General features: G+C 43.8%; 4 pseudogenes; all 4 read left to right on the top strand.

Annotated features, from left to right (window-relative positions):
• The first annotated feature begins 23,062 nt into the window (after positions 1 to 23,062).
• Positions 23,063 to 25,962, top strand: LOC136465857 (wall-associated receptor kinase 5-like; annotated as a pseudogene).
• Positions 25,963 to 34,255: 8,293 nt separating this feature from the next.
• LOC136465858 (wall-associated receptor kinase-like 9) lies at positions 34,256 to 35,648 on the top strand (annotated as a pseudogene).
• A 3,104-nt stretch (positions 35,649 to 38,752) lies between these two features.
• On the top strand, positions 38,753 to 41,786 carry LOC136463817 (wall-associated receptor kinase 4-like; annotated as a pseudogene).
• Positions 41,787 to 52,077: 10,291 nt separating this feature from the next.
• On the top strand, positions 52,078 to 52,985 carry LOC136466364 (uncharacterized; annotated as a pseudogene).
• The last annotated feature ends 11,744 nt before the right edge of the window (positions 52,986 to 64,729 follow it).

The raw sequence follows: 64,729 nt of genomic DNA on the forward strand, positions 1-64,729 counted from the left end.
TCGATCAATTAGCTGGTGCCAAGGTGTTCTCGAAGATAGATCTTTGATCAGGCTATCATTAGATCAAGATCAGGCCATATGATATACCAAAGACAGCTTTCTCGACTAGGTATGGGTTGTATGAGTACCTAGTGATGTCTTTTGGTCTCACCAATGCTCCTGCCTTCTTCATGTACCTGATGAATTCAGTTTTCATGCCGGAGCTGGATAAGTTTGTGGTGATTTTCATTGATGACATCCTGATCTATTCCAAGAATGATGAAGAGCATGCCCGACACCTCCGGGTAGTACTGACTCAACTAAGGGAGCACAAGCTGTATGCTAAATTCAACAAGTGCGAGTTTTGGTTAGATCGAGTGTAGTTTTTGGGGCAAGTGTTGACACCTGAAGGCATTTCTGTAGATCCCAATAAGGTGCAAGATGTGTTGGATTGGAAGTCTCCCAAGTCTGTGCATTAGATTCATCAGTTCCTTGGTCTAGCCGGATACTATCGGCATTTCATTCCTGATTTCTCCAAGATAGCCCAGCCAGTGACCAAGCTGCTCCAAAAAGAAGCTAAGTTTGATTGGAGCCTAGCTTGTGAAGAAGCTTTCCAAACTCTGAAGATCTGACCACTGCTCCTGTGTTGGCCCAATCAAATATTGATAGGCCCTTTGATGTATATTGTGATGCCTCAAAGATGGGGTTAGGGTGTGTGCTTATGCAAGATGGGCGTGTGATAGCTTATGCTTTGCGCCAACTGAAGAAGCATGAGGTGAATTACCCCACTCATGACTTAGAGTTGGCTGTTGTGGTCCACGCTCTAAAGATTTGGAGGCACTATCTGTTGGGCAACAAAGTGCATATCTTTACAGATCACAAGAGCCTCAAGTATATTTTCACTCAGTCTGAGCTCAACATGAGGCAGAGGAGATGGTTAGAATTGATAAAGGATTATAACTTGGAAGTTCATTATCACCCAGGAAAGGCCAATGTTGTAGCTGATGCTTTGAGCCGAAAGTCACATTAGGTTGAAGAAGCACCTTTGTCTCTCAACCATGTTGAGGTATTGGCTCACATTGCATTGACCTCAGAATTGCTGGAGCATATTATTCGAGAGCAAAAGGAAGACCCCAAAGAGATTCCTCACATCAGGAAGTTGATGGCTGAAGGGCGTGGCCCTCACTTTAGTGTTGATGAACATGGAGTGGTGAGATATAAGGATAGACTGGTGGTTCCATCCAATGAAGAGCTAAAAAGAAAGATTTTGAATGAAGCTCACCATTCAAAACTGTCTATTCATCTTGGTAGTAACAAGATGTATCATGATCTACGCCAATTGTACTGGTGGTCTAACATGAAGCAGGACATCACCCGACATGTCGTCGAGTACGACATTTGTGGTAGGGTTAAAGCAGATCATATGCATACCCCAGGATATTTGTAGCCCTTGCCCATTTCTATTTGGAAATGGGAGGATATTTCCATGGATTTCATTGTGGGTTTACCCTACACCTCCACGGGCTTTGATTCTATTTGGGTCATTGTGGACCATCTCACCAAGTCTGCCCATTTTATTCCAGTGGATACTAGATATACTACCAAGAAGTATGCTGAGATATATTTCGATCAGATTGTGACCCTATATGGAGTTCCCCTTACTATCGTCTTTGATAGAGGGTTAGTCTTTGTCTCTCGTTTCTGGGAGCAATTGCAGCACTGTCTGGGTACTCATCTTCTTAGAAGCTCAGCATATCACCCACAAACTGATGGTCAAACTGAAAGGGTGAACTAGGTGCTCAAGGATATGTTGAGGGCTTGTGCCATTTCTTTTCCTAAGAAGTGGGATAAGTGCTTGAAGTTAGCTGAATTTTCATATAATAACAACTACCAAAAGAGCATCCGCATGGCACCATTTGAGGCTCTATATGGGTAGAAGTGTAGAACGCCACTGAACTGGGTTGAAGTGGGAGACCGTGGGTACTTTGGGCCTGAATTCATAAAAGAGGCTCGAGAGAAAGTAAGCATTATTCGAAGCCACTTGAAGGCAGCTCAGAGCCGACAAAAGGCTTATACTGACAAGCAAAGAAGGCCTTTGGAGTTTGCAGTTGGGGATTATATGTATCTCAAAGTACCTCCTATGAGAGGGGTGCATCGGTTTGGTGTCCATGGCAAGCTAGCCCCTCGGTATGTGGGTCCATACAAGGTTCTGGAGCAGTGTGGCCCCGCTGCTTATCGCCTCCAGCTTCCTAATATTTTATCTATAGTACACAATGTGTTTCATGTATCACAATTGAAGAAATGTCTGCGTGCTCCAGATGAAGCTATGGAAATTGAAGAGCTTCCCCTCCAGCCAGATTTGACTTATGTGGAGCACCCTATCAAAATCTTGGATGAGAAGGAGAGAGTGACCAGGAACAGAGTAGTAAAGTTCTACAAGGTGCAGTGGCAAAACCATTCAGAGGACGAAGCCACGTGGGAACAAGAGAGTTACCTATTGAAACATTACCCCCACCTCCTCTCTGGTTCTGATAGTTAGTTGCTGCGTCGAAATGTATTTCCTACCTTCTTCTCACACTAGGCACATGAAATCTCGGGTCGAGATTTTGTTTTAGGGGGTAGATTTGTAACACCCTTGGTGTTACGCCTTAATCAAAACACTAAACCAGATCATGAGCATCATGTTTATGTATTATTGCATGTGGTAAATGAGAAATTAAATTTTATTGCACTAATTCTCGAATTGAGCTCTAATTTATTCCTTATCCAAAAACTCTCCAGCACAACTCAACTCACTATTGTCATCCTGATCCAACTCCATCTCTCGCTATTTCATCTCCTTGATCCCCGGAGCACGCCTCAGTGCACACGTAGAGCAAGCCCGCGTAGCACGTTTGCATTACCCTTCACTGGCAAGTTTTGCCACAGTGTCATTACTTTGCCGTGTCATGAATGGCGAGTTAGGTAGCAGCCTCTAGCGTGTTGCACGCGCTCTTCAGCAAACGAAGATGACCGACCGCAGCAGCTCATAGAAATTCGCGTGTCATCCATTATTCTTGACCCCCACTAATGTACCCAAATAACATTCACTAGGATCCACCAGGTCATCACGTCCAACAAGCGTCGTGAAGTCCAAGTTGTCCTTCCAGCACGTCATCTCTCTCCACGTGAGAGCTCCATAGCCACAAAGTCAAATGATAAATTGTTGTCATTCACTAATTATTAGCATACCACTTGGCAAGATTTATATCTCCATCAATCTCGCGACACGCCACTGTCATCTCTTGTTGTTCTAATTACCCCGCCTTTACTTCGCTTGCTAATCACCTTGCAAAATTATCAGCGCACGACGTGCTGCTGCTGCCATAGTGTGTCGCACACGCTACGCATTAATCTCACTCACAAGCTCAGCCCGCTGAGCACGCCGCTCGCTCACTGCTCTGCAAACACAGTGCACGCACCCTTTCCTCGCGCAACACTATAGCAGCATAGAAACACTGTTCATGTGGAAAACATTGTTTGTGTGGAAAGCACTGTTCATCAGAGAAATACGTCGGGCACCAGCAGCTGCTTTTGACCTATGGTCTCCTCCTACATTGATTCCTTGACCGCTCATTTGCCTCCTGCATGCCCCAACAAACGTGTTCTTTGGGCGGGACATTTTTTCTGTGTGGACCAAAAGCAGAGCATGAGCAGCACTACCGTCCACTAGTCTTCACTTGGCATGCAGTAATGCACATCAGCACTTGCACAGGACCAGCTACGCCATGCCGCGTGCGACGAGTAAGTCAAACCCACTCTGCCAGGCACACCACCGCACACGGCATGGAGCCAGACGACAACCCTACCAACTCAAACTGTGCTTCTAGACTACCTAGCTCGTCGTGACCACCCACGACCAGTGCTATATATGGCTCTGCTCCGCTCCGCGCAGGGCAAGCAATTACTAAGCTCTCCGGTGTCTCTTCTCTTGCATTGCCCCTGCACATCGATCATCGTAGGCGGCACTTCGTTCAATTCCGAGGTAGCTAGCCTACAAGAATTCCTTCATCCTCCTTCTCTATTATTTCTAGACCCACAGCCATGTACAAGTCAACAAGTTCAATTGCGTGATTAGCCTCCTTCAATAATATCATTTTCTTCATCTCTAGATCTCATTTGAATTTATTTATTTATTGTGAAATAAATTTTGTAAGATTCCTAAATTCATGATCTATCTGTTAGTGTAATTAGTTCATATAGTTCAGTGATACCTTTAGGGTTACTTTATTATTTTGAAATGCTTATTATTATTATGGTTATTTAGAGAATGAATTTTTGTGATGCATGGTAGCTAGTGCACCTTGTTTTATTATATAGTAAATTGATATTAACAATAAGGATGCCTTTAGTTGCTAAGATAATACATGAAATGTTTCATACCTATTTAGTGGGAATAATAGGTAACTTTGTGTATTAGTCATTAGAGTTAGCTTAGTAGCTTGGTAGATGTATTCTTATTTTAAGAGTTGTTGTTGCTGTATTACTAAGCATTGCATCATCATCACTGCATGCATATAGAGAATGCGCCACTAGAGATTGTGACCTTCGGCGAGTAGGAGTATGATGAAGTCATCGAAGAGTACGAGGAGGAGATCCTCGTGCAGGAGGACATTCCGGAGCCGCCCGTCACTAACTTTGCTGATACCACCGCGCCTGCCCAAGGCAAGCCTCGGTGCATAACCCCTATTTTAAATGATCACTGTATATATATATATATATATGATGTGCATTCACGTTACAGGCATTTTATGATAACTACATGCATAAATATATCTACCTATGAGTCCTACTAGTATAGGTCGAGTAGCTGGTATGCTCAGGATATCGGTAGCGTGAGTAACCTGCCGTTACTCGCAAATAGGTGATAAATATGATCACTCATGATAAAATGGTGGAAAGGAAAATGGTGTCCGAGCAGGGATATGGTTGGGTTCTGGTGGGTGTAAAGGGTTGTGTCTTGTGGCCAACAGGGCATAGCTCGGTTACACTTTTTCCCTATCTATGTCAATTAAGGACTAGTCGTTGCATATGGCTCTAGGCAAGTCACAGATCTATTGTCCCGAGCACATACTTGGGTATGGGAGCAGGGAAGACTTGTTGCTCTCTTGTCGTGGATCCGGTTCTTTCCGGACCAACTGATGGGAAGAGGAGGTGGTGGAGGTCCTTGCACCACACTAAGTCTGGGACTCAGGATGTGGGGGCTTGGAGTCTAAGTTTGGACGGGGACCTGGACACCCGGGATAGGAGAGTGATGGGTTAGTCCTGCTTGTGCCTGGGTACAAGCGGGGTGTGTGTCTTCGGGGCACCCAGCTGGGCACACTGATTCGCAAATCGCTAGGAAATCCAGTATGGCTTGTCTACGGTTTAGCACCATAGTAAGAACTGAAAGTTGAAAGGAGAAGAAATGGAACTGATTGCTCAACTCTTGCTTGAAAGTTGAACAGGTGCTTATATAGACTGGCTAGATGATAACTTAATACGGCTAATAATAATACATAAATAAGGACTCACTATTAGTATTGCTTTCTGCCAAAAGAAACCAACAAGCCATATAGCTTATCATATTCCTTGGAGTCGGGAAATTATTCCCACTAGTCGGATAAGTCTTGTGAGTACATTGTGTACTCAGGGTTTATTTACCCCTGTTGTAGGTGATGCTTGAAGAGTACCTTTGTGTGGAGGATCCTTCTGGTGGGCTCAGACGGAATCCTCGCCCCTTACCGCTAGATGTTATTTTTAAATTCCGCTGTTATTATTCCGCACTCTGGTATTTGATATTATAATAATGTACTTTTTAAGAAACTCTAATGTATGAAATGGACTTGTGTTGTAACTCGTTCTCATTATTGGATCCTTGGGAAAAATGTGGATCTTTCGGGTTCTCCCTCGGGGTGTGCCCGACGGATACCGCCCGCTGTAGCCTGCTTTCGGGGTGCTTAGTGTCTGGTGGAAGACGAGCGCCTCCATAAGTGTGCTATTTCAGGCGGTTCTGCCATAGGTTTGAGTAGAGAGTTTTCTCAGAATGAAGCGCAGATGCCACGTCGTTGAAGTCATGCATCCCGGAGTCAATGGAGGGCATCCCTCCGACGGGTGTCGGAACGAGTGCCTCCTCGCGGAGGTGTAGTATGCCGAGCCGGTTGGTGATGAAGTCTAGGCTTTCGAAAAGGAAGGCCTGGGTTGGCTCAAAGACGGGTGGAACCCATGTCCCAACAGTTGGGAGTGCAGGAAACTCTAGTGAGCCGAAGTGAATCGCATCGCCTGAGCCTGCCACGGCGAGGGTGGCGGAAAAGTGGGCCATCCGATGACCAAAAAGTGTTGAACGTACAGCGTCTTCCCCACAGACGGCGCCAACTGTCGGTGCAGAAAGTGACCAACTAGTAGATATTTGTAGATTTGCCGTACGTTGTGATCGGAGGTGGCCTAGCCCTCAATGACACAGGGTTTATACTAGTTCAGGCAACATGCCCTATGTCCAGTTTGAGTCGGTCTGTGACTTTATTCCTGAGCCCAGGTGCTCGAAGTTTGCAGTGGGGTTACAAATGAGAAGGAGAAAGATGGGGTGTACCAGAGGTTCGATCGGCTCCGGTCGGAAGGGCCGAGGGCGACAGGAGCTCCGCTATGAGCTAAGTGTTCAAGCGTGTGCTTAAGGTCCGAACCTGGCGGTTCTGTGGTTGTGAGCTAGTGAACTTGGTCGATCTGGATTATCTTAGTCTCTTGGGAGAGAGTGCATCCCCTTTTATAGATGAAGGGGAGGGCTTTACAAGTGAGAGGGAGAGAGTATGTACGCTTCTAAATCTTGTTGCCCATGCCGGCAGGTATAGGATGATGGTAGACGCCCACAATATTGTTGATGTCGGATGGATGTGGGAGGTTACGTCGTCTTGTTCGGGTATGGTAGATGTCGGTATCTACTGTACTATTGATGCCTAGAGGCATGTGAGGGGTTTTCACCATGTTCACTTGGTACGGTAATTTCGGCGCCCACAACACTGTCGATGCCCAGAGGCATGTGGGAGCCTTACCGTATGGGAGTCAATGGCGCCCACAATATTGTAGGGAAAATGTCGGCGCCTACAACACTGTGTGTCAGGGAGGTTGCAGAGTACTATTCCTACAGGCATACAGGGTATGGTCCCGGGTATCGTGGTTTGACTTGTGCGCCCTGCCTTGCTTTCTCCGTTTGTTTCCTGGTCCTTTCCGAGCAGGCGTCCCCGGTCGGTTGGTCCCAGTCGGCTCTAGTTGCGCCAGTCGGAGAAGAGCGGCGGGCAGGGCTTCTATGAACCCTAGTCAGAGATGTAGGGTCGAAGTCAGAAGTAGTACTTGGGCCAGGTCTTCCGATCGGAGAGGCCATCTGGAGGCGGCTGAAGTCCGAAGTGAGCGCTCCGGTCGGAGAGGTGGGCTGAAGTACGAAGTGAACACTCTATACAAAAAAGACAAAGCATAAAGGCTTAAAATAGCATAAATAGAAAACCCTAGTGAAAAGTGTAAAGAAACAGATTTCCTATTTGTCTTATCATCCTTATGGTACTAGGATAGCCTCCAACAAATTTCATGAATATTGGATTCCTAAAGAATTTATGAAAATTCATACAAGGATCTCCTAATTAATAAAGGAAAATTTATAACTACAAATATACTCATGCACTGACCCTGAAATTTTTACCAGAGCTGATACATGACAAGAATAGCTTACCACAAAAATTTCATAATTTTTGGAGCACGGGAACTCTAGATATAAAATAACCAAGTTTGCATGCATTCTAAAACACATTTCAAACTTCCATTTAAATCTTCTGAAATTTCTACTGTAAGTGTCAATACTATATTTTTCCTAAATACTACACTTCCTAAGGAACACTACCAAATTTATTTCACAATTTTTGAAGCTACAAAACTGGAGATACAAATATTACAAAACAGTACAAAATCTAGAATCAAATGAACTATCCCTCAACACTGCTGTCGCTGACTGGTGGGACCCGCTGACAGAGGACCCCATGCGTCATTGACTCAGAAGCAGAGTGGCGGCGCTGTATGCTGCTGGCGTGGCCAAAGCTCGCCGACGGCGAGTTTGCCGGCGGTGACGTCTTCACAACACATTCTATTGAGCAGCGCGCGTCGAATGACCTAGGTGGTGGCAGTGGAGGATGGGTGGAGCATGCTCGTCGTCGGTGATGTAATGGAGACGGGGATCCCGATCTTCCGTCAGGTGATGGTAACTATCGTTGTGGCGGAGAATGACACACCGATCCGGCTTCAGATCGAAAGATCGAACCCTGCAATCTTAGCACCACAGCTCCTCTGGTTATCAACCGAGTCACGGACCAGGTTGACCTCGCCAAGAAGGCTAATCCCTGCCTGCGCAACGAAGAACACAAGCAAGAACAAGAAAGAACGCAACCAAATTGCAGATGTATGATTAATCTCACGAGCTGGGGTCTCACAAACCGGAGAACGGCGAAACTGTTTCTTGATAGAATAATCTAAGCAAAATCCAAACCCTAATGGAGGGGCGGCGGCTGTTTATGAAGACTCTAGGGTCGTGCAAGACCCCTAGACGCGGCCCTAATGGGCCCAAACTCGATACACGGTCTAACGGACCAAAAGACGGTGTCGCAGCACCCTGCCAGATTCTGGATGCTGACTTGTTTTGACGATTCCTGTTGATTCCGAACAGCTTTTGACGTGAAACCACTTGGATTGGCTTCCTTATCAAATTAGCTTTCCATCCATATGTGGATCATCGAAAACAGAGTCCGGATGCGTCCTGGGCGACCAGTTTAAGGCAGACTGGTCCTGGAGGCCGAGGCAGACTCAAATTCATGTTGGACTGGGCCTCTGGCTTGTGTTGGACGTCCTTGCTGGTCATCATCACCTCCTCCACGTCCACTTAGTCCCTCTTGACCCTCTCCAATGTTCCTAAGCAAGATAACATCATTAGGTAGTAATCTATTCTCAAAAGTATGAAAAGGATCGCTTAAGAACGAGCTCACCTGTAAATTGAGTTGACGCATTCGAGCCCGGGTCATTGGACCTTGCATGACGGTTGGAGGATCAGCTGGTACATCCAAAGGAGTGATGTCCTCATCATGATGGCGGCAAGGCGGCGCTGCTCAATGCTGTGCCGGCCATCTCTGGCCACGGGACAGCTAGGCGAGGCGCGCAACGGTACAACGGTGACCTAGTGACTATTTCAACAACAAAAGCTTCACGCAAAGCTCCGACGACGCATGGCTATGGCGCGGTGGCGCGGAGGTTAGAACACGGCGGCGCAGGTTGTCACGTTCCACGCCGGCGGGACCACTAATGGAGATGACATCATAGCACCAGCTAATACACATCCTAACCAAATGCTAACGCTCAAAATCGAAAGAGAAGCGCGAGCGAGCCGAACGGTGGCGAGCTTGCCGTGGAGGCGGCCATGGTGGCCGAGGTTCCGGCGAGAGGGGAAAAATGTAATACGCCCTCACCAAGGCGCAATAGAAGCAATCAACACGTCAAGGCGGTGGAGGTGGATGAGGCACAACGACTGGTGGTGATGCGGTGCAGTGCACGCTAGGCGACGGCGGAGGCCAGGAGGTGCTCGGCGGCTGCGGTGGTGCTTCGGCCAGTGAAGGAGGAGCCAAGAACTTGGAAATGAAGGGGCGGCTGAGTGCGGGCGGGTGCGGGCGATGTTAAGGCGCTCTCTGGCCCGCCTTGGCCACACGCGGCGAGGCGCCAGTGACGCATGGCGTTTGCTGGCCACCACGCGGCAGCTCGGCTCTGAGCCGATCGGCCACTGAAGCTAGCGTTTCGGATTTGATTCAGTTCGTCAGAAAACGTGATGGCCGCCTGACAGCGTGTTTTCACGTCGATCAAACTCCTAATCCGTGGAGTATTAGTGCACACAGTCTAAACCAAAATTGTAGCTCAATGTACCAGCTCCATTTGTTGTTAAAGAATCATGCTCTAATTCGCAACCGAAATCAAGTTATATCGCCCTGAAGGTCAGCTTGTCAGGCTGTCAGTTACAATGACTTAGCAAAATTTTTATAAGTGTTGAAATGTTGGTTTTGTTGATTCTTGTGATCCAAATTCAAGCATGTTAGAAGCTAAATCAGTCAATGACCCAAAAATATAAGTTGTTCCCCTTGCCAAACACTACAACTTTGCTTTAGTGACCTCCTCCATGCAAGGTCCCTAGCACCTAGTTCAAACCTGGTCAAACATGTCACATTTAAATGATGATACACTTCAAACTATGGCTTAATGACCTATTTACCCCTAACCATGAATATCAAAGTTGTTCAAAATGGTACTCTAAACATGTTTAGGCTAATTGCAAGGTCATATAATTATTTCATGTATTAGTCACTCATAGTGCTATTTAGTTTAATCACATGAAATCTTAAGTGTTGGTTCATGAAAGGTGACCTTCATGAACAAGGTCCTATTTGCTACCCTATGTGTTGTTAAATGTTTTTGTGACTCACATCCACCAAGTACATGCGTACACTCATGATCATTTGCATATGTACAAGGAAACATGCATAACAAACAAATGTTGCAGATGTTCCAATCCAATGTTTCAATTGTAAATGATTGTTGATGAAAGCTTGATGCTCATGCTCATGTTATGCAAGTCAAGTTATGCAAGGCTAACACCCGAGGTGTTACAGCCCCTCCCCCTTATAAAAATCTCGTCCTGAGATTTGCAAGACCTACCATTCTTGGAAAAAGGCGGGATAAACTTCTCGTAAATAATCTTCCCTTTCCCACGTAGCATCTTGTTCACTATGATTGTTCCACACCACCTTATAGAACTTAATAATCTTACTCCGTGTTACTCTTTTCATCTCCTCTAATACTCGAATTGGCTTTTCTTCATAGGTCAAATCCAATTGAAGCTGCACGTTGGTGGGTGCAATAGCTTCTTCAGGTACTCGAAGACATTTCTTCAACTGAGATACATGGAAGACATCAAATATTGCACTCATCTCTGGTGGAAGTTGTAGCTTATAAGCAACATTCCCTTTCCATTCCAAAATCTTGTATGGCCCCACATATCTAGGTGAAAGCTTCTTTTTCATCCCAAATCTCTTCACGCCTTTCATGGGTGATACTTTCAAGTATACATAGTCACCCACTTCAAAAGTCAGTGGTCTCCTCCTTCTATCAGCATAACTCTTTTTGTCTCGATTGAGCTGCCTTCATATGCTGTTGGATGACACGTACTTGCTCTTCAGCTTCATTGACAAAGTTGATACCAAAGTATCACCTTTCACCGGGCTCAATCCAATTCAATGGAGTTCTACATTTTCTACCATACAATGCTTCAAATGGAGCCATCTTGATACTCGCTTGATAACTGTTGTTATAGGAGAACTCAGCTAAAGGTAACCATTTCTCCCATGAACCTTTTGAAGATATAACACAAGCTCTAAGCAAATCTTCTAGGATTTGGTTTACTTGCTCTGTCTATCCTAAAGTTTGTGGATGATATGTAGAACTTCTGATTAGCTTGGTTCCTAAAGCCTGGTGTAAGTGCTCCCAGAAACGAGCTATGAACTATGGTCCTCGATCTGAGATGATGGTCTTGGGTACTCCATGTAGTCTCACGATCTGGGAGACATATATCTCAGCATATTTCCCAACTATATACCGTGTGTTCACGGGTATAAAGTGTGCTGACTTGGTGAGACGATCAACAATAACCCATATTGAATCGTGACCTTATGGTGTCATTGGAAGGCCTGTGATAAAGTCCATGCTGATTTCCTCCCATTTCCAACCTGGAATAGGCAATGGTTGAAGTAATCCGGTAGATTTCATATGAACAGCTTTTACTCTACTGCAGTTATCGCACCTAGCGACATAGGCTGTGATCTCTTTCTTCATCTTAGTCCACCAAAAATGGGTTTTCAAATCTTGGTACATCTTACTACTACCCGGATGGATAGATTATTTGGACGAGTGAGCTTCATCTAAAATTTGATTCCTCAGCTCACGGTCTTTTGGTACCACAAGTCGGTCCTCAAACCATAATACACCTCTTTCGTCCAATCTAAAATGCTTGGTCTCTTGCTCTTGCATTTTTCTCTTGATGTGACTTATTCCTACATCTGTCTGCTGCAGCTCTACGATTTTGCTCTCAAGTGAACAATTGATCATGATATTGTGTAGTACAACAGGGTGTAACAAGTTGAATCCATCTTCCAATAATGCTTCTATAGTGTTGCGATGAGACTTTCGACTGAGTGCATCTGCTACTACATTAGCTTTACCCGGATGGTAATGCACTTCTAAATTGTAGTCCTTAATCAATTCTAACCATCTTCGTTGTCTCATGTTCAGCTCTGGTTGGGTAAAGATATACTTGAGACTTTTGTGGTCAGTATATATATGACATACATTGCCCAACAAATAATGTCTCCATATCTTTAATGCATGAACAACTGCTACAAGTTCCAAATCATGTGTAGGGTAGTTGACTTCATGCTTTCTCAATTGCCGAGAAGCATATGCAATAACTCTTCCTTCTTGCATAAGCACACATCCCAAACCTATTCCCGATGCATCACAAAATACATCAAAAGCCTTTTGATGTCTGGTTGTGCTAGCATAGGTGCTGTAGTCAATAAAGTTCTGAGGGTGTGAAAAGCTGCTTCACATTCTGGTGTCCATTTGTACTTCTCATCTTTCTGAAGTAGTCTGGTCATAGGCTTAGCTATCTTTGAGAAATCTGGAATGAAACGACGATAATACCCTGCTAACCCTAGAAAACTCCAAACTTCATGAACCGAAGTTGGGGCTTTCCAATCCATGACCTCTTGTACTTTTGATGGGTCTATAGAGATTCCATCCCTTGATAAGATGTGACCTAAGAAAGGTACTTTGCTCAACCAAAATTCACACTTGCTAAATTTTGCATATAGCTTATGCTCCCTCAGTCTAGATAAAACAATCCTCAGATGCTCTTCATGATCTGACTCATTTTCTGAATAAATCAATATATCATCGATAAACACGACCACGAACTTGTCGAGCTCGGGCATGAATACCAAGTTTATCAGGTACATGAAGTAGGCTGGAGCATTTGTTAGTCCGAAAGACATAACCAAATACTCATATAAGCCGTACCTAGTAGAGAAAGCAGTTTTAGGTATGTCCTCTGGTCTGATCTTCATCTGATGGTAGCCTGATCTCAAGTCAATTTTGGAGAATACCTTTGCCTTCGCTAGCTGATCGAACAAGATGTCGATGTGAGGCAACGGATATTTGTTCTTGATGGTCACAACATTGAGTGGTCTGTAATCTACACATATTCTTAGTGACTTGTCCTTCTTTTTCACAAACAAGGCTGGACATCCCCACGGAGATGAGCTAGGTTGGATAAGACCCTTGTCCAATAGATCTTGTAATTGAACCTTAAGTTCTGCTAACTCATTGGGTGGCATTCTATAGGGCCTTCTTGATATGGGTGCCGTACCTGGCACTAACTCAATCTTAAATTCCACCTCCCTATCAGGTGGTATACCTGGTAATTCCTCTGGAAATACATCCGAAAACTCACAAACCACTGGGATATCACAAAGTGTGGTGGTTTGGATAGCACAAGCTAAATGTTGGAGTTCAAAATTGCGGGAGAGTGGTACTAGAAAAGCATTCCCTCCCGTGGGTTCTCTCAACATAATAGTATGGGTGCTAGTGTCAATAAGAACATCATGATCCTTCATCCAATTCATGCCTAAGATTACACTTATCGATAACCCAGGCAATATTATCAAATCCGTTGTGTACTCCCTCCCTTGTATAGAGATGAGCACATTTTTTACTATCTTTTTGGTAGTAATAATACCCCCTGCTGAACTTATATTATAACCCCCTTTGCTTACTTCAATTATTTCTTGATCATGTCTAGATGCAAATGCTTGACTCATAAATGAATGAGAAGCTCCCGAATCAAATAAAACAACAGCGGGATGCTTGTTGACGAGAAACATACCAGCCGTGACAACTTCTCTGGCGGGCACTTCCTCAACAGTGGTATAATGCACATATCCCGGACGTGCCCTTGCGTTCGCCTGCCTCTGATTATTCTGATTTGGGTTGCCATTCTTCTTGGGGTGGGGGCATTCCTTGGCCCAGTGACCCATTTGATTGCAGTTGAAACATGGCTGATTATTCCTAGGTCCTATGGAGCTCCCCTGACTGCCAGTCCCTTTTGGTAAGGCAATAGTGAATGCCTTACGGAATGGTTTCTGAGGTCTGACGTTCTGAGCTTTAGGTGGTGGAGGCCTAAACTTGGGTGCAGGTGGACGGAATTGTGGCCTAGCTGTGATAGGTCCTTTTGACTATGAAGATCCGAAGGCACCTGCCTCATATGCCCTCTTACGACCCTTAGCAACGGCATGCATGTTATTGTAGTTTTCTTGGGTCAAGGCATCACTAATAAACTCATTGTACGTGGCACACCTAGAATTGGCCATGGTCTTCATCAGTTTAGTACCCAGACCCGCTTGAAGCTCTCTATCTTTTTCTCCTCAGTATCCACAAAACCTAGAGCATATCTAGACAGGTTGTTGAATGCGTGCATATATTCTATGAGGGTCTTTGTTCCTTGAGTGAGCCTCATAAATTTAGTCGCTTTCATGCGCATTAGGCCTGGGGGAATATGATGTCCCCTAAAAGCCAGCTTGAACTGTTCCCAGGTCACTTGCGCATTAGCAGGCAAAGATGACAAGAAATGTGTCCACCAGATTCTTGCTGGTCCTTGCAGCTGATGAGAAAATACTCAGCTTTCAGATGCTCGGTGACCCTTAGCAGACAAAATTTTGGCTCAATGGTATTGAGCCACTCGTCAGCCTATAGCGGTTCCTCAGCCACCTTGAAGATAGGAGGCTTCATATCCAAAAATTCCTTGAATGTACTGTGCTGATTTGGCTCGGCCCCTGGTTGATGTGGGTGGCCACGAGCGGTGTTTTGCGCGATGAGGCGCAGAGCTTCTTCCATTGTCCTTTGGCTCCCCAAGAACTGGGCAAAGAACTCCTGAGCGGACGGCGGCGGTGGTGGTGGTAAGTCATCATTATATGGCTGCTACCAGCTCCTGCACGGGTGCGTGTCATCTGCGAAGTTACAACAATAAGCAATTATTGGTTGATGTAACAAAATTGCAGATGAATCATAATCATGCCAAACTGAAATTACTGGAGAAAATTCTCAAATTCACAATAAAGACAGAGGCATAACAATTCATTCTCGCAACATGACATCACCAATTTGATCGCTCATCGGACTCATAGCACGTTAATATCCAAATCATGAGCTCAGATAGATCAACTGGAATTAGAGTTTTAACCGAACGTGCGATAGTCATGCAAATAACCATATTACATGATAGTTCAAATCACCAACACCAAATCCAAACTATAGGTCCATTACATAACCAACGATGATACATTAAGTACTTATACTAAGTACTACACGATCTAATCCTTGTCATGATCACTATCGAGGTCAGAGATAGGATCCTCTCCTTCCTCAAGCTCCACCTCTTCTTCTTCCTCATCATCATCTTCTTCCATATTTGGACCATCCTCTTCCCCATCAAGGATAGGGTTTAGCTGGTTGTTCAAATAGTGCACTTCATGCTGAAGGTTCATTACTTGAAGTTGAGCTTGTGCAAGCTGTTGATGTAGGCCCCTTTCAGCATGATCCTGAGCGTGGCTCATGTCGCGGTGCCTATCTCGCTCTATCCTTATGTTAGCGATATGGTTTTCTGCTGCATCACGCTGACGTCTAGCTGTGGACACCTTCACACGGGCGGTCTCCAACTGCTCCTGTAGTCCTGCAAGTACTGCTTGATCATTAGCTCTAGCTTCTTGAGCTGCTGCTCTCTGCTGATCCACTTGTTTCATTTGGGCATGAAGAGCGCCCAAAGCTGCATAAGCTTGGTCAGATTCCCTTCGGGCTTTACTTGCGGCTTTCTTTTGCTTGCGCACACACTTCTTGAGCTTGTTTTGCGTGGCTTCGGCTCTCATGAGTTTGTCCATGCAGGTGATGTATGATTCCTGCCAGAAATCCCTAGTGTCCTAGCGTGCACAAAACATCTTCATTACGGCAAACATTGCACTCATGGAGGGACTAGAGCTATTCACACGCTCATCCCGATCTCTGATCAAAGCATTTTGGCTATGTTGTTCCCAATTTGTGGTGGATGGATCCACCTAAGGAAACATACTCGCTGCACTACCAGTGAGTGCATCCCCATGCTGTTGGCAGATCTGCCTTAGAACCTCAAAGGCCACAACTTGGGCAGCCTCCCAAGGAGTCTTCCCTTCCGATTCTGCCTTCCACTCCTGCCAGAAGGGCGGTTGTGTGTGGGCTGGTATAGTGAGCCGCACCTCGTACCATGGCTGTCCTTCCAAGTACTCTTCGATCCAATGATAAAGGGGCAGTTCATGGTACCCCACAAAGTGCAGAACTCTCCACAAGAGGGTAGGTGTTCCGAAAACATTCAAGAAATTCTCACTTCCAACTGGCGCTGCCATCTGTACCATCAACATGTACACTTGGTGAGACAAGGCCATAATGGATAAGAGTTACATAACCGAGTAAGAAATTTATAAGGGGAGGAACAATTTAATTATGTGAATGGTAGTTATCATGATGCATGCTCATTCCGTACGTCCTCACAAACTTAGGAAAGATTTGTTTCTAATGGTAGACACGGTGGCATACATACGTTCTCTCATATATAGCATAACTAGTCGAGCTACACATTTCGTTATTAGTGTACCTGCATAAGAATTTCATTTCAGCCCAAACCCATAATGAAATATGTAGAATGTAAATTTAAATACTTCCATATATGTATACCCATACATATACTTCCGTATCAAGCTACCCGATAATAATTTAAACCCACAATTAAATACGTACCATATACACATGCAAGCATGCATACATAGCCGTACCAAAGCTAACTCTTCCCGACCGCACGCTCACATCTTGCGGTCATACTCTCATCATTTACCTTAGCGTAGAGGCATTTGATCCATACATTACCATTCAAGTGAATGGCATCCATACAATAGCACGCCGTATGGACGACGAAGTAAAAACCCCATGTTAGTACTTAAATAGCCACCTAATAGTCCTTAATTTGGGCATAAGGAAAGTGATCATTGGCACACTTTAGATTTCAAATACCTATTAATATAACTATTAGTTGCTAGAGAAGGGTTTTTGGAAAACAAAAACTTTTGTTTTAAATACACATGTGATAATTAACGTTGAATCTTGCTCTGATACCAGCTGTCGCAGAACCGACCAATTTATAAGAGTACAAGTACGATGGCAGCCCGCAAGCGGTCGCACTGTCATACTTGAACCCATATAAACTCAGTAGTTCGTCGAGTACCACGACGGGTCTCGATAAACGATTACAACAACCAAGATCGTACAGGATTCAACATACATGCCACATATTATATAAAGTTCACAGATACATTTTCATCATCAGAGTACGGATAAAAGTTATTACAAACCGAGTTTGATAGATAAAGCGGAAGCAATTAAGTTCAAAAATAAAGTTTCCAGCATAGTTTGTTACAGTGCCAAGTAGGATCACGGTCCACAAAAGCAAAGATATGGATTAATAAAGAAGCCTGCCCAAGGCTTACTCCTCATCCACGGCGGGATAGAAGCAACTCTTGCAATAACCATGATACACAGTGCCATCTACAACAATGGGAAATAAACCCTGAGTACGAGAAGGTACTCAGCTAGACTTACCCGTCATAAATCAGAAATAAAATGACTCCAAGGATTATGCAAGGCTGTATAAGTGGACATAGCTTGACAACATTTTGCATAAAGGCAATTGACTTAGTTGTACAATTAGGATTCCTTTATCAATTAATTATAAATATCCATCTCTAGATTAGCAACTATCCTGTGCCAAACATGTGGTATATCAATTTAAAAGCATACAATAGTAACCATAGTAGGTATTGTACTTCCATATTCCTTCGAACCATCATGTTCCATAACACAGTTACTACGATGTTGGGACTAGCCAAGTTTCTCACTATCCGGGAGAGACGGCGATTCGAATCGATTTCAACCAGCTGGGAATTTATTCCTAACACAAACCTAGGCATACCGCACGAAGGCAGCCTTAGGTCACCTTTGGTACAACTCAGGTCCACATTTCGTGGGTCCGTACCGCGCTGCACAATTTGGGACACCAGATGCTAGGACGTTCAGGCCCAGCCTGCCCTTGGGCTCAGTCTGATCGCCCCCCCGCAAGGAGCGCACAACAGAACGGGTCCTGGCCTGATTTGAGCTACTTGGCTTCGCGGTCGGAACGAGTTATCCGGCCAGCTAAGTGATAGGCATGCGTTCAATCTTGTCAGAAGCGCCAACAACGGTACGGTCCTTAATCGGCTCAGACGGAATCACATGAGTCAACCTACGCATAGACCCCGCCTGGCCTCGATTTTCTTTTACCCCATGGTTATGTTCCATGATAGCAAATATAGCCAACCGTGCTCCGGTATCCACCTATATCTCGCAGGTGACAGGACATCACCCGACTTCTACCGGTCTAAGCATGGCTAAGCATACATTCGATCCTAGACCTACACCGGTTAAAGGTGTAATATCTGGACAAGGAATTTATATGCATCAAGTGGTTCCATTCAACTCTTATAACCTAATGCCTCAATCATAAGTACTTAAGTAATCATTTGTAAAATATTGGGAGACTTAGAATGCTCCGGGGCTTGCCTCGCAGAAAGGAAGTGGGGCGGTGGTCAGGACACTCCGAAAGTTCTTTAGGATTCTGCTCCTTGCCTTCGGGAGCTACGACTTGAGGATTCTCCTGCTGGTCCCCTTCCTCTATCTCGTCGAATTCCAGCAACGTTATTTCTTTCTCTTATCCTAGATGCATGAATATGGCATAAGATATTGCGAATGCATATATGTTAACAAGGGTGGTGTGATGATACATGAAGAATGCATTCTTGCAATTATTCTTATCAGCATGTGGTTTAAGTAACAACAAGTGCATCGCGTTTACTGAGTAGGTGCATACCTCTTCTTGATTATGTAATTAATTACCTCAACAATGCATCTACTACTTCACAAACAGCAGCTACTTATTTTACTCATAACTAGAGTTCTAATTATCCAAATGCAGTGATCCTGGACTTTCTAGAAAGCTTATAAAATTACCTACAACTTTGTTATTAACCATTTTTACAGTAAACATCATTTTTATCATGCAACTTATCAAACTCCAGAATCTGTCCAGAATCCTTCCAATTCGCACTATAAAGTAATAATACTTCTACTTCATGTAATCATTCAAAGTTTGACAACACAAAGTCTACCAACAGTTTAAGCATACCAAATACACTCAAGAAATTATAATAGTGAAGCCCAAACTTGTTCTTTAAATGCCTTTATTATTTGATTTAGATACATAGGTTAAATAATAAACATATACCAAATGTACTTCATAAATTCTCAAAAATTTACAGTGCCTTATTAATGCTACCAAAAGACTACTGTAAAAGTTTCATGCCATTTTATTCAGTAAAACACTCTATACAAAAAATACAAAGCATAAAGGCTTAAAATAGCATAAATAGAAAACCCTAGTGAAAAGTGTAAAGCAACAGATTTCCTATTTTTCTTATCATCCTTATGGTACTAGGATAGCCTCCAACAAATTTCATGAATATTGGATTCCTAAAGAATTTATGAAAATTCATACAAGGATCTCCTAATTAATAAAGGAAAATTTATAACTACAAATCTACTCATGCACTGACCCTGAAATTTTTACCAGAGCTGATACATGACAAGAATAGCTTACCACAAAAATTTCATAATTTTTCGAGCAAGGCAACTCTAGATATAAAATAACCAAGTTTGCATGCATTCTAAAACACATTTCAAACTTCCATTTAAATCTTCCAAAATTTCTACTGTAAGTGTCAATACTATATTTTTCCTAAATACTACACTTCCTAAGGAACACTACCAAATTTATTCCACAATTTTTGAAGCTACAAAACTGGAGATACAAATATTACAAAACAGTACAAAATCTGGAATCAAATGAACTATCCCTCAACACTGCTATCGCTGACCGGTGGGACCCGCTGACAGAGGACCCCACGCGTCATTGACTCAAAAGCAGAGTGGCGGCGCTGTACGCTGCTGGCGCGGCCAAAGCTCGCCGACGGCGAGTTTGCCGGCAGTGACGTCTTCACAACACATTCTACTGAGCATCGCGCGTCGAACGACCTAGGTGGTGGCAGTGGAGGGTGGGTGGAGCATGCTCGTCGTCGGTGATGGCGGCACGGCGGCGCTGCTCAATGCTGTGCCGGCCATCTCTGGCCACGGGACAGCTAGGCGAGGCGCGCAACGGTACAACGGTGACCTAGTGACTCTATTTCAACAACAAAAGCTTCACGCAAAGCTCCGACGATGCATGACCACGGCGCGGTGGCGTGGAGGTTAGAACGCGGCGGCGCGGGTTGTCATGTTCCACGCCGGCGGGACCACTAACGGAGATGACATCATAGCATCGGCTAATACACATCCTAACCAAATGCTAACGCTCAAAATCGAAAGAGAAGTGCGTGCGAGCCAAACGATGGCGAGCTTGCCGTGGAGGTGGCCATGGTGGCCGAGGTTCCGGCGAGAGAGGAAAAAGGTAATATGCCCTCACCAAGGCGCAATAGAAGCAATCAACACGTCGAGGCGGTGGAGGTGGATGAGGTGCAACGACTGGCGACACGGAGATGGTGGTGATGCGGTGCAGCGCATGCTAGGCGACGGCGGAGGCGAGGAGGTGCTCGGTGGCTGCAGTGGTGCTTCGGCCAGCGAAGGAGGAGCCAAGAACTTGGAAATGAAGGGGCGGCTGAGTGCGGGCGGGTGCGGGCGATGTTAAGGCGCTCTCTGGCCCGCCTTGGCCACACGCGGTGAGGCGCCGGCGACGCGCGGCGGCTCGGCTCTGAGCCGGTCGGCCACTGAAGCAAGCGTTTCGGATTTGATTCAGTTCATCAGAAAACGCGATGGCCGCCTGACAGCGTGTTTTCACGTCGATCAAACTCCTAATCCGTGGAGTATTAGTGCATACAGTCTAAACCAAAATTGTAGCTCAATGTACCAGCTCCATTTGTTGTTAAAGAATCATGCTCTAATTCGCAACCGAAATGAAGTTATATCGCCCTAAAGGTCAGCTTGTCAGGCTGTTAGTTACAATGACTTAGCAAAATTTTTATAAGTGTTGAAATGTTGGTTTTGCTGATTCTTGTGATCCAAATTCAAGCATGTTAGAAGCTAAATCAGTCAATGACCCAAAAATATAAGTTGTTCCCCTTGCCAAACACTACAACTTTGCTTTAGTGACCTCCTCCATGCAAGGTCCCTAGCACCTAGTTCAAACCTGGTCAAACATGTCACATTTAAATGATGATACACTTCAAACTACGGCTTAATGACCTATTTACCCCTAACCATGAATATCAAAGTTGTTCATAATGGTACTCTAAACATGTTTAGGCTAATTGCAAGGTCATATAATCATTTCATGTATTAGTCACTCATAGTGCTATTTAGTTTAATCACATGAAATCTTAAGTGTTGGTTCATGAAAGGTGACCTTCATGAACAAGGTCCTATTTGCTACCCTATGTGTTGTTAAATGTTTTTGTGACTCACATCCACCAAGTACATGTGTACACTCATGATCATTTGCATATGTACAAGGAAACATGCCATAACAAACAAATGTTATAGATGTTCCAATCCAATGTTTCAATTGTAAATGATTGTTGATGAATGCTTGATGCTCATGCTCATGTTATGCAAGTCAAGTTATGCAAGGCTAACACCCGAGGTGTTACAAATTTTGATAGAGCTGCATCTACACAAAAAAGAAGGCGCCTCTAAAAAATGGTTTATATGTAGTAGTGATACAAGCTATTAGGAATTACTTTACATGTTCCACAATGTTTATCCGGTTCTCATGGCTAAGAAACAAGATTCTTGATTAATATTTGATGTATTTTGCATCATATTTGTTTTTTACACAAAAATATATAGATTTTTGGTACTTCATCTATGTCATAAGAATAAGAAATAATTGAATTTCATAAAAAACTTTAAGTTTTGTGTCACCTTGGTAAGCATACTGAATAAATATTATGAAGTAGAGGTACTAGTTTAGACTTAATAAAGTTCTTTAAAATATTGGAGCAACCGATCAAGGAATCTCATGAGCAATTTTATTTTTCCCAATACATCGAGAGATCTTGGATCTTTACATCGAGAGCATTTGGTTTATAATTGTAAGTCGTTTTGGTTTTCTAGATTTATACTTTTTACTTATACGTAGACATAGTGTATATCTAGGTGTATAGTAAAAGCTATATATATCTAGAAAAGCTGAAACGACTTACAATTTAGAACGGAAAAAACACTAAGCATGAATATTTATACACAACCCACTTTATTTAGTCTACAAATACATATTACATACCTACTCGAATATGAAGCTGCAGTATGTGCAAACAGACCAGAGTGGGCCTTTTATTTTGATGGTATATAACTAACTCCCACCAAGAGTATGCCTTATCATCTTTTTCAAATTATAGTTTATTTTACTGTTGTCATGCATCTCTGATTTTGATCAAGTTTATGAAAAAGCTATCAATATTTACAACATCAAATTAGTTGTGAATGAAAATATGTCTTGGTAGTGTATTTATTTGAACATGTAAATATTACTATAGCTCTCTAAAAACTCAGTCAAAGATAGAAAAAAAAAAGAACAAAGCTAAAGAAACTATGATTTGCCTCGGAGTCGGAGAGAGTACATATGCAAGAATTGCACTTCAAAAATGTATTTTGATTGACTCGTGACTAGGTGGCAATTCAAAGTCTACCCTGGTAAACTCTCAATCACGCACTGAACGATGAATGTGATATATGGCCACATAACTACCACAGCACTCACAGTTCCTATGTATCCATCCCAGCTATGTTCTTCAACAGTAGCTTGGAAGAATCTGGTATGAACACCCACAATATATCTTGGAATGCCCCCGCCAAGGGTATTACTATCCCCGGTTATAGCACTTTCTTCTTCCTTGGCTGCGATTTTGATGTTGACTTGTTTTACTCTGTGAGGAACCCTATGGGCTCCTGCATGAGCAGGTGCCACGGCAAGGTATTGCCGAATCAAGGGCCTTGCAATGGGTTTGGTTGCTGTTCCATCCGTCTACAAAACGACATCTCAGGCATTCAAGGAACAATTGTTCGGGCTGATAATATGGCAGCACAGTCAGATCCTCTGCACCCTGGCATCATGGCTTTCATGTCGGATGATGGAGATTATTACACGCATAATGCGACTGATCTTTCCTTAAGTTGGACAAATGCAAGCAAGATTGATGACACTGCACATGAGGTTGCCATCATAGACCAACCAAGCTGCGAAAGCGCCCAGATGAACAACGCAAGTTATGCTTGTGCCACCGACAGCTATTGCCAAAATGAGTCATATGGAGGTTACAGCTGCTACTGCTACAATGATAATAATAATTATTACACAGCCAATGCTTACCTTACCGAAGGATGCATGCAACAAGGTGCTCCCTGCTTGCTTTTCTCTAAAAAAAAGAAAATATTTAACATTTTATCTTCTTGTCCTTACTCTTATCAATCTATTGTTATGAAGCAGATTACAACCCCAAGCCTAAAGAACACTGCCAGAGGTCATGTGGGAACATGTCCATTCCCTTCCCTTTCGGGCTCAAAGAAGATTGTTTCGGAAACGAAAGGTTCCTGCTTAACTGTACAGCCGCAAATGAGACGCTTTTTAGCACAAGATTTGCACAGTATCACGTGACTGGTCTGTCAGTAGATGACGGGACTCTTGACGGTTAGCAACAAGCTAAACATTGCTAGCTCCGGGCCACCGAAAGTGGAGTGAACCTTAGCCCTGTGGAGGACGAATTTGATTTTTCTATGGAATATGACATTGTTATACGATGGGCAGTTACAAATTCATCTTGTGAACAAGCTATGCATGGGAATAGAAGTAAGTATGCATGCCGCAGTGGAAACAGTGATTGCAAAAACGTGATCCATGGGAAAACATTTATGGGATATCGTTGCAAGTGTTCTACAGGCTACACAGGAAATTCATACATACAGGACGGCTGCAAAGGTACATACCTTTCCTCCTTCACTATGTGCTACAACATAACATAGTTCACACCCGAAAATGGAAAGAAAATTAACAAATTCACATACTCTAAAAAATTTGTAATTTGTAGTTAAATCCGACTAGGCAGATTTAGACAGAAGATTCCTTTTCATCGGCTTGGTATGCAAGTATGCAACCACAGATTATGATGATCAACATATATAAATTACGAGAATTGACTGTCTACAGATATTGATGAATGCTCACTGCCAAACTACTGCAACGGTACATGTCAAAACATTCCTAGAAGCTATATGTGCACACCGTGCTCTCATACCCAAGAATTTGATTTCATCAAGCGGCGTTGTGTTACATCAGCTAAGCAACGAAATCTTCTTTTAGGTAAGCCATAGCATACAAAACTCCCTTGAAATTATAATTTGTAAACGTTAACATGATTTCATAACAACAACAAATGCATATAGGTATTGCAATTGGAACTGGTTGTGGCCTTGGCTCCATATTTATTGGATTGGGTGTAATTCTACTTGCCAATAAGTGGAAGAAAGGCATCCAAAAGAGACTTTGGCGAGCATACTTCAAGAAAAATCAAGGTTTGCTATTGGACCAACTGATCTCAGATGAAAGCGCTGCTAGCAAAACAAAGATATTCTCATTGCAGGAACTAGAGGAGGCGACTAACAACTTTGATGATACTCGTGTTCTTGGTCGTGGAGGACATGGAACAGTTTATAAAGGGATTCTATCAGACCAACATGTGGTGGCCATAAAAAATCCAAAATAGTGGAGCAAACAGAGATAGACCAATTTATCAATGAAGTTGTCATTTTGTCCCAAATCATCCATCGTAACGTGGTGAAACTGTTTGGTTGCTACCTAGAAGATGAAGTTCTCTTGCTTGTCTATGAGTTCATTTCAAATGGCACTCTGTATGAACTTCTTCACACAGATACTATAGTAAAATGCTTGCTTTCATGGGATGATCACCTGAGGATTGCAGTGGAAGCATCCGGGGCTCTGGCTTATCTACACTCAGCAGCTACAATACCAATTTTTCACAGAGATGTCAAGTCTTCAAATATACTCTTGGATGACAACTTCACCACAAAGGTTTCAGATTTTGGTGCTTCAAGATCTCTTTCACTTGATGAGACCCATGTGGTGACAATTGTTCAAGGAACATTTGGTTACTTGGATCCAGAGTATTATCATACCGGTCAACTAACGGAGAAGAGTGATGTATACAGTTTTGGAGTAATACTTGTGGAACTCTTGACAAGAAAGAAGCCAATTTTTATTAATGATTTAGGTGCAAAGCAAAGTTTGTCCCATTTCTTCATTGAAGGACTTCACCAAGGGTCTCTTATTGAAATAATGGATACTAAGTTGTGGAAGAAGCAGACCAGGAAGAGATTTGTGAAATTGCCTCACTTGCAGAAGCATGCTTAAGGGTAAAAGGAGGAGAGCGACCGTCTATGAAAGAAGTGGAGATGAGGTTGCAATTCTTAAGAACAATGAGGCTGAGAAAAAGACATCATTTACCTGAAAAAGATGGAGATATTGAGCCTTTGCTATGTGGAAAATCTAAGAACTCACTTAAACATATCGATCTTATTAATGCTGCACATATACCACCTCAAGAGACCTCGAGATGCTACAGTTTGGAACGAGAATTTGTACCTTCGTTTAGGCGACGCTCACTGCATTAGGGTAAGATTATAGAGGGCTTGCTTATATACTGCTGCACCTGAGATATCATATATTTAGAAGTTGCATTTAATTTCGTATCTTTGGATGAGATTGTTTCACACAGATTCATTTTATGTGTAATATGCACAATGTACTGTAGACCAGATGGCTTCTATCTTTCTATATGATGGCTTGTATCCCTTCTATATTTTCTGTAGATGCATATAGGGTATAGCATCAGGTCCCTGTATTAAAGGTAAGGTTCTATAAGAACATAGTTGTGGTTGTCGACAAGTCTATTGATGATTTGATATCAATTGCCAATGGCTCAATCAGTGGCTCCGGTAGCCATCAGACTAATACATGATTTCAACTGCAACACGTTGCTGCACTTTTTGTCATAATCAGGCTAGCACATGATTCCAGTAGGCATCAGACTAATGTGAATTGACACTCATATATGAGAACAGAAAGATATGGCAAACTCACTCTTCCCTTCAATGTCCTTGCATGACAGTACCAACTTCGTTGTCCTCTCATGACATTATCAATAGGACGGCCGTCACGTGTATTCAACACATAACTTCAAAGTCGCATTTGCAGATATGAAAGTATGTACAAGTCTACCCTACCGATGCAACTGATCTGCATATGGAAAATCTGAATTACTAGCTTGTCGCATTTTAGACTTTTAAAACTTCTGCAAGTGTGAGCGCACGTGGATCATCAGTACCTATATTTTGAATATTTCGTACCAACTATCGGTATTACATACATGAAGCAATACATTCCACTGAAAATGACCATGGCGCAAGGGAGCCTACCAATTCAAGGAGACAACAGTAACCAAGGCCACGGGGGACGCCTCAACCGGGTGCTCGTGCTGGGAGCCATGGAGGGGAGAGGAGGAGAACCCGAGCCCAAGGGGAGCAGTGGAGCAGGCCCCGCTCAGGCGCTCAGCCTATTCTGCTTGCTCTACTGTCTGGCGACTACCGACCCTGCGGTGACCTATCAACAGCAAAGTGTGGCACTTAGCAGCGTCGGCGGCGAGGAGTCGAGGACAGAGTAAGTAGCATTGACTGACGGCTTGGCGCAGGAATTGTTGGGCCTCAAAGGATTTTCTTCGGTGGGCCAGGGCGGAGCTTGTGTAAATATGGCCAAGAATTGTTGTCAGCAGCTTGGGTCAAGGACAACTTTTAACACGGCAAGCATCCAGGTAGCCAGCATGGTCACCGCGCTTGGGCCTCATCCTCACGTCACCAGACAATCCTACTACCAATTCAGTGTTGTTGGTGCTTTGCCTTGATTTGCTAGCAGGGTTTTCCTTAAGTCACTGGATCACCAAGCATGATCCGATCCAAGTTATGGCTCTGACCACGCTGTGGTGCCTGCAAGGGTGACCCTAGTAATTGGCCGTGGTATAGTGTAACCAAATGTTTAAAGCACTACTCTGCAAATCCAATGCTAAGCACAGACACTTTTCAGTTGTCAGAGGATATGAAGTTATGAACTTTGTTCTAAATTCAGATTTCAGAGTCGTGAGTGCATCATGGTAGGTGCCCGCTCTCTGTTTAGGCATCCTTTTCATAAACTGATCCTCTCAGTCCATATGGATTAGAGTGAAAAATGTACTAATTTTCTACCTTGAATTGAAGGTGATATGTTTTCAGACAAAGTGGAAGCCACTAGAGAGTCATGCCTAAGGTAATGACCCAGCAATGGGGCACTTAGTCGTGATACTTTGGTTTTGTCGTTTTCCATACCTACAAACGATCACGATGAACTAGTGGGCTCTAATGGTGGTAGATGTTTCAAGCGACAGACTTGACTCGACTAAGAGCATCTCTATTAGCCTCTCATTAATAATCTATCTATACTCCAATATATAAATACTAAGGTAACATAATATACTTTTTATGGAAATAGACAGTACATATGTGTAGATGACAGCTGAAAAGTGATGGTTCAGGTGGGCCATTATTCGGCTGCCTTCCACTCTGTAGATGATGAGATGCCGACCCTGTCGAGTTAGGATGGATGCTCTCCGAGTAGTGGACATTTTGTTGGTTTTTAATTTCGGTATTAGAAAACTTTCAACCACCTTCGAAATTACTGGAATTCAGCCAAAGCTTCGCCATTTTAGAGAGTTAAACATGAAGTACGGTTTTTTCCTAGAAATTTCTAGATCTAAATAAAATATTAGCACAGTTTAAGACCACATGTATTGAGTAAAAGAATATGCAATATAAGACATAGAAAATATGAGTCTACAGTTGTATTGCATGTATAATATGAAATGTTAGAATTTTTATTAGCCACCATCGGAATTCATGAAATTTCACCAAAACTTGTGGTCCAACCCAGTTAATCACTGTGTGATATCCGGACCATGGCCTTTCTCAACCGTGTATCCTTTTCGGCTTTGCCTATGTATACACACCGCTGTAGTGACAGCTGCCTAAAAACTAGCGATGGAACGTAATACACATATGAAATTGATATATGAATGTTACTACTCTCTTCATACTGGTAATTAAGGTCGTTTTGGACAGGATTTAGCATACCAAAGAGTAATTAATTAGGGTACATGTTTCCCTATTTTTCCATATTAAATAGGGTTACGGGTATTGTACATGCAACAAAAGTTTACAACCTGAGTGGTTAGCGCATCGAGACCGAAGGCTACCGAAGGGTCGTGGTTAATGGGGGAGGCGTGCGCGTACATTAAACCAGGAGTTGAGGGGCATTAGCGTCCAAAACATATTTTGTTAGGCGTGAGCTAAAAATACGGAGGACTTTCGTCAAAAAAAAAAAAATCTGGTGCACGCGCCTCCGTATCTTTCCCAGATTCGGAAAAGCAGCAACCGCTGGGCCACATCTGGGTACCAGTTCGAACCACACCGACACCGTGCCCGTGGCCTTTCGTCCAATAGTGCGCGGGCGCAGCCCACGGTCCTACATGGCATGCCCACAAAATCGTCCAAGTTCTTTTCACGGTTGGTTCTTTTGACGTAGGTACTGGTCGGTGGTTGGCTAACGTGTCACCGATCAAAATCGTGATTACTCGTGACCATGAATGGTGAAGTGCGCCAGCAGCACACGAACAAGATGTTGTTGATGGACGCCACGAACTGGACCCACTCGGACCCTGGCAGGTACCGTTGACAGCGCACGCGTGCGCCAGTCGATGTTCCGCGGCGCGGTGGCCACGTATTTCGATCTCGCGAGGCTGTGGAGCTTCGTGGTTTGATCTGCGGCAAGATGGGCACGAAGAAGACTGGGAGGTTGTTCTGGGCTGGTGATGAAGAGCCGAAGGGGTTGGGGTCCTCGTACTCAAGGACACCGACGACGGTGGTGGTGTCGAACGTGCCTAGCGTGTGGTGTACCACCACACCTTCCCTTCATGTAGTAGCTCGCGCCGGGGTACATCGGGCTTGACATAGAACGCGTCCACGTCGACGACGGTGAGCATGTGGTTGGCAATAGAGAAGAAGAGCTCATCGTTCAGTGTGGCGTTGATGAGCCGTGGCGTTGATGAGCCGAGGCAAGAATTTCTTGTCGGGCTTTATGTACAAACAAAATTCATGACTCCATGTGCAACGCGCGGGCACATATTCAGTACTAATACTAAACATATAGTTCTCCTATGGATTCGCATATAAGTACCCATTTAACTTTGTTATATGTAAATATCCATGTAATGAATTTTAGAAATAAATCATGTAATGAGATATCAAAATATAATAAGTATACTAGACTTTTTGGGGCTCATGTTCATCTAAAAACTATCAAAGTGACCGTTTTAGTCTTAAACTTTATATTTTGAATTCAGTTTCACCTCGTATTAGTCCTTGAACTTTATATTTTGAATTCAATTTTACCTGTGAATAGCAAAGTGCATTTTAATCCTTCAACTATTTCTTTGCTCATTGTCATTACTTGCCCTACATGGAACGTCGTAATGTCGCGCCTGTTAGCACTAGGACCACTCACGATTTAAGATAAATGGTCACCGTTAGGTCCTAGTGCCCCTGACATTGTCCCTAGCTATCGAATTGGACATCACACATTCGATATTTATATCCATATAATTCAAAATAAATATAAATATAGATCCAAATATCCTTGAATATGAATGATTGGATTGTTCAGATCCGTATCTAGTTTGGATATCATATATTCAAATTGTTCAACTATAATATTATTTTTTTTCATTCCAATAATTAAATATAATTTCTAGCTTATAGATAAAAACATATTGTTTTTTATCATAATTGGTTATTAGTTGAGCCTCATGCTAGAAATAGCTAAGAAAAAGATGTAGATTTGTTGTTGTTCTAATTTACCTGCATTTTCTTAAATTATTCCCTCTATTTTAAATTGTAATTCGTTCTATCTCTTTTTAGTGTATATCTAGGTATATCGCAATAGTAATATGTCTATAAAAGTCAGAATAATTTATAATTTAGAATGGAGGGAGTACTAAATAGTGTTTATAGCAGCTATAATTATTCCACAAAAATAATGTATTGTAAGATATATGTAAAAATGACACTATTACAAGATAACATTCCAAATAACATTAGAATTATTAAGATAAAATTTTCTATTTGACACTGAAAAAATTTATTCTCTCTTATTTGATAACCAAACTTGAAATCTTTCTTATTTGTCTACCCTTTCAATTTTCCTTACCTATCTGGTACTTCCATCAGTTTCAAGGTGTAATGGTGAAAGGTCCTAATGGCAAGAGTGGGGTGAATTGCCTATAAAAATTTTTATAACAACACTTAACAAGGTGGTTAGATAATTATGAAGCGGAGCGAGTGTTGCGCTAGCCTACTAAAAAATACAAGCCACCTACCATAATTCTAGTTACTATAGTCTCTAATTCACAAAAGAGGCTAAGTCACTACTAATAAGTTAGTGAGCTCTCAAAGACTAACTAAAGAGCCTTACTAACCACTACACAAACAAGAAATGTAGCTCTCAAAATTAACTACACTAAAGAGCTTAGCTACACTAGATAATGTAAATACAAGTGAGGGTAGTGAAGATATACCGACGTGGCAAGCGATGATCAATCAATCAATCACAAGAAAACCAATGAAATCCTCAGGACAAGATGACACAATGATTTATCCCCGAGGTTCACTTGCTTGCCGGCAAGCTACATCCTCGTTGTAGCGATTCACCCACTTGGAAGTTCATGCGCTAATAGGCATCACATGCCTAACCCGCAATCGGGTGCCACACAACCAACACAAGATGGAGATCCACAGGCGTTCCATGTGTCACCTCCGTTAAACCTCGCGTGTGCGATTCCAACGATCAAATTCAAACCCTCACGTGTTAATTTAAAACCAGACTCGCGGCAACACGACCTGATGCGCCAACGCAGCATCCGATCGCTCCTGCGCCCGAGCCAGCCACGTAGTGACCAGACGCGCTGCTCCTCGCGGCTTCTCAGCGTTAGGTCACTTCCAGTAAGCATCCAGAGGCGAAATTTCATGACCGGACGCGTCAGATCACACGTGATTGGACGCGTCGGTGAGTTAGGTCAACTCTACCTCGCTCTGTTGCTTGCGTCAGCGTACGTCATACATGACTGGACGCACCTCCGTCGCGTCAGGTCACTACTTGGGCCAGCGTCCGGTCAGGGACTAACGCCACACTCTTCACTGCACCGATGACCGGACGCGCCGAACCCCGAGTCCGAACACTACGTGACCTGCGTCCGATTAGAGGAAAACAACTCCTCCACTTCACCAACTTCTCCACCCTTGAACAAATATGCCGACCACCAAGTGTATCACCTTGTACACGTGTGTTAGCATTTTTTCACAAACAATTTCAAGGGTGTTAGCACTCTACTAGATCTAAATGCATATACAATGAGTTAGAGCATCTAGTGGCACTTTGATAACTGCATTTCGATATGAGTTTCACCCTTCTTAAAAGTACGGCTATCTATCCTAAATGTGATCACACACACTAGGTGTCTTGATCACCAAAACAAAAGCGCCCTATCAAATTCACCTTTGCCTTGAGCCCATTTTGTTTTTCTCTTTCTTCCTTTTCAAGTCGAGCACTTGATCGCCATGGCCATCACTACCATCAACAAGATCTTCATTTGCTCCACCACTTGGAATAGTGCTACCTATCTCATGATCACTTAGAGCAAATAGGTTAGCACATAGGGTGTCATCAATTCATTAAAACCAAACTAGAGCTTTCAAACGGTGTTAAAATCCAATGTAAAAGACCGTTTTGTCCCTGCTGCCTCACGTGCCGCCATAGCCTCCTCACCGGCGGTGTGGTTGGAAGCCGACGCGACGCGTGGGCTGGGTGCGCAGGGGAAGCCGGTAGCTGGTTGCGCGGGGCATGGGTCGGCGGCCAGGGAAAGGGCATGCGGGCTAGACCGGGCATGCGTGGACGGCGGCCTAGGCGCGAGCAATCTTCGGCGCCGCATGGGGCCGCAGGTGGTGGCAGCTCCGGGGCATGAGGAGGCTGTGGCGGCGTGTGCGGAGGCAGGGCGTGGGCGGTAGCAGGCCGTGGCAGCGCGTGGGGGCCACAGGGCGCACCGGCAACGAGCCACGATAGTGCGGGTGGCAGCGGTGACAGCTAACCACGGCAAGAGAGATGGCCAGTGGGGACGGCCAGTCACGGCGAGAAGAAAGGGAGAGAGAGGAAGAAGAAAGAGACAGAGGGCAAAAACATCATTTCACAGCTGTTCTCTCACCTCATAAGCTCGAAATAAATATTTTAATACGTCTAGTGTCCTTCAGCAAATTTGGTGTCCGCGGGCAAAGTGACATCACTTTCAGTGTCCATTAGCAATTTTTGCCATGTTTTTTTCTTAATTTAAGTATGCTAGAGATAAGTTCTTTGAGAATAATTATATAATTGAATGCATATTTATACCCATTATTCATCATATATATGCTTAAATTTAATGTGATTACCATATGCCGCTATTAGAACTTAGCATCCATAATAGTGCCTCCTATCTCGACACCAATTCACTACCAACTCGTGCTATACACTTTTTAGTACCTTGTAGTTCAAAGACTACAATGACTATTCTGCCTATATACGACCAAAACAACGCTTGACCTAGTATTAAGGTTTCGTATTTCTTAAGTTGCTGATTCCCACTTTCACATGCAAGACTGGTGAACAAGATAAGGAGATCTCACTTCTTTTCTTGTTTGGCTAAAAATAACCATGCATGCAAGATCTAAAGAGACTCGCATACACGTATTAACTTTGCAGGTTAGCTTCTCAAAGAAGATAGCGTGAGGAATTGATTTCAGTTCTCTCTTTTTTTTCAAAAAAGAAAAATGATACATAGCATGAGATGCAGACCAGACGTGTAATCCTTAATCATCCAGCATGACAGTGTTGCCAAATGAACGCACTTGGCGAGCCGTTAACTCGTTTATTTGGTTTTGCCATGGCCCATTAGCAATGAGCTTTGGGAGCTAGCTAGTGAGCCTGTTCGGTTGGCTTGTGCTTGTCGTAAATGATCGTAAATTTCCAGCCGGAACAATATTTTTCTCTCACACCAAACCAGCCAGCAGTACTTCTTCACGAACCAGCAACGAACAAGCCTAGCCAAACGAACAGGCTTTGAATTATAGCTTGATAGGTATGCATTTAATAGAAATGAAGAACTCATAGATTTGTTTTTCAACTCTAGAGTAGACTAAAATTCGAATTTAATCAAAATCTTTGACCGGTATAGTATTGTTTCGGACCTCACCGAAATAGATAAATTTCACAGAAATTCGATCATTTTGGGCCTGAACCCTGGTAAACTCTCAATCACGCACTGTGATATGCCCTCACAGTAAAGAATTTGATTCTAATAAGGGGCAGTGTGTCTAATCGACTAAGCAATGGAACCTTCTTTTTGGGTAAGTCATAGCAAACAAAATCCCCTTGCAATTACATTTTGTAACATTAACATGGTCTTATAACCACAGCAAAGCCAAAGGGTGCCTAGCTCAAAGGGTTAGGTGACCCGGCGGCACTCCTCAGGTCCTGAGTTCGACTCCCCGTGGGAGCGAATTTCAGGCTGAGGTTAAAAAAACCTCCTCGTCCGTCCCCATAACCAAAGCACTGGGGGGGGGCATCGGCCCAATTCTCACTTGGGCGACGGAAAGCCACCGTGTAAGGGTGGGGGCGGGGGTTCGGGGGTTTTCTCGTCCGGGTGAGAAGGTCCTTCTTCTTATTTGTAATGCTGCGGGGGCAGTCTTAACACCCCCCCCCCCCCTCCCCCCAGTCGAGTTTTTTTTATAACCACAGCAAATGCATATAGGTATTGCAATTGGAATTGGTTGTGGCCTTGGCTCCATATTTATTGCATTGGGTGCAATTCTACTTGTCAATAAGTGGAAGAAAGGCATCCAAAAGAGAATCCGACGAGCATACTTCAAGAAAAATCAAGGTTTGCTATTGGAGCAACTGATCTCAGATGAAAGCGCTACAAGCAAAACAAAGATATTCTCATTGGAGGCACTAGAGGAGGCGACTAACAACTTTGATGCTACTCGTCTTCTTGGTCGTGGAGGACATGGTACAGTTTATAAAGGGATTCTATCAGACCAACGTGTGGTGGCTATAAAAAAATCCAAAATAGCGGAGCAAAGATATTCTCATTGGAGGAACTAGAGGAGGCGACTAACAACTTTGATGCTACTCGTCTTCTTGGTCGTGGAGGACATGGTACAGTTTATAATGGGATTCTATCAGACCAACGTGTGGTGGCTATAAAAAATCCAAAATAGCGGAGCAAATAGAGATAGACCAATTTATCAATGAGGTTGTCATTTTGTCTCAAATCAGTCATCGTAATGTGGTGAAACTGCTTGGTTGCTGCCTAGAAGATGTGGTGCCCTTGCTTGTATATGAATTCATTTCAAATGGAACTCTGTATGAACTTCTTCACACTGATACTACATTAAAATGCTTGCTTTCATAGGATGATCGCATTAGGATTGCAATAGAAGCATCAGGGGCTCTTGCTTATCTACATTCAGCAGCTACAATACCAATTTTCCACAGAGATGTCAAGTCTTCAAATATACTATTGGATGACAACTTCACCACAAAGGTTTCAGATTTTGGTGCTTCAAGATCTCTTTCAATTGATGAGACCCATGTGGTGACAATTGTTCAAGGAACATTCGGTTACTTGGATCCACAGTATTATCATACCGGTCAACTAACGGAGAAAAGTGATGTATACAGTTTTGGAGTAATACTTGTGGATCTTTTGACAAGAAAGAAGCCAATTTTTATTGATGATTTAGGTGCAAAGCAAAGCTTGTCCCATTTCTTCATTGAAGGATTTCACCAAGGGTCTCTTATTGAAATAATGGATACTCAAGTTGTGGAAGAAGCAGACCAGGAAGAGATTAGTGAAATTGCCTTACTTACATAAGCATGCTTAAGGGTCAAAGGAGGAGAGCGACCGACTATGAAAGAAGTAGAAATGAGGTTACAATTCCTAAGAACAAAGAGGCTATGAAAAAGACAACATTTACTTGAACAAGGAGATATTGAGCCTTTGTTATGTGCAGAAGCTAAGAATTCACTCGAACATATCAACCTTGTTAATGCTACCCATATAATACCTCAAGAGACCTCTAGGTGCTACAGTTTGGACCAAGAATGTGTGTCTTCGTTTAGGCCACGCTAACTACATTTGTGCTAGATAATAAAGGGCTTTGCTTAGATACTGATTTATCTGAGATATAATATATTGTGAGCGCGCGTGGGACTAGTACCTATCTTCAGAATATTTTGTACCAACTATCGGTAATGCATGAAGCAATACATTTCATTGACAAATGACCATGGCGCAAGGGAGCCTACCAATCGAAGGAGACAACAGTAGCCAAGGCCCAAGGCCGCGGGGGATGCATCAACCGGCTGTTCGTGCTGGGAGCGTCGGAGGAAAGAGGCGGAGGGCCTGTTCCGCTTGGCAGAGCCTCTACCGACTACGGCGACCTATGAACAGAGAAGTGCGGTGCTCGGCTGAGTCGCGGCGAGGAGTCGAGGTGCTCGAGGACGGAGTAGCATTGGCGCAGAAATTGGGCCTGAAAGGATTTTCCTTGATGGGCCTGGGCGATGCTTTCGTAACTATGGCCCAAGAACTGCTGTCGGCAGCGTGGATCAAGGACTTTTAACACGCCAAGCATCCATCCAACCAGAAGCATGCTCACCGCGCTGGGGCCTCATGTCCGGACAATCCTTACTCCCAATTCAGTGCTGTTAGTTCTTTGCCTTGACCATTTGCCAGCAGCTTCGGCCAAGGACGACGAGGATGAATTTAACACAAATCTGGTAGCTGTATGTACGCCGGATGAGTTTAACACAAATCTTCTAGTAGTGTCGATTTGCTTCCCTGAGCTTTTTGCTGAATTTAAAAAGCACTATCAAATTCGAATACCGGACAACGCACTCCTTTTAACTTTCAAAACCTGAAATTCGGAGATGACCTCGTCCCTCTCGCAGCTGGTCTCCAAGAGTCAAGTGCATGCACTCCAAGCAGAACACGCAATCGGCTGCACAAGGCCTTGCAAGCGGGGCGGTGGATTTCAGAGATCATTTGTGGTGTCTCAGTCCAGGCGCTGGTACAGTACCTAAACCTCTGGGATCGACTGACAGAAGTAAACTTGAGGCAAGGGTGACTGATAAGCTCATTTGGCACCGCTCTCTGAGTTGGGAGTTCAACACTTCAGCTCCAAGTTGTCCTACACAGCTCTTCATTATCTTGGATCCCTACCTTTTGAATTGAAGAGGAAGTTTAAAGTACTTCTTCCGTCCTAAAATAAATGTATATCTCGCTTCCTGAGAAGTCAAAATTTTTAAGTTTGATTAAATTTATAAAAATATACTAATATTTATGATGTATACTAACAATCGTTAGATTGAATATGAGTATACTTTTATAATAACTTATTTGAAGATACAAATATTGACACTATTTTCTATATTCTTAGTCAAACTTAAAAAAGTTTGTCTCCTTGAAAAATGATATGCGTATTTATTTTTTAAATATATTTTAGTACTCCCTTTGTCCCAAAAAAACATCATCGCAGCATTTGAAGTACGTCCAGAAAAGAATAATGTTTTAAACATAGGTCCCACTTAACATTCCTTTTCTGTGGCTACCCGCCCGCCCCATCCCTCCCTCGTCGTTCTCTGTCTCTCCCTCCCTAGCTCCTATTTTCCTCTGCCCCCTCCTCTTCCTCTTCACTGGTGACCCCCTCTTCTTCTCCTCCGCCGGTCGCCCCCTCTTCTCTTCCATCGGTGGGAGGCCGGCGCACACCTTCCTCTTCTTCTCTGTCAGCGTTGAGGTGACACTGCCTGGCGAGGCTACATCGGGGCGGCGGAGATCCGGCCCCTCCCTCCTCTGCTCCTCCCATGGCCGTCAGTAGCCTCTCCTCTCTCACCGTCAGAGAGAAGGCTCGGACGGAGAGGGCACGGAGTCGCTAGATCTGGAGTGGGCTATGGCCTCCCTTTGCAGTGCTCAACAAGGAATGGACCAGCAGCAAGGCGAGGCGAGGCAAGGCTTGGCGGCCACCGGCCACCATGTGGATCTGAAATTTTGAATGTGGACGGGAGAAGAGAACATGACAGAGACATTGTGGGGCTATTTTGGTCTTTTTTTCCTTCTGAGACGGTAATTCTAAGATGGAGGGAGTACGTTCTAGAGAGTCAAGTAGACAAAAGCTTCTACTGACCAGCATACTGTTCCATACACCATACTATAGTCGGTCCTCGCAATTGCTAGCTGTAGAAAGAGTAAACGCCACTATCACATCAGCCTTGCTGTAAGGATTGAGAAATGTATGGACAGACTAAACGCTGAATTAGTTTCAGTCATTTCAGCTGCTGCTCATAATACAGAGACGGTAACTCGTGAGAAGACTCAAAACTCCATCAACCATGTAAGTGGTTCTACCCCCCTGTCCACAAAAGAATGTGCGAGTAGGAGTAATTTTAAGTTAATGTGTCTAAAGTTTAACTAAATATATAGATAAAAATATTAATGTTTATGGCATTAGATAAATATAGTATAAAAATATATCTTATGACAAATCAAATGATACGTATTTAATATTATATTAATATTTTTTATTTATAGTTAGTTAAATTTAAAATATTTTAACTTTGTATTATACTAGAATTGCATTCTTTTATGGACAATGGGAGTATATAGTTAGTCCGCTATATTGGTAAAGGGGGGAAACATTAGCAAAAATAAGACACAGGGATTTCATCTATTGCTTCTAATTTTAGCGTCCACTTTTTCATTATGCTTGTTTGGATTCCATGAAATTAAAACCAATATCTAGAAAGTGCTTCTTATTTTATTATTAGATTATTTTCAATTTCTCTTAATTCCAAGACACCAAACAGGGCAAAGAAATCTAGTTTAAACTCTAAAAAGTTAGGGATATACTAGAACTCAACTGTCTCTAAAAACTCAGTCAAAGATAGAAAAAAAAAGAACAAAGCTAAAGAAACTATGATTTGCCTCGGAGTCGGAGAGAGTACATATGCAAGAATTGCACTTCAAAAATGTATTTTGATTGACTCGTGACTAGGTGGCAATTCAAAGTCTACCCTGGCAAACTCTCAATCACGCACTGAATGATGAATGTGATATATGGCCACATAACTACCACAGCACTCACAGTCCAGAGTCCAGCCGCTAGCACGAAAAACCGTATCTATAGCTTTTAAATATGAGTAGTAGTTCCGGTAACCCAGAATATAATCCCGACACTAAACACCACGCAGACAAGCTGATTGGCTTAATGATGAGCTCGAGTAGAGTAATGGTTTGTGCCATGGTGTTCGCTCTGGCGTGCTTGGCGTTGCCGGCCATGCCACCTGCATCCGCAAATGACGGAGGGATACTGTATGTCCCGTCCACTGCCACCATAGCTAGCCACTGCCCCTCCAGCTGCGGGGACATCGACATCACCTACCCCTTCGGTATTGGGCCCGGCTGCTTCCGACAAGGCTTCGAGCTTACCTGCAACCACACCACTCAACCTCCAAAGTTGTTTCTGGGTAACAGCACAACTCAGGTTAAGCACATTTATGGTTCCTCGGTATCCATCCCAGCTATGTTCTTCAACAGTAGCTTGGAAGAATCTGGTACGAACACCCACAATATATCTTGGAATGCCCCCGCCAAGGGTATTACTATCCCCGGTTATAACACTTTCTTCTTCCTTGGCTGCGATTTTGATGTTGACTTGTTTGACTCTGTGAGGAACCCTATCGGCTCCTGCATGAGCAGGTGCCACGGCAAGGTATTGCCGAATCAAGGGCCTTGCAATGGGTTTGGTTGCTGTTCCATCATTCTACAAAACGACATCTCAGGCTTTCAAGGAACAATTGTTCGGGCTGATAATATGGCAGCGCAGTCACATCCTCTGCACCCTGGCATCATGGCTTTCATGTTGTTCTCAAGTGGTTACACGCAAAATGCGACTGATCTTTTCTCAAGTTGGACAAATGCAAGCAAGATTGATGACACTGAACTTGAGGTTGCCATCATGGACCAACCAAGCTGCAAAATCGCGCAGATGAACAAGGCAAGCTATGCTTGTGCCACCGGCAGCTATTGCAGAGATGAGTCATATGGAGGTTACAGCTGCCATTGCTACAATGGTTATTCCACAGCCAATGCTTACCTTTCGAAGGATGCATGCAACAAGGTGTTCCCTGCTTGCTTTTCTCTAAAAAAAAGAAAATATTTAATATTTTATCTTCTTGTTCTTACTCTATCAATCTATTGTTACGAAGCAGATTACAACCCCAAGCCTAAAGAACACTGTCAGAGGTCATGTGGGAACATGTCCATTCCCTTCCCTTTCGGGCTTGAAGAAGATTGTTTCGGAAACGAAAGGTTCCGACTTAATTGTACTGCTGCAAATGAGACGCTTTTTAGCACAGCATATACACAGTATCACGTGACTGGTCTGTCAATAGAAGACGGGACTCTGACGGTTAGCAACAAGCCAAACAATGCTAGCTCCGGGAAAGAAGTAATAATAGCTCAGGCCACCGAAAGTGGGGAATATGACATCGTCGGCCCTGTGGAAGACGAATTTGATTTTTCTATGGAATATGACATTCATCTTGTTATACGATGGGCAGTTACAAATTCATCTTGTGAACAAGCTTTGCATGGGAATAGAAGTAAGTATGCATGCCGCAGCGGAAACAGTGATTGCAAAAGCGTGATCCATGGGAAAACAGTTATGGGATATCGTTGCAAGTGTTCTACTGGCTACACAGGAAATCCATACATACAGGACGGCTGCACAGGTACATCAGCTAAGCAACGAAATCTTCTTTTAGGTAAGCCATAGCATACAAAACTCCCTTAAAATTATAATTTGTAAACGTTAACATTATTTCATAACAACAACAAATGCATATAGGTATTGCAATTGGAACTGGTTGTGGCCTTGGCTCCATATTTATTGGATTGGGTGTAATTCTACTTGCCAATAAGTGGAAGAAAGGCATCCAAAAGAGACTTCGGCGAGCATACTTCAAGAAAAATCAAGGTTTGCTATTGGAGCAACTGATCTCAGATGAAAGCGCTGCTAGCAAAACAAAGATATTCTCATTGGAGGAACTAGAGGAGGCGACTAACAACTTTGATGCTACTCGTGTTCTTGGTCGTGGAGGACATGGAACAGTTTATAAAGGGATTCTATCAGACCAACGTGTGGTGGCCATAAAAAAATCCAAAATAGTGGAGCAAACAGAGATAGACCAATTTATCAATGAAGTTGTCATTTTGTCCCAAATCATCCATCGTAATGTGGTGAAACTGTTTGGTTGCTGCCTAGAAGATGAAGTTCCCTTGCTTGTCTATGAGTTCATTTCAAATGGCACTCTATATGAACTTCTTCACACAGATACTACAGTAAAATGCTTGCTTTCATGGGATGATCGCCTGAGCATTGCAGTGGAAGCATCCGGGGCTCTGGCTTATCTACACTCAGCAGCTACATTGCCAATTTTTCACAGAGATGTCAAGTCTTCAAATATACTCTTGGATAACAACTTCACCGCAAAGGTTTCAGATTTTGGTGCTTCAAGATCTCTTTCACTTGATGAGACCCATGTGGTGACAATTGTTCAAGGAACATTTGGTTACTTGGATCCAGAGTATTATCATACCGGTCAACTAACGGAGAAGAGTGATGTATACAGTTTTGGAGTAATACTTGTGGAACTCTTGACAAGAAAGAAGCCAATTTTTATTAATGATTTAGGTGCAAAGCAAAGTTTGTCCCATTTCTTCATTGAAGGACTTCACCAAGGGTCTCTTATTGAAATAATGGATACTCAAGTTGTGGAAGAAGCAGACCATGAAGAGATTAGTGAAATTGCCTTCCTTGCAGAAGCATGCTTAAGGGTAAAAGGAGGAGAGCGACCGTCTATGAAAGAAGTGGAGATGTGGTTGCAATCCTTAAGAACAATGAGGCTGAGAAAAAGACATCATTTACCCGAAAAAGATGGAGATGTTGAGTCTTTTCTATGTGCAGAAGCCAAGAATTCACTCGAACATATCAACCGAGTTAATGCTACCCATATAATACCTCTAGAGACCTCTAGGTGCTACAGTTTGGAGCAAGAATATGTGTCTTCATTTAGGCGACGCTAACTGCATTATGCTAAGATAATAGAGGGTTTGCTTATATACTGCTGCATCTGAGATATCATATATTTATAAGTTACATTTAATTTCGTATCTTTGGATGAGATTGTTTCACACAGATTCATTTTATGTGTAATATGCACAATGTACTGTAGACCAGATGGCTTGTATCCTTCTATATGATGGCTTGTATCCCTTCTATAGTTTCTTTAGATGCATATAGGGTATAGCATCAGGTCCTTGTATTAAAGATAAGATTCTATAAGAACATAGTTGTGGTTGTCGACAAGTCTATTGATAATTTTATATCAATTGCCAATGGCTTAACCAGTGGCTCCGGTAGGCATCAGACTAATACATGATTTCAACTGCAACATGTTGCTGCATTTTTTGTCATAATCAGGCTAGCACATGATTCCAGTTGGCATCAGACTAATGTGAATTGACACTCATATATGAGAACAGAAAGATATGGCAAACTCACTCTTCCCTTCAATGTTCTTGCATGACAGTACCAACTTCGTTGTCCTTTCATGACATTATCAATAGCACAGCCATCACGTGTATTCAACACAGAACTTCAAAGTCACATTTGTAGATATGAAAGTATGTACAAGTCTACCCTACAGATGCAACTGATCTGCATATGGAAAATCTGAATTAGCTTGTCGCATATTAGACTTATAAAACTTCTATAAGTGCGAGCGCGCGTGGATCATCAGTACCTATATTTTGAATATTTTGTACCAACTATCGGTATTACATACATGAAGCAATAAATTCCACTGAAAATGACCATGGCGCAAGGGAGCCTACCAATTCAAGGAGACAACAGTAGCCAAGGCCATGGAGAAAATGCCTCAACCATCTGCTCATGCTGCGAGCCTTGGAGGAGAGAGGATGGGATCCCGAGCCCGAGGGGAGCAGTGAAGCATGCCCCACTCAGGCTGTTCCGCTTGCTCTAGTGACTGGTGAGTACCGACCCTGTGGCGACCTATGAACAGCAAAGTGCGGCACTCGGCAGCGAGGAGTCGAGGACGGAGCAAGTAGAATTGGTTGGCTTGGCATAGGAATTGTTGGGCCTCAAAAGATTTTCTTCAGTGGGGTCAGGGCGGTGCTTGCGTAAATGTGGCCCAAGAACTGCTGTGGGCAGCATGGGTCAAGGACGATTTTTAACACGGCAAGCATCCAGGTAGCCTGCATGCTCAATGTGCTTGGGCCTCAGTCACCGGACAATCCTACTTCCAATTTAGTTTTGTTGGTTCTTTGCCTTGATTTGCTAGCAGGTTCTTCCTTAAGAAAGTCACTGGATCACCTAACGTGATCCAAGTTATGGCTCTGACCACACTGTAGTGCCTACAGGCGTGACCCTAGTGATTGGGCCGTGGTATAGCCGTATAGTGTAAAGAACCATCCAAATGTTTAAAGCCTGCTCTCTGTTTAGGCATCTTTTCATAAACTGATTCTCTTGGTCCATATGGATTAGAGTGAAAAACGTACTAATTTTCCACCTTGAATTCAAGGCCATTGCTAATGTGGAAGCTACAGGAGAGTCACGCCTAACGTAATAACCCATAAACTTCTGAGAAGCAATGGGGCCCTTAGTAGTGATATTTTGGTTTTGTCATTTTCCATACCTACGAACGACGATCACGATGAATTAGTGGGCTGATAGTGGTAGATGTTTCGAGTAGACAGACTTGACTCAACTAAGAGCATTATCTCTATTAGCCTCTCGATAATCTATACTCGACTAAGAGCAAGGTTTTTCTTAAGTCATTGGATCACCTAACATGATCCAAGTTATGGCTCTAACCACACTGCAGTGCCTGCAAGCGTGACCCTAGTAATTGGGCCATGGTATAGTGTAACCAAATGTTTAAAGCACTACTCTGCAAATCCAATGCTAAGCACAGGCACATTTCAGTTGTCAGAGGATATGAAGTTATGAACTTTGTTCTAAATTCAGATTTCAGAGTCGTGAGTGCATCATGGTAGGTGCCCGCTCTCTGTTTAGGCATCCTTTTTATAAACTGATCCTCTCAGTCCATATGGATTAGAGTGAAAAATGTACTAATTTTCTACCTTGAATTGAAGGCCATTGATATGTTTTTAGACAAAGTGGAAGCCACTAGAGAGTCATGCCTAACGTAATGACCCACAAAATTCTGAGAAGCAATGGGGCACTTAGTCGTGATACTTTGGTTTTGTCGTTTTCCATACCTACAAACGATCACGATGAACTAGTGGGCTCTAATGGTGGTAGATGTTTCAAGCGACAGACTTGACTCGACTAACAACATCTCTATTAGCCTCTCATTAATAATCTATCTATACTCCAATATATAAATACTAAGGTAACATAATATACTTTTTATGGATATAGATGTTAAGCCCTAGGGATCATCTAGGTGTAGATAGGAGGGTGAATCGCTTACTGGTTGATTCAAAATCGGCCTAGAACATGAGTCAGGAGAGGGAGACAGTGAGAGAGGGAGATGTGTGTAGGTGTATCTGACCGTCGGCTTTGGAGGATGACGAGCCATCCATGGCGTAGTCGTGACAGAGGGTGTCGGGGTAGTAGAAGCAGTAGTGTCCGACGCGGTGTAGACGTCCGGCGTGGCGCAGAGGCGGTGGTGGCAACGGCGAAGGCGATGGCGCTTCCCGTCGCTTACAGCTCCCCTTTCTAGATCAGACTGGGGTTAGGACATCACGGTGGGGCCGGCGTCTATGGTGAATCTCATGTCTTGTGCCCCAGCCCCTACCGTCCTTTTATGGCACTGCGCGACGGGGGCCCATCAGCCAGTAGAAAGGCTGAGCGACCCCGATCAGGGCGCGGATCACGGGCCTAATTGACCGTTGGGCCAATTGGTAGAGATCAACCTAACATTCTCTCCCTTGATCTCACCTTATGTCTTAAACTTAACTTCCTCTTTCTTTTTCCTATTTTATCATAGATTAGTGCATAGAGCGTGCCTCATTGTCACGGTCAGTTGCCATTAGATTTAACAGCAACAATGCACCTCTCTGTTTTGAAACAGATACTCAACTAGGCTCTTAGTATCTAGAAATCATAGGCTTTCCATAAACCCATGTCGACTGTGTGTTCTCTGAACGCACTGGGTGGTAAGCCTTTGATAAGTGGATCCGTAAGTACTTACTCGGTATTTATGTGCTCAATGCTTTCAAAATGATTCTGAATTTTCTCCTTTACAACATATAACTTAGTGTCAATGTGTTTGGCAGCACACTTGACCTAATATCTTAGGAGTTAACTTACTTTAAATGGTTATTGTTGTTGTCTACCATTGTTAAATCCGGGTACAAATTCCCTTAACCTCCTTTTGCCTGTTCCTTAAGCCTCATGTCAAGCTATACTATGGTATGCATCACTGATGACACCACACCTATTTCTTTGGATCTTTTTTACAATAATACTCTAACTGCTAGTGTTAGCAACTGTTGTGGATTTCACTACACATCTCGCCAAAACTTAATATTTGTACCCCCAACTATTTGAGAGTACTTGTTCTTTCTTACTAAGCATGAGGCCTATGATATTTTGCAAAATTGCAAGACATTCTCATCTCCATTCCAGTGATATTTATCTGGACTGGACTTCTGCCAAAATATCCCGGATACGTAAACTGCGTCAGGGTAAGTTCTTACTTGTACTTGTACACTCATCAAGCTTCCAACAGCTGAAGCATATGGAACCGTGTTCATTTGATCGATCTCATATCGGTTCCTAAAATATTTCAAGTTCCCAAATCTATTACCCTTGACTATAGGAGCAGGCGTAGGTTTACCCGCATGCATACTTTATTTCTTTAGAATCTTTTCTAAGTATGCCTTTGCGATAGTCCTAATACCCCATTTTCTTTTATCTCGGTGAATTTCAATTCCTCGAACCTTTGACGCTTCACCAAGATCATTCACATTGAAACTTGAGGACAAAACTTCTTTTTCTCCAATGACATATTAACATCACTACTAGTGAGTAGAATGTCATCTATTTACAGGATATGGAAAATGAGTTTTCCATTCTTGAAGTTCGCATAAACGCTATTGTCCTTCTCATTTTCTTTAAAACCCAAACTTTCTCATTGTTTCATTAACTTCAAATACTACTGTCTAGAGACTTATTTTTAATCCATAAATAGATTTCTACAGGCGGCATCCCATACATTCTTTTTCTTCCATGACAAAACCTTTGGGTTGTGCCATGTTAACGTTTTCATATAAATCCATGTTGAGGAATGTCGTCTTTACATCCATCTGATGTAACTCTAAATCGTAATGTGCCAATAACACCATTTTGATTCTAAAGAATCCTTGCATGAGTCTAGAGAGAAAACTCTCATCGTAATCTATTCATCCTCATCGAATTCATTTCAACTTTCATTAAATGAGTAAACGCTTCTCATGGTTTCTTAAAATGAGGTGGGATCACCCTTCATTTGAATTTCTTTACTAACATAGACTTCATAGTCATAAAAAAACTGGTTTACTAATTCTTTGAGACCTTCTGGGGCCTCAGCTATTGGTACTTTCATATGGGGTTGTTGTTGCTCTTCATTGCCAAGAGACAATTGATTCTATAGGCTCCTGTATAACAAGATCCTTGTTTACATTATTCATCTTCTTTGAAGAGCTAACAACAGGTGTTGTATTAGTCATACAACATCAATAGGTATTGAGAAACTTGTTGCTCTTGAGTCACTGTAGTGGGCACGCAGTCCCTCTTCTCTTCAAATCTTAGGTCTCTACATACCTCTACATACCATGCTCCCCCAGATCTTCCCATCTTTTCTAAAAATGGTATATCTTTAAATATCTTATTTTGGGTTTAATCTGTTAAAACCTCATATGGCGCTTTAAGCACCACCTTAACATCTTTTTGGCTGACTACGCTATTTTCCTGTCGGAACTTTAAAAGGTTCAGGAATTTAGCTATTTCTCTGCTTAGGGGTATCATTGTTGTGACAGTTGTACTCCTCCAACGGTTTCATCTTAATTAATCTTTATCTCACTCTTAATGAAGTGTATCTTTCTTAATTGATCTTTATATTGTCTCCCTCAAAATATGGCATGAACTTTAGTGCCATAATTTTGAGAACTATTCAAAAAACCTGTGATCGAGGAGACACTTATAACTTACTTCATTCACTTGATCATGTCATGTAAATAAAGTTATTTCTTGATCCGTTTAGGAGTACACTTTCTTTATTTCACTTCAAGAACTCAATGAGGTCTTTTTATTAATTGTACTTTTGCAAGTCACGCTTACATCTTTTTCTAATCCTTTGGTTAGTATTGACCATGACGATGCATTTCTATTGTGCCACGGTCAATATTAGGACAGCATAAGAGCTACCCAAACTTCTCTTGCTATGCGGGATACAAAACATGTGAATCATCACAAAACTTCTCCCGCCATACACGATTGACTAGCATAAGTACTATACCAAAACTTCTCCCCATGCGGGATAAATCTATACACAATTTACTGTAACGAAAAATTAGTCATGATGACTAAAACATTCACTTATTTCTTCATTTTCCAATTAAATCTTTCTGTTGGTTCCAATTTAATCAGAAAATTAGTAAACTAACAAAAAATAGTCCTAAACAAGCTTGACTCAAGCCTTTTCATTCACATAGCCTAGCATTACAATTGAGTGATCTCGGTTAAAATTAACAAGGTACTTCTGCATCAATTCTACATCACCGTTGGACAGAAAATAGAATTAATGCATAAAACTCATAAATCAACTTAAAATACATATAACTACTCTTCAAAATTAAATTCTCCCGTTGGTTTGAATTTAATTAGAAGATAATCAACATTAAACTTTGTAGCGGAAACATGAGAAAATTCTTTATCTACTTTTCAGAAGCAGTTTACTTTACTCATCTACTCTCCGACAAAATTATCCCGTCCGTTCAAATTTTGACAGAGATTCAAACTAGACAAAAATCTTCAAAAATTTGCTTCTGAAAATAATAAAACAAAACAAAAAACGTCACAGTGCATTTGGGCCAAAAATACTCGCGCGTCGTGCGCTGTCGCGGCCCAGCCGTGAAAGCTGGCCTAGCCATCTGCGCGCACCATGTCGTCCCCGCGCCTAGTTCGCAACCTAGGCCTAGGCCAGGAAATCACTAGCCCACCTAGGCTAAATCCAACCCGAGCGCTATCGGCCGTTGATTTGCATCCGACGGTCATCTGCGCTTCTCGCCCGAGTAGAAACCCCACAGCGGCTGCTCCCGTCGAAACCCTAGGACCATTCATCACTTCACTTTCTCTCTCTTCCTCAGCGCCACGACGGAGAAACGACTGCAGAGTGGCACCGCCGGTCCCTTCACCGGTGAGCTCGCTCGCCCAAGGCTGAGCGGGCCACCATCGAGCGGTCTGGGCGACGGTGCCCTTAGCTCTGCGCTGCTCCACTCCTCTGACCCTAACCTTATTCTGTCTCTCCCCTTTCTCTCTCTCAGCAGCAACCATCAACCGAGTGAGCGTAGAGAGCCCCCGGAGCCGAGAAAGAGAAGGTGGCACCGTCGCTCACTACTAGAAATGTGTTCATCAATGATGATTCAGTCGTGACGCTTACAAATTTTGTCACAGAACAAGCGCTTTCTATGATGAAATTTCCAGCTTCATCATAAGTAACAAGTGACGAAGCTTTGGCACGAAGAATAATGACAAAAACAAAAGAATCGTCATAAAACAACAAAACTAAATCGTCATAGATCATTTGGCTCGTGTACCACCTCGAGGACGTGGCGCCGTGGTCCACCAGTAGGTCCCACCTTGAGGACGTGGTGATGTGGTCCCACCATTGGGTCCCAACCTCGAAGACATGGCGATGCGGTCCCACCAGCGGGTCTCAACCTGAGGACGTGGCGGCGAACAAGTGGGGCAGCGTGGCCCACACGGTCCAGCTAGACCTGCTTCCTTCCGCCTCCCTTTTTTTGCCAAAAAATAGCGCATGCAGGGAGATTCGAACCCACGACCTACTGCTAGACATGTTGGTGCGTTACCACTAGAGCACTCGCCGTTTTGTGATAAAGGCATGCATGTTTTTCTATTTGTAAACGTATAACATGATAATTGAAACTTGGTTCCCTAAATTGAATTGATCACAGTTCATGGGCCCTAAACCCATGATCGCACGGACGTGGGCGCAGACAAACCCTCGCGCCATGAGAGTAGCGTCGGGCGAGCACAGCAAATCAGCGCCGGCGATCGTCGGATGGGCAGAGCAGCGCCGGCGAGCGTGGAGCGAGGAGAGCAGCACCAGCGAGCGTGGGGCAAGGAGAGCAGCGCCGGGCAGTGGCGACGCGTGTGGGACAGTGCGGCAGTGCCGGCGAGCGTGGGGCTGGCAGAGCAGCGCATGGCGCGCGAGCAGAGGAGCGCTGGGTAGCGGCGGCGCTCGTGAGACAGAGCAGCGGCGGCGCGCATGGGTCAGTGCACCAGCATCGGCGATCGTGGGGCGGTCAGAGCAGCGCCGGCGATCATGGGGCGAGGAGAGCAGCGCCGGGCAGCGGCGACTTGCGTGGGATAGGGCAGCGGCAGTTTGCGTGGGACAGAGGAGTGCCGGCGATAGTGGGACAGAGCAGCGGTGGCGCGTGGGACAGAGCAGTACAAGGTTTGATTTGTTTTTTAATTTCTTTATATATATGCATGTGTCGGATGTGTTTTTGAATTTTGTTGAGTTTACTCTAATTTTAGGACTGAGTGCAAGGTTTATTTTACTCTCAAAACAGATGGATAGAAGCTGGATTTATGGGACACAATTCACACCTGCATATGTGAAAGGAGTTGAAGAGTTCATGAAATTTGTTAGTGAAAGATACCCCGAAGACAGCCACATACTTTGTCTGTGCAGCAAATGTCTTAATCAAAGTTTACGGCCTTAGGATGATGTAAATGACCATATACACATTTATGGAATGTCAGCTGCATACACCAGGTGGATTCATCATGGGGAGTCGGCAGATACTGTAGTAGTTGAAAATTTGGAGCAGGAGGTCAAAGGAAGTGATCATGACTTTGGGATACATGTGGATGTGGCCGATGATGATTATGATGAGGATCACGGAGTACCAGAGATGATAGGAGATCTGTATGCTGCGGCAGAGGCTGATGGAGAACAACCAAGGTTTGCAAGAGTCCTTAAAGATGCGAAGAAGTCACTTAGCCCGGGATCTAGCCATTCAAAATTCTCTTTTCTGGTGAGGATGTTGTATATCATGTCTCGTTATCGAATTGGCAATACAGCATTTTCCACAATGCTAAAGTTGTTGTCATCAGGATACCCTCAGAGTGAGTTGCCAAAATCATATGATGAGGCCAAGAAATATCTTGGAGAACTGGGCCTTGGTTTCGAAAACATCCATGTGTGCAAGAACAATTGTGTGTTGTTTCGGAAGAGGTATTATAAAGAGAATGTGTGCCCAGTATGCAAGGCATCTAGATGGCAAGATGAAACTGGGAACAAGCGGGTTCCACACAAGGTATTGAGGCATTTTCCACTTTTGCCAAGGTTGAAAAGAATTTTTGCTTCAAATCGCACTTCTGAGGAAACACAATGGCACAAGAAAACAAGGACGCCAGTCGACAATGTAATGAGCCATCCAGCTGATGGAGAAGCATGGAAGGAGTTCGACACGAGGGAACCAACCTTTGCAGATGATTCGAGGAACCTGAGGCTTGCCTTAGCTACCGATGGATTCAATCCATTTGGCAACATGAGTACGCAGTACAGTATGTGGCCAGTGCTTCTGACACCACTGAATCTCCCACCATGGGAATGCGTGAATCTAGCAAACTACTTTATGCCTTTACTCATCCCAGGTCCAAAATCTCTAGGAAAGGATTTTGATTTGTTCCTTGAGCCCCTAATTGAAGAACTGCTCGATCTATGGAAGGGTGTCAGTACCTACGATGCATGTACTGGTTGGAAGTTTAACCATCGTGCTGCCGTGCTATGGTGTATACATGATTTTCCAGCGTTGAGCATGTTATTAGGGCGAACAACAAAAGGGTATTATGCATGTATTCATTGCGACAAGGATCCGTTGTCTCGGGCAATAAGGAGTAAAATATGTTACATTGGACATCGTCGTTACCTTCCAAGGACACATGCATGGCGGAGAAGCTTGGCTTTCGATGGTAAGAGTGAAAACAAAGATCAGCCAGGCAAGTTCACTTTGGAGGAGGTCCTAGAGGAGCTAGAGAAGGTGAAAGATGTCAGGCCAGGGAAGCATCCTGAAATTATTGGAAATAAAAGGAAGCACAATGAGGGTCCAAGGATTTATAGCCGCAAAGTTGGGTTGTGGAGATTGCCATATTGGAAACATTTGAAGCTTCCACATAATCTCGATGTGATGCACATAGAGAAAAACATATGTGAAAACATTCTTGGCACATTACTCAATGTGCAGGGCAAGACCAAGGACACAACCAATGCTAGGCTAGATTTGCATGATATGGGCATAAGACCTGAATTGCACTTACAGTAGCATGGCAACTCAGTCACTGCTCCACCTGCTCCGTATGTCTTGGGGAAGGATCAAAAAATCGAGTTCTGCAAGTTTCTCAAAGGTATCAAGTTTCCTGATGGATATGCGGCTAACCTAGCAAGATACATAAGTGAAGATGGTTCGAAGGTGCAGGGAAAGCTAAAAACACATTCTTGCCACATACTCCTACAAAGAATCATACATGCTGGCCTAAGAGGACTAGTGAGGAAGGATGTATATGAAGCAGTTGTAGAGCTCGGGACCTTCGGAACTATGCAGTAGAAATCTAAGGATTGATGTTGTCAAACGGCTAAAAGAAGAAATTCCATTGATCCTATGCAAGCTTGAGAAAATCTTTCCACTTGCCTTCTTTGATGTCATGATGCACTTGGTTGTCCATCTTCCTGATGAGGCATTGCTAAGAGGACCTATTCAGTACGGATGGATGTACCCAATAGAAAGGCGGCTAGGCACTTTGAAGAATTTTGTAAGGAACAGGGCTAGGCCAGAAGGATCAATTACTGAGGCATATATGGCAAGTGACACCTTGACTTTTTGTTCTAGGTATATGGAGGATATTGACAATAGATTTAACTATGATGATGGTAGTGATGGAGAGATGCCATTGCCTGATGACATCTCTGTTTTTAAGCATGGTGTTACTCTTGTTGGATCTAATAGGAGCCAGTACATTGATGATGTTGATCTCAATAAGTTAGTTTGGTATGTGCTAAATAATTGTGAAGAAGCTGAGGAATATTTGGAGTAAGTATCTATTAGATGTTTTGGGGATTAGTTTTTTTTTATTTCTAATTTTTCAAATTATTCTTATGACTTAACTTTGCCCTGTAGCTTGTACAGGGACGATCTTGAGCAGCAAGGTGCACTTGATGTTGATAAAATGGTTGAACAAGGATTTGAAAGTGGTTTAGGTGCCATGTAAGTCACTACACATTGTGTTTCTAGGTTCAGTAAATGCATTAGTATCCATATGTAATTGGTTAACTGAGTACTTTTGTTGCAACAGATTGAGAACAAACGCAAGGAGAATCCAGAATCGGTTAGCGAAGGATTGTGGGCACTGTCATGTGGCCCAGATCTGTGAGTTAAGACTTGTGCAGCTTGCAAGGTTAATGGAGTGTGGTATAGCACTGTGGATCGTGAGAATTTCCTTCTGACACAAAATAGTGGTGTAATGACTGAAGGTTCACATGATGGGAACAACATAGATTTTTATGGAGTCCTTAAAGAGGTAATTGAGTTGCAATATAACTCAAATCTTCAAGGCCGTCGGACGGTGGTTCTATTTCGATGCGATTGGTTCAAGAAAGAAGGCAAGACGATAGGCCTTCGAGATGATAGAATTTCAAATCCATCAATGTGCAGTCATTATGGTACAAGACTGATCCTTTCATCTTAGCAACTCAATCGAAAAAGATATTTTACCTGCAAGACACATCTTTAGGTAAAGATTGGCGAGTTGTGCAGAAATTTGAACATAGGAATATTTATGATGTCGCTGAAAAAGATGAGGCCAGTCATGATGTGCATCAGGATGATTATTGTTCTGATACTGAACATGTAGTGCAAGCAGGGGCTGATAATGAGGTTACGCACAATATTCAAGGTGGAGAAGCCAGTATAATTGAAGGAAATTTACAAGACCTTATAAGCAGCAAGAAGCAACCTATTATTCGTGAAGATAGTGAGGATGAGGAGGAAGATGAGACAGTACTCCAGTACTGTAGTGATGGTGGCAATGATAACAATGATGACATGTCCCTAGACGATGAAGATGATGATTTCTAGTATGGACCTTGACGTACTATTTTGATTTCTAATATGGACCTTGACGTAATGTTTTCAATATTACAAAAACTTTGTGGGAAAGCTCTCTGTAAGTGCATTACTGTTTCTATGGTTAACATGTATATCTGTTTAACCTGAATTGACTAACTAAATATGGAATTGTCATATGACTAGGGGCGCTTGGCCATTAACCCTGACGACAAGCCAACAGAGGAAGCTTGCACCGATATGCTGCGCTCTGGGGTGCGACAAATGCATTATCGGCTCAAGAATAAATACTTCAATGGTGTACCTGCAAATGAGATTAGGACAACTTCTCCAGTTGCTTGCATGACTGATGAACAGTGGAAGGCACTAGTTGCAAAGTGGTCTGATCCAAAAAACATGGTATGGGTATCTTCTCATATATTCTTTCTCATTCAGTTTCCAAAGGATCTTCTCATTTTAAACATATCATCTCATCAATTCTTCTTGCTATACCCAGGCCCTTCAATGAAAAGCAGTGTAACACATAAATATTTTCAAACATAAAGATTCCCTAAGCTCCTAAATTGGAGCAATTAGCAGAATGTACTTGGGAAAAAAGGGTTGGTCATATATATCCTGCAAACAAAAAGGATTACAAATATGCCCTTAAATATCAGTCCATTCATCAAAGGATAGAATAACATATTCTAAAGGACAAAATCATGAACAGAACAATAGAAAGGTAGTTCATGGTGAGCATTCAGACAATTTGAGATGTACATTTCATAGAAGTTGTATAGGGGCATAAAAGAGTAGACAACTCTGCAGGAGTTGAAAAATTACCATCTTACTGTTTTTCAGATAAATAGGTATCTTGTCATATATTCTTTCTCAATCAGTTTCCAAAGGATCTTCTCATTTTAAACCTATGATCTCATCTGACATGTTCATTATCTTGTAGGAATCAAGTGAAAAGAACAAGCAGAATCGCCATAAAGTCAAGTATCATCAAGCTACGGGTTCTCGCAACTATGTGGCACACTTACATGCATATGTAAGTAAAGAGTACCCTGTACATATTTGCACTAAACAACTTATTTTGCATTTCATCTGAGAAAACTTTGTTGTAATTGGTTATCTATGAAATAGAAGAAGAAGAAAAACAATGCAGAACCAAGCACAGAACAAAATGAAGAACTTGATGCGGTGGAGGCCTTCAAGATCTGCCATACCAGCTCCAAACATGGTCTGACTGAACTAGCAAGAGAAGCAGTTGTAAGTCACGACATCTATTTCGCTGTGCCAACAACTATTCATTAATTGGATAATATGTCTTGTTTCAAACATTTTGTATTCTGTCTTTTGCTCAAAACTGGTCATAATCCAATATAGCTAGACATACTTGCTAAATAATAATCCTATGTTGTTGACTTCTACTTGTATTCAGTTACCTAACAACAAATAAATGACTCATGATTGCATACCTATTTGGCATCAGTTTCTGTCAATGCAGCATAGGTTTTTACTTTTTAAAATACATCTTGTGTGATATTTCCTCCTCAAATTAATGCAATAAGTATCAACTAATGATGGGTCATTGCTGTTTCAGTCAAATATGGAAGCTTTGAGGATAGAACCTGTTGCTGAAGGTGAGACAACAGTGTCCAGTGTGCAGGTTGTGTCCCAGGTGCTCTCCTAGAACAGCTCAAACCTTTTCTTGAAGAGTGTTGGCATCAAACCAGTGCCATCCTCCAAATCATCATCATCAAATGAAAGCGAGCTTCCGGAGCAACTAGCAGCTGAAGCTACGGCTGCTGTACAAGGTGAAATCGATGAACTCAGGAAGAGAAGTGAAGAACATGAGGAAAAGCTGGCGAGGACACAAAAGGAGATGGAGGAGTACAAGAAGCTGACAGAGATAAACAACAAGGCAATGGAGAAGAACAATACGCTGCTCAAGCATATCTTGGCCATCAACAATGCTTCTTCGACATGAGCGCTGCTCGTAGCTGCTGGTTCATTAAGCAAGGGGTCTGCTGGTGATTTTGTTTATGTAGTAACTTATGTTGCTGGTGGTTGGCAACTTTTTATTATTTCCTATGATGTTAATGTGAACCGAGATGAAACTAGTAGTTCAAATGTGATGTCTAGTGAGTTATGTGAACCGAGTTTAGAATTGTTGATTAAGTTGTTGGTCATTGGAATACTGGATCTATTAATTTATGGAAGCTTTTGGTCATTCCAGTATTATTTGCATTCTGTAATGAAATCAGCATGTGCACTTGTGATGAATTATCTGACCTTTCTGTGACGATTTGGTAATTGATTCTGTGACGAATTTCTATTTACTTCAGTGATGAAAATGAGAACCTATCACAGCAATCCTTGTGGCCCAATAAAAAGTGGACACGTGGACCACCCACATCACTGGCCACGTCAGCTGCTAAGTGGTCGGACACGTCACCTGCAATGTGGACGTGCCACGTGGACAAGACACGTCAGCTGCCAGCGTGGCAGACGTCGTCTGGCCGCCTAACAGACGGCAAGTCATGACGAAAAAGGGGCTATATCAATGACGAAAATAGATCATCATAGAAAGAATACACTTCTATGACGACGGCCATTTCGTCATAGAACAAATGCACATCTATGACGAAAATAGACGTTTCATCACGGTAGGTAAAATATGACGCGCATTCAATGACGAATACCATATCGTCACAAATTAGTCATAAAATAATATATGTGACGATTTTGGAGTCTTCAGTGACGAAAGAATAGCATCATTGATGTACACATCCCTAGTAGTGGCTGCCCCCCTCGCCAGCGTGCGCACTCCCTAGCGGGTGAGCGCGCCATCATCGAGTGGCCTAGCACGGCCGCAGTACATCGGCGCAGAGGCCCTTCCTGGGGTGATCCGGTGAGTGGAGGCCGATGAGGTAAGCCACCTCCCTAGCCCTTCCCCTTTCCCCTTGATCTTCTCTATTTGGATCTTCTTTCTTTTCTTCTTGGAGCTGGTCGATTTAGGGTTAGGGTTAGGGTTAGGGTTAGCTCTACTGTTCATCTTCCCCGTCTGTCTTCGTGGGTTAGGGTTTGAGTTGTTCTCGAAACCGAGACCCCCTTTGCTGTTCTTTTCTTCACCCTGATTAGGGTTAGGGTTCACATCGAACCCTTTGCTTAGATCCGAATCGGATTTCTCACCTTCTTCTAATTGCTGCTACCCCTACCAAACTACGCCTAGATATCGCTCTGATACCATTGTTAAGCCCTAGGGATCACCTAGGTGTAGATAGGAGGGTGAATCGCTTATTGGTTGATTCAAAATTGGCCTAAAACACGAGTCAGGAGAGGGAGACAGTGAGAGAGGGAGATGTGTGTAGGTGTATCTGACCGTCGGCTTTGGAGGATGACCAGCCGTCCATGGCGTAGTCGTGATAGAGGGTGTCGGGGTAGTAGAAGCAGTAGCATTCGGCGTGGTGTAGACGTCCGGCGTGGCGCAGAGGAGGTGGTGGCGGCGGCGAAGGCGATGGCGCTTCCCGTTGCTTACAGCTCCCCTTTCTAGATTGGACTGGGGTTAGGACATCACGGTGGGGCTAGCAGCTACGTTGAATCTCATGTCTTGTGCCCCAGCCCCCACCATCCTTTTATGGCGCTGCGCAACGGGGCTCCATCAGCCAGAAAAAAGGCTGAGCGCCCCCGATCAGGGCGCGGATCAAGGGCCCAATTGGCCATGTGTACATAACAGCTGAAAAGTGATGGTTTAGGTGGGCCATTATTCGGCTGCCTTCCACTCTGTAGATGATGAGATGACGACCCTATCGAGTTAGGATGGATGCTCTCCAAGTAGTGGACATTTTGTTGGTTTTTAATTTCGGTATTAGAAAACTTTCAACCACCTTCGAAATTACTAGAATTCAGCCAAAGTTTCGCCATTTTAGAGAGTTCAACATGAAGTACGGTTTTTTCCTAGAAATTTCTAGATCTTAATAAAATATTAGCACAGTTTAAGACCACATGTAATGAGTAAAAGAATATGCAATATAAGACATAGAAAATATGAGTCTACAGTTGTATTGCATGCATAATATGAAATGTTAGAATTTTTATTAGCCACCATCGGAATTCATGAAATTTCGCCAAAATTTGGAACGCTGGTTCATGGCCTTTAGGTGTGGAAACACGGAGACGCTGTCTCTGTATGTGGTCCAACCCAGTTAAGAACTGTGTGATATCTGGACCATGGCCTATCTCAACCGTGTATCCTTTTCGGCTTTGCCTATGTATACACACCGCTGTAGTGACAACTTCCTAAAAACTAGCGATGGAACGTATCGAATACATATATGAAATTGATATATGAATGTTACTACTCTCTCCATACTGGTAATTAAGGTCGTTTTGATATAATTTAGCATACCAAGAGTAATTAATTAGGGTGCATGTTTCCCTGTTTTTCCATATTAAACAGGATTACGGGTATTGTACATGCAACAGAATTTTACAACCTGAGTGGTTAGCGCATCGGGACCAAAGGCAAGAGACCAATGTTCGAACCCTCTTTGGCGCGGTATTTTTGCTGGATGCGTGAATTTTCCCTGCCAGTGTGCGTTGGCGCTCGTAGAGGATTGGTGCGTTGCATGTTGCATGGAAGGGGGAGCGGAGGGGACCGGCTACCGAAGGGTGGTGGTTAATGGGGGGGAGGCGTGCGCATACAGTAAACCAGGAGTTTAGGGGCATTAGCGTCCAAAACATGGTTTCAAGTGCTAAAACGACTTCATTTGTGCAAAGACTCCAAACCCCTAAAACGACTTTCATTTACAGTACGGAGGGAGTATTATTTATTATAATTTTGTTCGATGTGGATACGGATCTAAATATGCTCGAATCTGTTATCTGTTATACTACTTAAAAAACACGTAGAGCTTTCGTCCAGTTCCGAATTTGGTGCGCGTGCCTCCGAGTTCCGAGTACGGATATGATAGAGCTTTCGTCCTCCGAGTTCTGAGTACAACCGTATCCTTATCGAATACTACGACGACTACGTGCGTGCCTCCGAGATCCGAGTATATCCGTTCCTTATTGACTAGCTACATCCGTATCCTAACCTCATAAAAAAAAACTGCATCCGTATTCCTTATTGACTACTCCTACTACGACCACGGGTGCCCAAAAGCAGCAACAGCTGGGCCACATCTGCGCGCGCCCACGGTCCTACATGGCATGCCCACATGCAATTGTCCAAGTTCTTTTCACGGTTGGTTCTTTTGACGGTAGGTACTGGTGGTTGGCTGACGTGTCACCGATCAAGTTTGCCCCTGAACCCTCGCTCAAAATCGTGATTACTCGTGACCATGAATGGTGAAGTGCGCCAGCAGCACACGAACGAGATGTTGTTGATGGACGCCACGAACTGGACCCACTCGGGCCCTGGCAGGTACCGTTGACAGCGCACGCGTGCGTGCTGAGCCCTGCGATTAAGAAGAAGCGCCAGTCGATGTTCCACGGCGCGGTGGCCACGTATTTCGATCTCGCGAGGCTGCGGAGCTTCGTGGTTTGATCTGCGGCAAGATCCGCACGAAGAAGACTGGGTGGTTGTTCTGGGCTGCAGATGAAGAGCCGAAGGGGTTGGGGTCCTCGTACTCAAGGACGCCGACGACGGTGGTGTTGTCGAACGTGCCTAGCGTGTGGTGTACCACCACACCTTCCCTTCATGTAGTAGCTCGCGCCGGGGTACATCGGGCTTGACATAGAACGCGTCGACGTCGACGACGGTGAGCATGTGGTTGGCAATAGAGAAGAAGAGCTCATCGTTCAGTGTGGCATTGATGAGCCGTGGTGTTCATGAGCCGAGGCAAGAATTTCTTGTCGGGCTTTATGTACACACAAAATTCATGACTCCGTGCGACGCACATGCACATATCCAGTACTAATACTAAACATATAGTTCTCGTATGGATTCGCATCTAAGTACCCATTTAACTTTGTTATATGTAAATATCCATGTAATGAATTTTAGAAATAAATCATGTAATGGGATATCAAAATATAATAAGTATACTAGACTTTTTGGGGCTCATGTTCATCTAAAAACTATCAAAGTGACCGTTTTAGTCTTAAACTTTATATTTTGGATTCAGTTTCACCTTGTATTAGTCCTTGAACTTTATATTTTGAATTCAATTTTACCTGTGAATAGCAAAGTGCATTTTAATCCTTCAACTATTTCTTTGCTCATTGTCATTACTTGCCCTACATGGAACGTCGTAATGTCGCGCCTGTTAGCTCTAGGACCACTCACGATTTAAGATAAATGGTCACCGTTAGGTCCTAGTGCCCCTGACATTGTCCCTAGCTATCGAATTGGACATCACACATTCGATATTTATATCCATATAATTCAAAATAAATATAAATATAGATCCAAATATCCTTGAATATGAATGATTGGATCGTTCAGATCCGTATCTTGTTTGGATATCATATATTCATATTGTTCAACTACAATTGTTGGGGGAGCCCATACGGAGTATGGGCCAACTCCCCCTTGAAGAAGCCTGATGAAGGAATAATGGCGGAGGCTGTCCCTAAAACGGCGGAGGCTCTATCCAAAACGGCGGAGGCTCTCCCCAAGACGGCGGAGGCCTAGCGCAAGGATAATGGCGGAGGTTCTCCCCGAGATGGCAGAGGCTCTCCCCAAGATGGCGGAGGACTAGTACAAGGATGACGATGAGTTTCTCCCTGGGACGGCGGAGGCTCTCCTCGGGACAGCGGATGCCTAGTGCAGTGATCATGGCGAAGGTGTTCCCCGAGGCGTCGGAGGCCCACCAAGGTGCGGGGCGATCAAGTCAGCAAGGCATACGTGAGGACAGTTGATGGGCCTCCAGTGGGCGTCGGCTTAGGCCCAAGGTGAAGACATCGCGAGACGGTGTGATGAGAACACCCCTGAGATTAGACACTAGGGCTGGAATGTACCGTAGCAGTTGAGGGGCACTGTTGTAAACTCTGTAAAGTGGTAGTTGAGCCATATAAATAGGGAACACTTGTAACTGTACAGGGGGCTGGTGAATGAATTAATGAAACCCTAGTTCTTGTGAGTCTGTATTTGATCCTCATTCTCTCTTTTAGGCAGTGCCTCTGCCGAAGCTAGAGTCCGGAGCCTCGGCCAAAGTCGAAGGCCTCCGCCCCTTTCTTACTCCCACTTTGCCAAAGCCTACTGAATCCCTCGTTTAGCGACCTTCTAGCCGGAGCCTCTGACGGATGATCTTGTCCGACAGGAGTGCGCCGCGTTCAGGGACCTCCGCCCGTCTTAGGCGGAGACCCCAACCTAAGACGAAGGCCTCCGCCCACTTCTCACTCTTGTTAGAAACCGACGTTTCAACAGTGGCGCCCACCGTGCTCGGCACGAATTTTTCTGCAGAGCTAGAAGTTGGAGCCCTCGTCGGCACGCCTTCTCCGGCCCGTCCTTCGCCAGTCACCACTGGCCTTCATCGCCGACATTCTCTGGCTAGACCTTCATCAGAGGACCTTCTCCGACCTGCCTTCGTCGACGCACCTTCTTCGGCTTAGCATTTGTTGCAACGACTTTGTTAGCAGACTGGCAGTGAACCTCAAGGGACGGTAAGAACCTTTGGGCGAAGGTATGAGTGTACGACATACTTACACCTCCGTAAAGACTATCTGAGATCTTAAAAAAAAAGAATTTTTAGCTGAAATCCTAAAGCCTTCGGCCGCTACTACTTAAAAAAGTTTCTACAAAGATTAGAAAGCCTTCAGAAATAAAAACAGCACTACCCTCTGATTTCATCTTTGCTCACATTTTTATATTTTGATAACTCCGCACTCTGCTCTTATTTCTATTTTTGCTAATAACTTCGCAAAATCCAGTAAAAAGTTTTATGAGTCTGGATTTCGTAACCAGATCTTCTCATCATATTGATCGTACAACCTCCGCTAGCCACTATGATGCCTTTACTCTGTTTATGAAAAGATGTGCAGAATCTATATAAGCCTTCAGAGATTTGGATCACATATATGCTACCTTTGCAACCTTGGCGATCCAACGCATACACCATGCAGAGCTGCATCTGCAACTTTGCAGGAAAGGTCTCGTAACAGCATGTCAACGTTGCACCCTGCAAAGCTTGAAACTCAATGCTCCTCCAGAGGCGCGCATGTTGTCGGAGGTCACGCAGAGCCACCAAACCGCGGCTCTGCATCGCACTAAGGCGAAGGCACATGACATGCACCTCCGGCCAGCAAGACATGGAGAAACGCCCTCGATTCGTCGACTCCACCATCTGCCGACACTAATGGTGCAGTGCGCGGAGGCCCCACCACCAGGATGACGGTTCCTCAGACTGTGCTTGCAGGACGCTACCGGTGACCCTGGCGCAGCCTCCGCCCCCGCTGCAAAGCTAACCAAGTGCCAATGTTACCTACGTGTGTGCAGGTAACCAGAGGAAGGCGCTCGCGGACGGCGCGGGCGCGCCGGTTCGCCCTCCGCTCATAGGGGCAAAGACCCAAGCAGGAGGACGGCAATACTTTGCCCGCTGCCGGGATGGTGCTGGCGATCGACCTCTGGCCCAGCGCCGACCGTGCCCACGCGGAGGCTGCATCCTTCGCCGCGACTCCCAAACAACTCCGGCCTCGATCTACCGCCCATTCCACCGGCTGCCGGGATGGTACTGGCAAGGCCGTCGGCCTCCGGCGATCTGTCCCAATGATGACCGCGTTCCGATCCGGACCACCCGGCGTCTGCTACACCTCCCGAGAGCGAAGGTCCCGGTTTTCCATCACCACTTGAGTGACGCGAAGGCAAGGTTGTTTTTTCATCTGCTCGACCATATGCATGAAGTGTGCAATGCATCGACTGCTGGGCAAAGGCCACAACAATCATCGCTGTCAGCCTGACTGGTTAATTGGAATTATGTTTGTCTCTGGAGTCTGACAGAGCTATCACATCAGGCTTTACCTCTCGCCATTTGTGCTTTTATATTCGGCTCTTGGTGTATGCGTGTCTCCAACTCTCCATTCTCCTAGCAGTATATGGAGCAGTACACGGAGACATCTTTGGCAACCTATGACTCTAGCCAGTTTTTGCCTTCGGCTCGTATCATGTTTGGCCCATCTATTTTGAGCATGAGCCTTCGAATGACCATGCAAAACTCCAATCAATGCTGCTGCCCAAAGATAAGTATGCTGCCCACCTTAATATTAGCCTTCGTACAAAAAAAAGTTCATATACATATACATGAGCTAACCTTCTTGAATTGAGATCGTCGTGTCCTTCGCGGGCACATGGGTCTTAAATGAGCAGCCCCACCTACGGAACCTCTGCACGCTAACCAGATTACCTTGCAAGCTTTTGTGCTCTATGTGCATGCGCAGCTTGTTCCTTGGCACTGCATTGGTCGAAGGCCGAACACACGCAGAAGGGCGAAGGTACAGCCAGGCGGGCCTCCGCCACGGACCTCCGCTCCCAGACTCCACACCAACCATGCCCGCGCGGAGGCTGCATCCTTCGCCACAACTCCGGAACAACTCCAACCACGTCAAGAAGTGAAGGGGGCCAACTGATTTTTATCCGCAGCTGCCGGCCCAACATGTTGGCAACGAAGGATTTGACCTCCGACACAAACCGCAGCTAAGTTGCTTAACTTTTCGCAACTTCGAATTCTTGGACTACAACACCAAAGGTATCAAAATAGCATAAGAGAATACTTTTCATCAGCTTATAATCCTAACAAAATTCGCCCTTGACATTTATTTTTACACATTCTTGGTCTAACCTTTGCCTCTCGAGGCAAATTTCGTAAACCAACCTTCATGTACAACTTGTCACCAATGTGACCAAAAAAACTTGTTGTGGCCTTCGCCGCGTCGAAAGCATGGCCTGAGTGGCTATACATGCTTGGCCCCGACCCGGCTAACTTAAAACAATTTTCAACTGTTGTCGAATCTCTTTTTCAATAACATGCAGGTCACCAGCGCTGTAAGTATCTCTTATCCTCCCAAGCTAACCCCCTTAGAATATATTTCATTTGTTATATGCGCGTTTGCACCTCCTCAAGACAAATCAGCCAGTACTCCTCATCAGGCAATTCTTCTCGTTAAGTGATCAGCCTTCGTCACATATCTGTCCAACAACTCTTTGAATCAGTCAGTCAGTGGTTCTCATGGAATATTCAACACTTATCAGAAAACTCAGTGATCCTCTATGAGTCAGTGAATATTCATCTATAAATGGCCTTCTCCACCTTCGACACGTATTGGCCTTCACCAGTCAATAACCTTCGTCAGCCTTTGGCCTTCGTCAGTTTGAGCCTCCGTCAGTCATGGTCTTCGTTCATCAATCAGTGGACTTCACATATTATTGGTTTTAGGCAGCCTACATCAGTCATAGGCCTTCGATAGTGAGCAAACTCTATCAGTCAGTGGCCTTCGTCAGTTAGTTGGTTTCCATCAGCATTACACCTTCGGCAGTGACTAAACCTTTGAGCCCTCTAACGCTAACACTTTCCCTCATTTTTGCAGGTGGCGTTGTTCAATTTTTTCCTTAAAGTATTTATAATATATTAATATGCATCAACCCAATGTTATTTTGTCTAACCTTCGTAGGGAACTTATTACTTATATATTCAATACTAGTTACATCCATACCCGTGCAGGTCCTCAAATGGCAGCATTCGCAAGCTATCTGAACTATAACCCTCTCATATAATGTAGAGCTTATCTTTTATTCAAACTTTACCATCATTTTTGCAGGATGCATAATAACTTTACACCTTTTAAATATTTTTGCGCAAATGCTATCATTCTCATCATCGCATACATATATTGCGTAAGTGCATTGCAATGCATGGCCCGGGCCAACCAGAAGAAGTCCCGAGAATACACGTGCGCCATGACTCTGCATCAAAATCCTGGAAGAAGTCCCGAAACAACACGGGCACCAGGTCACGAAGCTAAGGCTGTCGTGCCGAGAATACACGGGCGCCATGACTCTATGCATCAAAATCCTGGAAGAAGTCCCGAAACAACACGGGCACCAGGTCACGAAGCTAAGGCTGTCGTGCCGAGAATGCACGGGTGCCGTGACTCTATGCATCAAATCCTGGAAGAAGTCCTGAACCAACATGGGCACCAGGTCACGAAGCTAAGGGTCTCGTGCTACCTTCACGTATCATATAAATGACTAACCATCTTTTGCAGCTAGTGGAAAAGCCAGTGCCTTTCCGGGTGTCGAAAGACTTGCAAAGCAAGCCAATATTCGACGAAGCTATAATGCCCAACCTAAGTCCCTAAAAATGAAGGAGATCAGCTCAGTTGCATTTTTACGACTTCTCCGGCCTTCGACACGCGGCGTCGGCGTCTATGTCGGCAGCGCCTTCGCTAAGCTCTTCGGCATGAGGGGCTCCGCTACCATCTTCGGTAACTTCACCAACATCGCCTCCGCCAAAACACCTTTTTGTTAGGAGGGCCTTCGCCAAGCAGCTTTGCAGGAGGACCTTCGGCAAAACCATGATAACTAGCCTCCGCCAACGCGATGGCATGAGGGGCTTCATCGACACCTTCATCGTGTACAACAACATCGCCTCCGTCAAACAACTTTTGCAATATGGCTCAAGAACCTCCGTCGACACCTTCGACACCAAGTTCTACAACACCTTCGTCGACGTCTACATCGGCAAACTTGCTTCTGAACACCTAATTCCACTACTACAACTGCGTCGCCTACACCAAGCGTCACTAAGGACTTGGTCACAAACGCCAGCCAA

The sequence above is a fragment of the Miscanthus floridulus genome, chromosome 7 (assembly GCF_019320115.1).
Source record: "Miscanthus floridulus cultivar M001 chromosome 7, ASM1932011v1, whole genome shotgun sequence".
Lineage (NCBI taxonomy): Eukaryota > Viridiplantae > Streptophyta > Magnoliopsida > Poales > Poaceae > Miscanthus > Miscanthus floridulus.